The sequence below is a fragment of the Aegilops tauschii genome, chromosome 1, assembly GCF_002575655.3.
Source record: "Aegilops tauschii subsp. strangulata cultivar AL8/78 chromosome 1, Aet v6.0, whole genome shotgun sequence".
Lineage (NCBI taxonomy): Eukaryota > Viridiplantae > Streptophyta > Magnoliopsida > Poales > Poaceae > Aegilops > Aegilops tauschii.
Genome location: NC_053035.3, coordinates 111,900,300 through 111,972,388, shown reverse-complemented (window position 1 = coordinate 111,972,388; position 72,089 = coordinate 111,900,300). Strand labels below are relative to the sequence as shown.

The following is a 72,089-nucleotide window of genomic DNA, read 5'->3' as shown; positions in this document are numbered from 1 at the left end:
GAAAGGGCAATGCACGGTACCGAAGAGACTAGCAATGTTGGAAAGGTGAGAGTGCGTATAATCCATGGACTCAACATTAGTCATAAAGAACTCACATACTTAATGCAAAAATCTACAAGTCATCAAAAACCAAGCATTACGTGCATGCTCCTAGGGGGATAGATTGGTAGGAAAAGACCATCGCTCGTCCCCGACCGCCACTCATAAGGATGACAATCAAAGAACACCTCATGTTTCAAATTTGTTACACAACGGTTACCATACATGCATGCTACGGGACTTGCAAACTTCAACACAAGTATTTGTAAAATTCATAACTACTCAACTAGCACGACTCTAATATTACCATCTTCATATCTCAAAACAATCATCAAGTATCAAACTTCTCATAGTATTCAATGCACTTTTTATGAAAGTTTTTATTATACCAATCTTGGATGCCTATCATATTAGGACAAATTTAAAGCCAAAGCAAATTACCATGCTGTTCTAAAGGACTCTCAAAAAAATATAAGTGAAGCATGAGAGATCAATAATTTCTATAAACTAAAACCACCACCGTGCTCTAAAAGATATAAGTGAAGCACTAGAGCAAAATTATCTAGCTCAAAAGGTATAAGTGAAGCACATAGAGTATTCTAATAAATTCCGATTCATGTTTGTCTCTCCCAAAAGGTGTGTACAGCAAGGATGATTGTGGTAAACTAAAAATCAAAGACTCAAATCATACAAGACGCTCCAAGCAAAACACATATCATGTGGTGAATAAAAATATAGCATCAAGTAAAGTTACCGATGGACGAAGACGAAAGAGGGGATGCCTTCCGGGGCATCCCCAAGCTTAGGCTTTTGGTTGTCCTTCAATTTTACCTTGGGGTGCCTTGGGAATCCCCAAGCTTAGGCTCTTGCCACTCCTTATTCCATAATCCATCAAATCTTTACCCAAAACTTGAAAACTTCACAACAGAAAATCTCATGAGCTCCGTTAGCGAAAGAAAACAAACCACCACTTCAAGGTACTGTAATGAACTCATTATTTATTTATATTGGTGTTAAACCTACTTTATTCCAACTTCTCTATGGTTCATACCCCCCGATACTAGCCATAGATTCATCAAAAAAAGCAAACAACACACGAAAAATAGAATCTGTCAAAAACAGAACAGTCTGTAGTAATCTGTATCAAACGTATACTTCTGGAACTCCAAAAATTCTGAAATAAACTGGTGGACGTGATAAATTTATCTATTAATCATATGCAAAAAGAATCAACCTAAAATCACTCTCCAGTAAAAAATGGCAGCTAATCTCGTGAGCGCTAAAGTTTCTATTTTTTACAGCAAGATCATAAAGACTTCACCCAAGTCTTCCCAAAGGTTCTACTTGGCACAAACACTAATTAAAACAATAAAACACATCTAAATAGAGGCTAGATGAATTATTTATTACTAAACAGAACCAAAAAGCAAGAAACAAAAATAAAATTTGGTTGCCTCCCAACAAGCACTATCGTTTAACGCCCCTAGCTAGCCATAAAGGCAAGGATAGATCTAGGTATTATCATCTTTGGTATGCAATCCATAAGTGGCTCTCATAATAGATTCATAAGGTAATTTAATTTTCTTTCTAGGAAAGTGTTCCATGCCTTTCCTTAACGGAAATTGGAATCTAATATTTCCTTCTTTCATATCAATAATTGCACCAATCGTTCTAAGGAAAGGTTTACCAAGAATAATAGGACATGTAGGGTTGCAATCTATATCAAGAACAATGAAATCTACGGGCACATAATTTCTGTTTGCAACAATAAGAACATCATTAATCCTTCTCATAGGTTTCTTAATGGTGGAATCCGCAAGATGCAAGTTTAAGGAGCAATCATCAAATTCACGGAAACCTAACACATCACACAAAGTTTTTGGAATCGTGGAAACACTAGCACCCAAATCACATAAAGCATAGCATTCATGATCTTTAATCTTAATTTTAATAGTAGGTTCCCACTCATCATAAAGTTTTCTAGGGATAGAAACTTCTAATTCAAGCTTTTCTTCATAAGATTGCATTAAAGCATCAACGATATGTTTGGTAAAAGCTTTATTTTGACTATAAGCATGAGGAGAATTTAACACAGATTGCAACAAGGAAATACAATCTATTAAAGAACAATTATAATAATTAAATTCCTTGAAATCCAAAATAGTGGGTTCATTGCTATGTAAAGTTTTGACCTCTTCAATCCCAAATTTACCAATTTTTCATCAAGGTCTAAAAACTCCGAATCATTGGGACGCCTTTTAACTAAAGTTGACTCATCTCCAGTCCCATCATTATCAAGATTCATATTACAAAACAAAGATTTAATAGGAGACACATCAATCACTTTTAGATCTTCATCCCTATTATCATGAAAACTAGAAGAACACGTTTTTACAAAGCAATCTTTCTTAGCACGCATCCTAGCGGTTCTTTCCTTGCACTCATCAATGGAAATTCTCATATATTTGAGAGACTCATTGATATCATGCTTAGGTGGAATAGACCAAAGTTTCAAAGAACCAACATCAAGAGAAATTCTATCCACGTTCCTAGCCAACTCATCAATCTTAGGCAATTTTTCTTCAAGCAAAGCATTGAAATTCTTTTGAGAAATCATAAATTCTTTAACACTAGTCTCAAAGTCAGAGAGCATCTTATTAAAATTTCCATAAGAGTTGTTGTAGGAATTACCATAATTATTAGATGAATTACTAGGAAAGGGTCTAGGATTAAAGTTTCCTCTATATTGTTCCTACCAACAAAATTCACTGTTGGGGAACGTAGTAATTTCAAAATTTTACCTACGCACACGCAAGATCATGGTGATGCATAGCAACGAGAGGGGAGAGTGTTGTCCACGTACCCTCGTAGACCGAAAGCGGAAGCGTTAGCACAACGCGGTTGATGTAATCGTACGTCTTCACGATCCGACCGATCAAGTACCGAACGCACGGCACCTCCGAGTTCAGCACACGTTCAGCTCGATGACGTCCCTCGAACTCCGATCTAGCCGAGCTTTGAGGGAGAGTTTCGTCAGCACAACGGCGTGGTGACGATGATGATGTTCTACCGACGCAGGGCTTCGCCTAAGCACCGCTACGATATTATCGAGGTGGATTATGGTGGAGGGGGGCACCGCACACGGCTAAGAGATCAATGATCAATTGTTGTGTCTCCAAGGGGTGCCCCCTCCCCGTATATAAAGGAGCGGAGGAGGGGGAGGGCCGGCCCTCTCTATGGCGCGCCCTAGGAGGAGTCCTACTCCCACCGGGAGTAGGATTCCCCCCCTTCCAAGTAGTAGGAGTAGGAGTCAAGGAAAGGGGAGAGAGAAGAGAAGGAAGGAGGGGGCGCAGCCCCTCCCCCTAGTCCAATTCGGACTAGGCCTTGGGGGGCGCCCAGCCTCTCCTCTCTCTTTTCCCTAAAGCCCAATAAGGCCCATATACTTCCCTGCGAATTCCCGTAACTCTCCGGTACTCCGAAAAATACCCGAATCACTCGGAACCTTTCCGATGTCCGAATATAGTCGTCCAATATATCGATCTTTACGTCTCGACCATTTCGAGACTCCTCGTCATGTCCCCGATCTCATCCGGGACTCCGAACTACCTTCAGTACATCAAAACACATAAACTCATAATATAACCGTCATCGAACTTTAAGCGTGCGGACCCTACGGGTTCGAGAACAATGTAGACATGACCGAGACACGTCTCCGGTCAATAACCAATAGCGGAACCTGGATGCTCATATTGGCTCCCACATATTCTACGAAGATCTTTATCGGTCAAACCGCATAACAACATACGTTGTTCCCTTTGTCATCGGTATGTTACTTGCCCGAGATTCGATTGTCGGTATCTCAATACCTAGTTCAATCTCGTTACCGGCAAGTCTCTTTACTCGTTCTGTAATACATCATCCCGCAACTAACTCATTAGTTATAATGCTTGCAAGGCTTATAGTGATGTGCATTACTGAGTGGGCCCAGAGATACCTCTCCGACAATCGGAGTGACAAATCCTAATCTCGAAATACGCCAACCCAACAAGTACCTTCGAAGACACCTGTAGAGCACTAATCACCCAGTTACATTGTGACGTTTGGTAACACACAAAGTGTTCCTCCGGTAAACGGGAGTTGCATAATCTCATAGTCATAGAAACATGTATAAGTCATGAAGAAAGCAATAGCAGAATACTAAACGATCGTGTGCTAAGCTAACGGAATGGGTCAAGTCAATCACATCATTCTCCTAATGATGTGATCCCGTTAATCAAATGACAACTCATGTCTATGGCTAGGAAACATAACCATCTTTGATCAACGAGCTAGTCAAGTAGAGGCATACTAGTGACACTATGTTTGTCTATGTATTTACACATGTATTATGTTTCCGGTTAATACAATTCTAGCATGAATAATAAACATTTATCATGATATAAGGAAATATAAATAACAACTTTATTATTGCCTCTAGGGCATATTTCCTTCAGTCTCCCACTTGCACTAGAGTCAATAATCTAGTTCACATCGCCATGTGATTTAACACCAATAGTTCACATCACCATGTGATAAATATCCATAGTTCACATCGCCATGTGGCCAACACTCAAAGGGTTTACTAGAGTCAGTGATCTAGTTCACATCGCCATGTGATTAACACCCAAAGAGTACTAAGGTGCGATCATGTTTGCTTGTGAGAGAAGTTTAGTCAAAGGGTCTGCCAAATTCAGATCCGTATGTATTTTGCAAATTTCTATGTCAACAATGCTCTGCATGGAGCTACTCTAGCTAATTGCTCCCACTTTCAATATGCATCCAGATTGAGACTTAGAGTCATCTGGATCAGTGTTAAAATTTGCATCGACGTAACCCTTTACGACGAACCTTTTGTCACCTCCATAATCGAGAAACATATCCTTATTCCACTAAGGATAATTTTGACCGCTATCCAGTGATCTACTCCTAGATCACAATTGTACTCCCTTGGCCAAACTCAGTGTAGGGTATACAATAGGTCAGGTACACAGCATGGCATACTTTATAGAACCTATGGCTGAGGCATAGGGAATGACTTTCATTCTCTCTCTATTTTCTGTCGTGGTCGGGCTTTGAGTCTTACTCAATTTCACACCTTGTAACACAGGCAAGAACTCTTTCTTTGACTGTTCCATTTTGAACTACTTCAAAATCTTGTCAAGGTATGTACTCATTGAAAAAACTTATCAAGCGTTTTGATCTATCTCTATATATCTTGATGCTCAATATGTAAGCAGCTTCACCGAGGTCTTTCTTTGAAAAAACTCCTTTCAAACACTCCTTTATGCTTTGCAGAATAATTCTACATTATTTCCGATCAACAATATGTCATTCACATATACTTATCAGAAATGTTGTAGTGCTCCCACTCACTTTCTTGTAAATACAGGCTTCACCGCAAGTCTGTATAAAACTATATGCTTTTATCAACTCATCAAAGCGTATATTCCAACTCCGAGATGCTTGCACCAGTCCATAGATGGATCGCTGGAGCTTGCACATTTTGTTAACACCTTTAGGATCGACAAAACCTTCTGGTTGCATCATATACAACTCTTCTTTAATAAATCCATTAAGGAATGCAGTTTTGTTTATCCATTTGCCAGATTTCATAAAATGCGGCAGTTGCTAACATGATTCGGACAGACTTAAGCATCGCTACGGGTGAGAAGGTCTCATCGTAGTCAATCCCTTGAACTTGTCGAAAACCTTTTGCAACAAGTCGAGCTTTATAGACAGTAACATTACCGTCAGCGTCAGTCTTCTTCTTGAAGATCCATTTATTCTCGATGGCTTGCCGATCATTGGGCAAGTCAACCAAAGTCCATACTTTGTTCTCATACATGGATCCCATCTCAGATTTCATGGCCTCAAGCCATTTTGCGGAATCTGGGCTCACCATCGCTTCATCATAGTTCGTAGGTTCGTTATGGTCTAGCAACATAACTTCCAGAACAGGATTACCGTACCACTCTGGTGCGGATCTTACTCTGGTTGACCTACGAGGTTCAGTAACAACTTGATCTGAAGTTCCATGATCATCATCATTAACTTCCTCACTAATTGGTGTAGGCGTCACAGGAACCGGTTTCTGTGATGAACTACTTTCCAATAAGGGAGTAGGTACAGTTACCTCATCAAGTTCTACTTTCCTCCCACTCACTTCTTTCGAGAGAAACTCCTTCTCTAGAAAGGATCCACTCTTAGCAACGAATGTCTTGCCTTCGGATCTGTGATAGAAGGTGTACCCAACAGTCTCCTTTGGGTATCCTATGAAGACACATTTCTCCGATTTGGGTTCGAGCTTATCAGGTTGAAGCTTTTTCACATAAGCATCGCAACCCCAAACTTTAAGAAACGACAACTTTGGTTTCTTGCCAAACCACAGTTCATAAGGCGTCGTCTCAACGGATTTCGATGGTGCCCTATTTAACGTGAATGCAGTCGTCTCTAAAGCATAACCCCAAAACGATAGCGGTAAATCAGTAAGAGACATCATAGATCGCAGCATATGTAGTAAAGTACGATTACGACATTCGGACACACCATTATGCTGTGGTGTTCCGGGTGGCGTGAGTTGCGAAACTATTCTGCATTGTTTCAAATGTAGACCAAACTCGTAACTCAAATATTCTCCTCCACGATCAGATCGTAGAAACTTTATTTTTTTGTTACGATGATTTTCAACTTCACACTGAAATTCTTTGAACTTTTCAAATGTTTCAGACTTATGTTTCATTAAGTAGATATACCCATATCTGCTTAAATCATCTGTGAAGGTGAGAAAATAACGATACCCGCCGCGAGCCTCAACATTCATCGGACCACATACATCTGTATGTATGATTTCCAACAAATCTGTTGCTCTCTCCATAGTACCGGAGAACGGCATTTTAGTCATCTTGCCCATGAGGCACGGTTCGCAAGCATCAAGTGATTCCAAAATCCCATCAGCATGGAGTTTCTTCATGCGCTTTATACCAATATGACATAAACGGCAGTGCTACAAATAAGTTGCACTATCATTATTAACTTTGCATCTTTTGGTTTCAATATTATGAACATGTGTACCACTACGATCGAGATCCAACAAACCATTTTCATTGGTGTGTATGACCATAGAAGGTTTTATTCATGTAAACAGAACAACAATTGTTCTCTATCTTAAATGAATAACCGTATTGCAATAAACATGATCAAATCATATTCATGCTCAACACAAACACCAAATAACACTTATTTAGGTTCAACACTAATCCCGAAAGTATAGGGAGTGTGCGATGATGATCATATCAATCTTGGAACTACTTCCAACACACATCATCACTTCACCCTTAACTAGTTTCTGTTCATTCTGCAACTCCCGTTTCAAGTTACTACTCTTAGCAACTGAACTAGTATCAAATACTGAGGGGTTGCTATAAACACTAGTAAAGTACACATCAATAACATGTATATCAAATATACCTATGTTCACTTTGCCATCCTTCTTATCCGCCAATTACTTGGGGTAGTTCCGCTTCCAGTGACCAGTCCCTTTGCAGTAGAAGCACTTAGTCTCAGGCTTAGGTCTAGACTTGGGCTTCTTCACTCGAGTAGCAACTTGCTTGCCGTTCTTCTTGAAGTTTACCTTCTTCCCTTTTGCCCCTTTTCTTGAAACTAGTGGTCTTGTCAATCATCAACACTTGATGTTTTTCTTGATTTCTACCTTCGCTGATTTTAGCATCGCGAAGAGCTTGGGAATTGTTTTCGTCATCCCTTGCACATTATAGTTCATCACGAAGTTCTAGTAACCTGGCGAAAGTGACTAGAGAACTTTGTCAATTACTATCTTATCCGGAAGATTAAATCCCACTTGATTCAAGGAATTGTAGTACCCAGACAATCTGAGCATATGCTCACTGATTGAGCTATTCTCCTCCATCTTTTAGCTATAGAACTTGTTGGAGACTTCATATCTCTCAACTCGGGTATTTGCTTGAAATATTAACTTCAACTCCTGGAACATCTCATATGGTCCATGACGTTCAAAACGTCTTTGAAGTACCGATTCTAAGCCGTTAAGCATGGTACACTAAACTATCAAGTAGTCATCATATTGAGCTAGCCAAACGTTCATAACGTCTGCATCTGCTCCTGCTATAGGTCTGTCACCTAGCGGTGCATCAAGGACATAATTCTTCTGTGCAGCAATGAGGATAATCCTCTGTAGCGACCAGACCTCAAATAGTCTGATCTACCATGCACCAGTGTCATCCCTGGATCAGTAATGCTGACACGCACAGTACTTGGAGGATTTATAACAGAGTAGCAATCACACACTTATTACATCGAGTATCTCAAGAGAGAAATAAGTATGGTAAATATGGCTTAAGGCCATCTAAAACGATAACAGCGGAAGACTTGGAAGATAAGTGAGTCCATCAACTCCAACGGCATCACTGAGTATAAGACCATGACCTAAGGCACCTTACTCGTCGTCTGAAAAGTCTGCAACATGAAACGTTGCAGCCCGAAAACGGGCCAGCACATGGAATATGCTGGCAATGTAACACATAGAGAGTAATGAACATAATAATGCTATACTACATGCATATATGGCTGGTAGAAGGCTCTATGGTTACAGTTTTGCGAAAGGCCAATTTTTCCCTACTGCAAAGGAATAAATTTTATTTAACTATCATGGTGGTTGTTAAACATTGAGAATGGTTGACAGCATTCTCAATCCCAATTAAGTATCATCATCAAACCCAACAAAATTAATTAAAGTAACATGATGAGATTCACATGATAATCCAAGTACTAGATACTCAAGATATCCATAACCGGGGACACGGCTAACCATGATTAGTTTATACACTCTGCAGAGGTTTGTGCACTTTTCCCCACAAGACTCGATCGCCTCCGCTTGATTCTTGCACTACATGATGTTTGAGAAACGGATGACCGAGACACGGTCTTTCAGAAACAATAACTCTTTACTCCGGGTGGACAGTTACACCTACTTTCCCCTACATCTGCTAGCCCACCTCTTCAAGAGATCATGTAACCTACTCAACTATGCTAGAGCCCATAATAGCTTGTGGCTGCACACGGAAGTTTCTAGCATGAATAATCTCATGATCCCTTTGAACCTGGGTGGCGGTCCAAAAGAAAAACAGGCAATCCTGGAATACCCAGGTACCTCAATCCACCCAGATGTGAGTTTTAGTTGCCACCTTAAGGTTAACCATTAATTAACAATCTCACATCTGTCATGGTAACACTCAAACCCAATCGACGTCTACTAGCATAGCATAGCAATATGAGCAAACGTAGAAGTAACTCCCAAAGGTTTGATAATAAACAGGGCAATAGGTACTACCTCAACTACTTCCCAATACCCACAATGTAATTAGATCCTAATCATGCAATATTTGAGGATTGGTGTAATGCAATAAAACTGGGTAGTAAAAGAAGTATGATCAAAGTGTTACTTGCCTTGCTGATGATCCGTGAAACCTAGAGATTCGAAGTAGCAAGCGGTGCACTCCGGGTACTCTATTGCAAACAAACAAGCATACAATAAGCACTCACTAATGCACAGGTAAAACTCAAATAAAAGATCCAACCAGAAAGTTCAACTTAAGAACTCCGGTTTGCAAAAAGAATCAAATCAAACGAAGCAACGAAAGTCAAACGGTGAAAGAAACAAGCTTCATTTACTAATCTGGATCTAGGTCAAATTTTATAGTAGAATAAACTTGTTTGAGTTGGTTAAATGGAAAGAGAATTTCGATACAAAACTCTAGGCGCTTGAATCGCCTGATTCCGATAAATGAGCAAAAAGATAAACTAAAACGAAAAACAGATCAGAAATCGCGATCTGGGAAAATCGCGGATAATCCGACGAAAAAGAAAACTGACGAACAGTTAAACGAACGGACGTTCGTTAACTGTGACTAACCGACGAACACGTTCGTTAAAACGAACGGATCGGGCGAACGCTCACTAACTAACTAAACCGACAGAAAAAAATAAACCGATCTAAAAAAATAAACCTAGGGTTCGGAAAAAAAACGAGGCGGTTTTTATAAAAAAATCGGACGGCGAACGGCGGCGGCGGCTAACCTCTGGCGAGGCTCAGGACGGGGCTCCGGCGGGGTCGTAGGGGTGCGGCGAGGGGCGGCGGGGTGCGGGCGTCGTCGGGGAGGCGAGGGGCGTCGAGGGGCGGCGGGACGGCGGCTTCCCGTGGCGGCGGCGGCGGGCTCCTTCGGCGGCGGGGTCGGGCGGCTCCGGTGCGGCTCCTCTCGGCGGTAGCGACTTCGGGTCGGGGGCGGGGTGAGGAGAGGGGCGGCGGGGTGCGGTATTTAAGAGGGGGAGGGGGTGCCGTGGGGTAGGGGCGACGGGCGGCGGCGGGAGTCGTCCCCGATCGGGACTCGGCGGCGGTGGTCTCCAGGAGGGAGACGGCTCGCGGAGTGGGCTGGGCCGCACGGCTGGGCTTCGGCCTAGTCGGCGCTCGCGCGTTTTTTTTAAATAATTTTGCCGAACCTAAAAAATCGTAGAAAAATATATAAAAATCCAAAAATGCCAAAACAAATTTTCACCGTCTAATTAAAATAATTAGGACGAGATGAACATTTTCTTGGCCCAAAAATGCAGTTTTGAAAACGTGTAATTTTTTCTAATGCAAATAAAATTGCAAATAAAATCCGAATAAAATCAAATATTTGATTTTAATATTTTCCTCTAATATTTCAATTATTTTGGAGAAGTCATATTTTCTCCTCTCATTTATTTTAATACGAAATATTTTTCGAAGAGAAAAATAATTAAAACCAAAAATCCTCGTTTCATTATTTGATAAAAGTCAAATATGAAAACTGCGAAAAATCCCCAACTCTCTCCGAGGGTCCTTGAGTTGCTTAGGATTTTCGAGGATTTTGCCAAAATGCAATAAAATATGCTATGCACTGATGATCTAATGTATAACATTCCAAATTGAAAATTTGGGATGTTACAAACCTACCCCCCTTAAGATGAATCTCGCCCTCGAGATTCGGGTTGGCTAGAAAATAGGTGAGAGTGGTTCTTCCGTAGATCTTCCTCTCGCTCCCAGGTGGCTTTGTCCTCGGTATGGTGACTCCACTGAACTTTGCAAAACTTGATAACCTTGCTGCGGGTGACTCGGCTGGCATACTCAAGAATCTTAACTGGTTTCTCCTCATAGGTCAAGTCACTATCCAGCTGAATCGCTTCCAATGGCACCGTATCTCTCAGTGGTATCTCAGCCATCTCTGCGTGGCACTTCTTCAACTGGGAAACGTGAAATACATCATGAACTCCTGACAATCCTTCGGGCAATTCCAGTTTGTAAGCAACTTCTCCCATACGCTCCAAAATTTTGTATGGTCCTACAAAACGTGGCGCTAACTGTCCTTTAACTCCAAAGCGCTTAACTCCTTGAAGTGGTGATACTTGAAGATAAACTCTATCTCCGACTTCGTAAACTGTCTCCTTTCATTTAGAATCTGCATAACTCTTCTGCCTGGACTGGGCTACCTTGAGCCTATCGCGAATCAACTTCACTTTCCGTTCAGACACTTTAATCAAATCTGGTCCAAACAACTGGCGGTCTCCAACTTCGTCCCATAACAATGGTGTTCTACACCTCCTTCCGTATAAAGCTTCGAAAGGGGCCATCTTCAAACTGGTTTGATAACTGTTGTTGTAAGAAAACTCTACATACGGCAAATTGTCGTCCCAACTAGATCCATAATCTAGCGCACAAGCTCTCAGCATATCTTCCAAAAACTGATTGACTCTCTCGGTCTGTCCGTTTGTCTGTGGATGAAAGGCTGTACTGAACTCTAGCCTGGTACCCAAAGTTTCATGTAACTAATTCCAAAACTTTGAAGTAAATTGGGTTCCTCTATCTGATACAATGGTCCTCGGAACTCCATGCAGACATACGATCCTGGTCATGTATATCTTTGCCAACTTAGCACTGGTGTAAGTGGTCTTCACTGGGATGAAATGAGCTACCTTCGTCAAACGATCGACTACAACCCATATTGAGTCATAGCCTGAACGAGTCCTGGGCAATCCCGTGATAAAATCCATGCCTAGTTTATCCCATTTCCATTCGGGTATCGGCAATGGCTGTAGCAATCCTGCTGGCTTCTGATGCTCTGCCTTCACTCTCTGACATACATCACAAACTGCTACATACTCCGCAATATCTTTCTTCATTCCGGTCCTCCAGAAAGTATCCTTCAAATCCAAATACATCTTGGTATTTCCTGGGTGAATCGAATACGGTGAATCATGGGCCTCTTGCAAGATCAACTTCCTGATCTCCGGATCATTGGGCACATAAACGATGGAAAATGTGTTAAATCCACAAATGCTAGTTGCAAACTTGCAATGAAGATTTCACCCAAATTTTCTTAACTGTCTCTTTGCTACAATTTTATGTAGGTGTAGCTCCAAGAACAGGTGTTTTGTGGCGTGTATTGATGACCAATAGCGAATACGAGTATGTGAAGAGGGAATTCGAGTTCGACCGTCACCTCCCAGCCTCCAACTGGATCATTGTGCGCTTCGATGGCTGTCATTTCCACCGGTACTGTTCATCTCTTCCTTCAAAAATGAAAAAAAAAAGTGGTTAAGCAACTGCATTGACCATTTGACCATGTTAAGTTCTTAATCTAGTCCATGTACCAACGTATTTTGCTTGATTGTTTAAGTATAAGCATGTGGGAAACATGCAATGAAGGTTACTATATGCATACTTGGGAATTACTGTTGCTTCAGATTATAAATAGCTTATCTTTGTTGTTTTGTCCAGTGTCCACTAATTTCACTCCTCTTTTTGTTAGATTCTCGAAGATACACGCCTTTGAGAAACCAAATGATGAGTGCTTTAAGATTGATTAATGCTTGTGCTAGTTCTATTCTCGAGAATTTCCTGACATAGTGTTTTCTTATGGTGTCAGAGCATCTCTAGCAGACCCCTTAAAAGAGCCAAAACTGTAAAATAACCGTTTTTTACGGGATTGAGCAGAAAAACCGACCCGACCAGACCCCTCAAAATCGGCTGACCCGTATAGTTTTTTGAGGGAAACCTTAGAATAAGCCTCCAATCCCTCGGATGTTCAGGATTCGGGGCAAATTCTACTGTTCACCTTTAAAAAAAGACGGTTGGCAGGAGGGAAGTTTCAGGTCCAACTGCCAGAATAGTCTCCATTTCGACCAAGATCCATCGTGCCAGTCTCGATTCCGGCCAAATTTCCAGTGGAGAGGCCCGATTTGAAGCGATTCTAGTTGATTTCGGTGGGCCGACGCGAGCTCCGCGCGTGCTCCTTGGGAGGGACGGTGACATGCTGCTGCCGCCGCGGCTGTTCATCGACGGGAGGTACGTAGGCGTCGCCGACAAGGTGGTGGTGCTGCACGAGCAGTCGCGGCTCCGGTCGATGCTCCGCCGCGCAGCCGGACGCGGGCGAGGTGGCCTGCGAGGTGCGCGGCGACGCCTGATTCGTCGTGTGCGGAGGCAGACTGTGCGGTGTGCGACGGCAAGGATTCAGGGAGATGCGGGTGAAAGGAAGAAGAAGAAGAAGACCACGGGGAATATTCGGTTTTACGGTAAATTTTTGTGTGATCTGTTCCAATGTAGCCTGCACGGTACCGCAAAACAGGTTTAAGGTTCCCCTTATAATGCTTTTGCGGTACCGCGATATAAAGGATCTGCTAGAGATGCTCTTAGCGATGAGTACAGGTATAACCAGTATAACATCTTCTCATGAAAGTTAGATTATAAAATGTATGCAAATTTTACGTTAATTTTTTTATGCAAATACTGTTGTGTATAGAGTTACTTTTGAATTGCACGGGCTTTGTTCTCAGATAATAATATCAGGTTCTCATATTTCTGTTTGCTTTGCAGTTTTGTTTTCAGAGGGGACATAATTCCATCACAGATTTCTCTACCAATAATTGCAGCAAAATTCTCTCTTTGTGTGTTTCTTACTTCACATCTGTGTATGTGATGAAGTGGAAAGATTTCTTTCCTAAATAAAGAGTTGAGAGAGGCTCCATATTTTGATGGGCGAGTTGTCTGCTATCCAAATATGAAGACGATTCATGATTATTTGGCATGGAGGCAACTGGACTATAAGCTTCTTGAACTACAGTCGACAGTTTCCTAGTATAAGTAATAAGATTCTTGTATGCAATTGTTCGTGTTGATGTCCTCTACAATAACATCTTGTTGTGTATGTTATTTTCCCAAAGTCGTAGAAACTTCAGCAACATTAAATGAACACCAGTATGGTGTATGTATCGTCATTCGATAGATTTGTATGTCCGGTTGCTCCGTTACTTGGTCTTTTTTAGTTGATTGAGTAAGTAATGAACATATTCAATTTGAGACGTGTGTTTCAGGCCATATAAATAATAATTATAATACATGCTTCTGAAAAAAAGGCACAACAAGCATTGAAGGTAATCTAGTTTGAGTTTGAGTTGTCTTTTGTATCATTTGAATAAATTCTTTTTTGTGAACCATCTATTCTAGGGAACATTTCCTAAGGACAAAAACGAGTTGCTTTCACAACAGTTCCAAATCATCCATGATGATGAACCAGCTATGTTCTGAAAAGGATCCAGCGTTTATCGAGATAACATAAAGGTGTCAACCATACAAAAGTAAATCATCATTAATGTTCCTACTCATTCTCACTGAGATATTTTCCATGTTTCTGTCGCAAGATATCGTTTGCACGATTTATACAAATGACCATCATAGTTTCTAATCATAACTTGGTGCAAAGATCAACCTAGCATTTCTGAATTAGCATCTGATATCCAGATAGTTAAATGTAAACAGTCTTGCTATACATTAGTTTTGAGGGATAATCGGAACTCCTTATTTGGCATTTCACGCCATTCCCTTGTCTGATATTGGTCGAATGATATAATTCTTCTAATCAGTTGTGCAGATTACATAATGTATTTCTTTTGTGGGTCTGATTGTTGAATGATGTTATTTTGTGGGACATGTTTTCCTCAACTCTTAGTTAAGATCAATTAACCCTGTAAGGTGCTCTTTCGAATACCGAACAGTGAAAATCGACGACTATGGGAATCCCATAGAAAGAACCCGGTTGGCAATTACAGTGTCAATTTTTGATAACATAGGACCTGAGTTTTGGGAAAAACGTCAAAACATTCTTCGAGAAGGTTAGTTGAATCACTATAGTTTTAGCAATGCTTCCAGTCCAACTCCATTCAACTTTTGATATATACAACCAGTACTGTATACAACATCGGTCTAACTGTGTGTTTGGGAGAAGAAAAATATAGATATGAGTATATTATAAGAAGTACGATAACATCCATAGGCTTCCATGTTGTAACTGAACTGTTGTTCGTATCAGCGCCTGCCAAATTGATCAGTGAGGACCCCTAGTTTCCTATTTATGGAATGTATGCTCCAATGCCATTTACAGTTTCTTGTCGACGGTAGTACAATATGTAACATCTGAATTTATCTGTTCACCTACACCAGTATGTATGCATTAAATTTAGTTCTTGCTTAGTGTTTTACTGTGATGAATACTTATTAATGCCCTTGTTCCTTCATTTTCTAATAGTATCCTGATGCAAGGGCTTATTACTGTTGTAGCTAGTTAGAACAACAAACCATAAGAAAATGAGTTGACTACTTGTACAATTCACAGGCCACAACAGGATCCAGTACAAGACATGCTTTTGGATGCTAGTGAAGTCCCGAAAGGGCGAAAACGAAGCTTACGATATGCTGAAGTCTTCTTTCATCATCTACGTAATCTAAATATTTGTTTGCAGTATCCTATTGAATTCTTCTGTTATCTACAGTCCCTAACTTTCTACTGTTCTCTGAAGGTCAAAGGACAAGAATGAGCTGCTCTTTCAGCCGTTTGAAATGAACTACAACAACGAACCGGCCATGTACTGAAAGGCTTCATGTGCTTACCGTGTAAAGGTATGTTTACCATCATCCAAGAACGATTTTCAACAACAATGCTGTTTGTGCTGCAGTTTCATATTAAGCATTCCAAAATAAAATGTAGCGATGCTGAAGAAACAAGATTTACTTTGCCTAATAAAAGATCAAAGTATTTTCTTTTCCAACCCTGTATGTATTACGATGATGGGTTGTGCGGAGCGGCTTATAGCTGTGCGGGGCGAGTAGGTGGTGGCTCAGGGCATGGTAGTGCAGCATCGGTGGTGGCCTGCGGTGCATCTTCTCCTTCCGCAGCGTCCGGGAAGACGACGGGATCCGGCAGTCTGCTGGGTACCCTGCTTAGCACCCCAGGCACAGCCCGCGTGCGGTGCTGCTGGAGCTAGTCATCCCCCGGCGTCGCTTCCTGGCATCTTCGCGTGGGTGCTGCGTCCGGTCCTTGGTCCTGTGCACCCACCTCGCCCGGAGCGGAGGGAGTCCTGCGGGCACCAGATGTGCGCAGCAGCAGCCTTGTCTTCGCCACCGATTGCGTGCACCAGCTCATCCCCACCCACGCCTGCTTCGTGTCTCTCCCGCTCTCCCGCGTCGACATGTTATCCGTTCCATAACCTCCAGATGCCTCTGAAAATATGGCATGCTATCGGTTCCTCGGCGACGCGCTGGTCTCGTGGTCGTCGAAGCGCCAGCCCACGGCCTCCCGCTCCAACGTGGAGGCAGAGTACCGTAGCGTGGCCAACACCGTGGCCGAGTGTGTCTGGCTTCGACAACTCCTCGGCGAGCTCCGCTGCGCGGTCACCACTGCAACGCTGGTCTACTGCGACAACATCTCCGCCGTGTACCTATTCAGCAACCCCGTTCACCACCGCGACACCAAGCATGTCGAGCGAGAGACAAGAGGATGAGAGTTTGACCCGAGCTGGTGCGGTGGGATAGTTTTGATCCAGCGAAAATGATGCTGAGTCGTCCGATCGCGTTCAACGGCCTGGATCAAAACCCTAGCTGCCAACGGGCTTTTCGGGCCGAAAGTGCAAGCGGGCAGCAGCCGCCGCGCGCGCTGTCGCTGGGCCGAGGACACGGCCGCGGGCGGCCCAGGCCGGGTCGAGGCATTTCGCGAGGCACGGCGCGCAGGGCAGGCCGTGGGCCGGCTTTTCCGCTGCGGGCCGAGCGCGCTGGGCCAGCTGCGTTTTCTATTTTGTTTTTTGTTATTTGTCCAGTTTTCTGGGCAGATTTCAAATAGTTTTTCTATGCAAATTTTTCAACGAAAATTTTGTTTAGACAATAGAAAAGTAAACAGAAAAATAGAAAAGTTTCTGAAAATAAAATAAAAATGAAAATAGAAAAATTTCAGAAAAAGAAATGTTCATGAATCTTATAAAGAGAATAATAAAGTTTATGAATTATTATTTTAGTAAAAGAATTTGTTTCTGAAAAGAATAAAGTCCATGAATTTTGTATTCATGTTTTCCGCTGCAAAATAAAAATTGTTCTTTTAGAAGTGAATAGAATTAAAGTAAAAGATTAAAATGTTGCTTCTCGAATGCATTTTTGAACCAACAGGTTAAAATTGCTTAGAGAGTAAAAGAGTACAGAATTATTTCTGAATAGAATATTGTAAAGTTTTCGCTGCATGGTAAAAGTTTTATCCTCCAATTAAATTGGAACCAACGGGAAAACTTAATTGGAAGAACTGTTTTTAGCATTGTTTTTCCCTTGTGGGTGAAATAAGATGCAGATAGTTTCCGCTATGACAATAGAAAGATATTTGTTTTAAAGTTAAAATATGGTATTGTTATTTTCTTACTAACGTTGATGATAACAGTACTATAATTCTATGAGTCTTATGTTCAAAGCTTAAATCTCTGATAAATTTTGTATCAAAGTGATCATTTTTTAGAGAAGAGTTAAAGATGAAGAAATGCTCTTGAACTAGAGGAACGTATATTTCTTAGCAATAAAGTTGATGATGATGATTGATGATGATGATTATTTCTTAGCAAAGTTGTTTAATAGAAATACTATCATCACATTGTTTATGAGTTATATGCATTATTTCCATTTTCGCCCAACGGTGATATGGAATTAATGTAGAAGAATGAGTTTTATTCTAATTCTACCACAACGGTGATTTAGAGTATAAAAAGGAAGTTTTAAAAAGTTTAATGTGCATATTTTTTAACCAGACCAACGTAGGGTTATTTTTTATGCTCATTATTGTTGATTATTGGCTAAGTTTTCTCAGACTAAAAGTTTTCCATGCTTTCATTCGTGAAAGCGAATGGCTGGGTACTTGTTACCCGAAAGATGACCAAGAAAGGTCATAACGTGAGGGAGTATGTTCTCTCTAAAGAATGGCTTCAAAAGAAAAGAATTCTTGGATATTAATCCAAGAAAAGAAAACAAATAGATCATTGAGAGTCTTGGTTGACGAATGTCTTTCATGTATCCTATATGAAGAAGATTTTTCAGTCAACACGATTTGAGATGAAACAAGCAACATGCGTGTTTAATTTGACCAACGTCGGATTAAGCATGTGTGTCAAAGAGCGTTCGGATTTATTTCTGAATTTCATGATTGCATATGCAGTCAAAAGAGCCAATTCTGGCATTTATGTTCCTTACAGGGAATTACCCGCATAGCGGGAAAAGAGGATTATGATAAAACCCGCATGGCGGGGAAAGTCTGGGAAAATACCTGCGTTACTGGGTAAAGTTGACATAGTATTATGTCAAAAATCCTATACGTCAGGAGAAATTTTGGCTAAGACTTATCCTGTGTGACAGGAGAAAGATATGATGACTCATGTGCGTTTAATGTGTCCCACTCTGGGAGAAAAGTATGGAGTAGCTATTATGCTTTCCTAGTATCGACCGTACGCCTTATGTGTAACGGTCATTAAGCACTCAATAAATCCAAAGAGAATAAAAGTTACAAACGAACCTAAAGATAAGAATGATATGCAAGTGTGACTTGCAAAAGTACTAATGATAAAGAACTATTTTGAGTTTCCGAAATGGAATGAGGAATAAGGAAAAAGTACTCCCATACCGTTAACAGATAACTTCATTACATATGAAGTAATCAGATACATGAAGTAGATACTCAAAGTTTCCTCAATTCACAAGAGTTGTGAATGGTTTTTCGAAATTGTGGCAGAAAAGTTCTTGCCACATTTCGAGGGGGAGAAAGAAATATGAGATATCCATTAATGAAGAATGTGATCATCTGGGGGAGTACGACGATCATAATAATATCCCTAAAGAAAAGAAATAGATGTATTCCTGGATCTTTTACAGTTCCGAAAGCAGACTAAGGAATACTAAGACGGTGCTTAAAGTGCCATAAAGAAGAAAGTTTTAACAGAATAAACCCAAATAATAAAGTTTAAAGATACGCCATTTTTAGTAAAGATGGAGTAATCTGGGGGAGCATGGTATGAAAATACCTAAGACTCGAATAGATTGTATCTGGGGGAGCATGTTGTATGACTTATACAACACCTGTTGTTAGCTCCATAAAGGAGGAATGAGTAAACATGGATCTTGTGATACATGTCCTGTAATACCTATTGCTTCTTGGAGATGAAAGACTATAGGATCAATTTGCCTGTTAGTGGCACATCATGATCGACATCATGATCTGAGTTACATCAGATGAAAGTAAAGAACACAAGGGATACTTCTTCAAGAAGTCTTTTGTGGACTAGAGCAAGTCTCTAGACAGTGGCATTTAAAGTTAGAAGAATCAGATGTTTTTTGGGTTAAAGAAAATGAGAAGACAATTGTATTCATGCAAAGTTATAGAACGGGAAATTTATTTCCTAATCCTGTGCATGTGCATGACGTCCTACTTGCTAATGGTGATGTCAATCTACTGCAGCAGGAGAAAAGAAGTTCTTGTTCTCAAAGTTCAAAAGAATGTTCTCAGTAGAGTGACTCTCGTTATAATTATTGAGATTCACCAAGAAAAAAAAGGAGGGGGGGGGTATTAGGAGTGTCGCATGAGCATACTTTGAAAAGTCTCTAAAGTATGCATGTGAGAAAACCTACGCCTGTTCTTATAGTAAAGGGTAATGATTTTGGGAACTTTAGTGTTCCAAGAGTCAATGTGAAATAGACCAAATGAATATGGTACCATATGCTTCAGCTGTTGGAAGCTTTATGAATGCAAAAGTGTAACATTACCGTGACATAGTTCACATATCCGGGTTGTTTTGGCAATGTCCAGTACATATTTAAATTGATGGAATGGAGTCAAAGATATCGGCCTCATGCTGAAAGAAACAAGTGCTCTCAAAAGGTTGTGAGTACAAAGATAAAAACTTGTGAAATGTACAGCGAAATCCACAATTGTCGTTGACCTTCACATTAGGAGTTTTTGTGTGGAAGAACTCTATAGAATGAATCATTTATCATCAATGTGATGCAAATATAAAGTATAGCATGATATGAGGCTGAGGGACAGGCAAAATCGTTATGGAAACCTGTACCCGGAGTTGATAATGGTTGACAGCAGCGATAACCATTTAAGTAATTCACTCCTATGACAACGAGTCAAGTGTGGTGCCAAACACATTGACACAAAGTTGTACGTTGTTAAGGAGAAAAGTCCGGAATTATGTTGAAATGCTTGGAGCATAAAAGCAACAAACAAGTTTTTGCAGATCTGCTTATTAAAGGCTTACCGCCCAGTGTGTTTGGAGAACACACAGTCGACATGGGTTTTATGGTATAGTCTAAAATTTCCGGACAATAAAAGGGCCCAAGGTTAAAGAATTTGTTTCAAAACTGAGAGGTACGTTGTGGCTGTCTGATTCTATCGGCAATTGAGCTGTGACGATGAAACATGTTCTATGTACTGATCTTTTATGAAACGAGTAAAGTAAAAGTATAAGGTCAAAAGTAAAAGTTGAGATCAAGGGGGAGAATGTTAGGATGATCTCCACCGTGTGGGCCCAACGGCCCACCGGGCCCTTAGATCCGCGCCCTGATCGGGGGCGCTCAACCCACTATGGTTGACGGCCCCCTGTCACCTGCACTATATATATAAAGAGGTGGGGTAGGCGGCTCGAATTACGAGGTTCGTCACAACACCGTACACCCCACCTAATCCCCTACCGATTTAGGGTTAGTGCAGTGCTGATGGGAAGCACCGCCACCGCTACTTTCTGCCATCACCGGCCGTCACCATGGACGGCACCGGGAGCTCCTCGCCACAAGGCTAAGGTACACACTGAATATAGATTATATCCCACTGATCTACTCCTAGTTGATCCAGTAAGTTTATCATGACGTACTTAAGATTCACGTATTTAAATATGTGTGGTCTGGTTATGTGTATCATATGTCTTTTACCATTTGAGTTTCACATTTGATTCCTTTCATTTCCAGTGTGATACATAAATGATTGGGGCTTTCCAATTTGGTGCTGAAATTTAAGCAGCCACTTCAATTTAGTGCTATTCGGCACTGAGATGCAATGTAACCAATTACAGAGCTTTAATTCATGATAGACGAAAATCGCAGAATGGTGCATGTTGTGATTAATCAAGTCATTGGCTTCCCAACGATGTATTATTGGGTCACTTGTGTAGTGTTTAACATGCCCATGGGAATCAATCATGTGATCCTGTGGCTTTCGTGTTGTTCACCTCACCACATTTGATGGATGTCCAGGAGTGGTTCTGGCTAGATGGGTAATTTATTCACCCATTGTTCTTGTTCTTATTTGTTTCTTATGGTGTTGCTAAGTGTACTCATAATTATTCACAATTACATGTAAACATATTTTGCCATCCTTTAAGTTTATCATTTTTCCCACTGAAAACTGTAGGGCAATTATAACGCTGTCTTTTGTATTAGTTATGCGCTTATCCTGCTATGTAGGTATAGGAGTTACATATTTCGAATTCGCGCGTGTTAGTTACACAGGTAAGTTTTGCCTTACAAGTAACATGCTTTCTAGAATCTTGCTTCCTTTTTATCAGTTATTTTGCACTCCGTCTCACTAGAATCTTCCTTCCTTTTTGTAATGACTACGTATTTTGCACTCCGTCTCACACCTTCTTTTCTTTCATTGGATCTTACTCTCAAGTTGTCCAAGGTAATGATTTTCAGTATCTCACTGCCCTTAGGAGGGGCTCATCACATTTGCTCCTGATTCCATGTTGCCATTTCTATACATTATTTTTGGTTAATCAATTTTTGTTCTTCTGACAAGTGCCACTATTGGCAACTATCTTCAGTGCTTCTCAAATGATGATAATTAAATAAACCTCCCTTGCAAAGATGGAAAAGACCATTTAATTGTTAATTAGAAGTTGGGAGAATATTGTAACCATTCGCTGGCAGGTTGATCAAAGAGTTGTCATCATGATTATTCGCTTATTTTAATATCAAACATTTTGAGGTATATCAATCATGGTAAGTTTCTTAGCCTCTTCACATTGCACGCATAATATCTTTTGCTTTCCTAGGAATATGATAAATCCATGACTAGGATAAACACTGATATGTTGAGATCCCTACTTTTACTAATATCCTACTTCTACTGATGCCACTTTCAACTGATATTTATTCATGGCTTAAGATGAACGATACATTATGCATTGCATATGAACCATAATTTTGCTGCAGCTTTAGTTGATAATCGACAATAAAATATTTCTATAGTAATTTGTTGAATTCTGGAGTAAGCATGAAATGCATTTGCATGACCTGAGATTCGCCAATGTGCTCCTATTTTTCAAATAGGAAGGAATGAAAAGGTGGTTCAGAATTGATGGATATTCTCCCCCATGCTTGTTTACATGTGGCCATGTTTGTTGCTTATATCTCCATACTTATGTGTATTAATCAGACATTTGCTCTTTTCTGTTTGTAGACAACTGGAGTGTGTCCTTTGCATTCACTGCACATCAGTGCAGTCCAAATATTATATGCAATCAAGGTGCATATTGGTGTATATTTTTCTTTTTCTCATATATGGAAATGATAATTCATGTAATTGACATATGTTTCAGAAAAATGGAAAATATTAAATATTACGAGTCAGATATCAGATGCTGGTGTCAGGCAGTGGGCAAATGGAGAATGGAGACGATGACGCTGCGGTCCATGGAGCTGTTCGTGACGCACGATCACGCGGCGAAGGAGCAAGCGGATTCTCAGCTGACATGGTTGCAGCTGGAGGAACACCCCGCGTGGTTGAGCAGGGGCACACTTTTGAGAGGTTTGCTGACACTATTCTGTAGTGTTTGAGTTTGGTGGTGTCGAGGAAATTGAATTTTGATAGGTGTTTGCTTTGTTTGTTTGTGCTTGAAGGTTCGTGTACTTTGTGAGCACATTGGACATGCTGGAGATGGTGAATATATTCTATGCTAAAATGTTTCATCTAGATGGGGCTAACAAACGTCAAACCTAACTCATGCCCACATATATATCTCATGTAGTGAACTCTAGATGGAGCCTTGGTAATACTTTTGTGTGTGATATCCCACGTACTGAATTTCAAGCCTTCGAATGCTCTTGTGTCACATATAGCTTCTCTTTGTTAGCTTCATTTCCTTTTGGATTTGGATTGTCTAACTGAATTATGCTCTGTGTGACTCTAATCACATATACTACTTCCTATAGTGAATCTGATTCTCTGTTGTATACTAACTGTATTGGTGCCCAGAGGGCCTGATATTTGTTCGTCGTCCGAACAATCTCACCTACTGACATATGGATTTTCTGACATTGATCTTGCCTCTAACTCAAGGCAATGTTCATCTTCACAAGTAACAGGCATAGTAGCGCAGAGGGCTGTGCGAGGAGGCGTGGAAAGGCATGTTCAACGAGTAATGAACTCTGTCCGACTAAGACATGTGCTGGTATGTAAAATGGACGCACGTGACGAGTCGGGGCACTCAAACAAGACAAGTGCGCACAGGAACGCTTCAGGAGGTGCGCCTGGGGCGCACCCCAACCACTAGTAGATGACAAGCAACAATTGGATCATCAATGAAGGTGTGGCGGCATGTCGCGTACTACACATATCTTGTACTTGTCCTCAATAGGATGATGGTGTCATATTTCATAAGCAAATAGTAGGTAGGAGATCATATATGCAATTATTTATATGTGCAAAATATATTAGCATGAGTAGTAGATACACTTGTACAGATATTGCCTTTTCCATTTATACCTTTTATAGTTGTATATGGGGCATGAGTTGGCAAACAGTACATCCTTTTCGTATGCATTTTATTCATCCCATCAGTGTTTCTAAAACTACTTTGCTACGTTTTTATTTAACTACTACTCCCTCCGTCCGAAAAAGCTTATCCCTCAAATGGATGTATCTAGCACTGGTGCTAGATACATCCATTTGAGGAACAAGTATGGGACAAGCTTTTTCAGACGGAGGGAGTACTATAAAATACTACTCCCTCCGTTTCTACATATAAGTTTTTTTTTTAAGATTTCAATACGAATTACATAGGTATGTATATAAACGTATTTTACAATATAGATTCACTCACTTTTAAACGGACCGAGTACTAAAGTACTGACTTCGGTGGGTGATCTATCCTCTGGATCCATCCAGAGCTTATCTCTTCACATGGATACACGGTAGCTGACCACATCCACTTCCAACCTTATCTCTTCGAGGCAGCTAGTGCTGTAGTCCTTGTTCGTCAAAACTGAGACAAATGGAGGAAGGCAGGAAGGGTAGGTGAGGTGCTGGTGCTGGCCGCATGGCTGGTACTGGCCGTTGGGCGACGTAGTGTGGCGGGGCTGGAGGGAGCAGCTGCTGGGTGGTGCTCGGCCTCGACGGCCTGGCCTCGGCCGTTCTTGCCGTCGGCCTCGTCCTCGGCGCCGATTCTTCCCCATCCATGGCGCCAAGCCAAGCGTGTGTTCCTGCTCCTCTTTATTCCTGTGGCGTCGATTTCCGCCAGCGCTTTGGTCAAAGCCGAGACAAATGAAGATGGAGGTGTAGGGGAGGTGCTGGCCAGATGGCTCGTAAGCAGCTGAATCTGACCGCGTCAGTCGGCGGTCGAGCAGACAGCAGCAACTGCGCTGCTCCTGCTCGTTGGAGTGGCGCCCGTGGCAACACCACCGCCGCGGCTGCACCCCTGCCGGCCTCGGGAACCTCCATGGCTGACCTCACACAGCGCCGCCCCGTTCTGGCCTCAAACGCGCAGTCCCGCGCCATTCCTCTCCACCTTGCACCGCCGTGGCCTTCACTTGCCTCCTGCCTGTACTCCCAGCCACGGCGACCTCCTCCTCCGTGGTTGAGAACCCCATCGCCTCGGCTGACCTCTCGTGGGTGCTGCCATGTTCGAGTAGTACAAGCTCCACTCCGCTCTCCTCGAACGACGCTACCGCCACAACCTCTGCTCCGGCGAGCCCTACGTCCCCTCCTGCAGCTTTCGAATCACCATGGCCACGGCCTCGGCGCTGCTCTTCCTCCATCCATGGCAAGCGCAGCCAAGCCTGTACCTGCTCCTCGTCTTCACTTCCCTGGCACCTCCAGCAGGCACATCCCACGATCTGGCAGACGCCGGAGCTGCGAGGTGGGAGGAGGGGAGGGGGAGGGCTGGCGCGGCGAAGGAGGTCCTGGGCGAGGGAGGCGCGGACGGCGGCGAAGAGAAGGGCCGCCGGGAGTGGTCGCGAGTCGACCACCTCGCAGTCGCCGGGGATCTGGAGGCCGGCCGGCGGAGATCACCATATCTGTTTTCTATTTCCATCAGGCGGCGGATGCGGTGGGTTGGGGGCGACGGGGGTGTTGCGTCCGTCCGGGTCCTATGAACGAGCGATTCGTTTTTTTACTGTACGAATATCTTAAATCGGGAGTGCGGGTTAATTGCACGAAATAGCACGGGCTTTTCCGCAAAAAGCACGACGACGGTGAGAGAGCCGGAGTATATATAAATTAGGGATTAGGGATAGGGATTAGGGATTAGGGATTAGGGAAAGATAGCGGTCACTTTTATCCACTAACCAGGAGTATGAAATTACCCAAAATAGGGACATGTAGTTTTGATCTCTGTCACAACCTTTTTTTACTCCCTACTATTTTTTCCTAATATACATATGAGAAACAATTTATTTTTTTAGTTTTGATCTCTTTCACAGCCTTTTTCTTAACTCCTACTAATTTGTTCCCGATATATATATACCATGAGAAAAAATTTATTTATTTATGGCGGTCACTTTTATCCTCCAACCAGGAGTGTTAAAATGCCCAAAAATAGGAACATGTATTTTTTTATCTATGTCGCAGCCTTTTTTTTAACTCCTACTATTTTTCCTGATATACATACGAGAAACAATTTATTTATTTATTTATTTATAGCAGTCACTTTTATCCTCCAACTAGGAGTATGAAAATGCCCAAAATAGGGACATGTAGTTTTGATCACTGTCACAATCTTTTTTTACCCCCTACTAATTTTTTCCTGATATATATACAAGAAATAATTTATTATTTAGTTTTGATCTCTTTTGCAGCCTTTTTTTTAACTCCTACTAATTTTTTCCAGATATATACGTATATACCATGAGAAACAGTTTATTTATTTATGGCGGTCATTTTTATCCTCCAACCAGGAGTGTTAAAATGCCCAAAAATAGGAACATGTATTTTTTATATATGCCATAGTTTTTTAACTCCTACTATTTTTTCCTGATATATATACAAGTTATTTATTTATTTATAGCTGTCACTTTTATCCTCCAACCAGGAGTATGAAAATGCCCAAAATAGGGACATGTAGTTTTGATCTCTGTCACAACCTTATTTCTACTCCCTACTAATTTTTCTCTAATATATATATGAGAAACAATTTATTTAGTTAGTTTTGATCTCTTTCACAACCTTTTTTTAACTCCTACTAATTTTTTCCAGATATATATACACACACCATGAGAAACAGTTTATTTATTTATGGCGGTCATTTTTATCCTCCAACCAAGAGTGTTAAAAGGCCCGAAATAGGTACATATATATTTTATCCATGTCACAGCCTTCTTTTTTAACTTCTACTATTTTTTCATGATATATATACAAGAAACAATTTATTTATTTATTTATAGCGGCCACTTTTATCTCCAACCAGGAGTATGAAAATGCCCAAAGAAGGTACAATGCATTTAATGTTCAGGAAGACAACAATAATTAATGATATTAAGCAATATCTCATCCCTACAATCGTAAACATGAAACAACCGCATCGATATCCGTCTTGTTTCTTCCAACTAATCCTTAAATGACCCATAATTAGAAAACCCTGACCAGACATAAACAATTTATTTATGACGGTCTGTTTTATCCTCCAACATGTGAACCAAGAGTATGAAGATGCTCAAAACATAATATGTAGCACGGTGAATAAAATACCATAGACCAGATATGCAACACACCTCTTTAATGTCTAATAGTCTTTCCTTTTTTCATGATATATATACGAGAAATAATTTATTTATTTATGGCGGTCACTTTTGTCCTCCAACCAGGAGTATGAAAATACCCAAAATAGGAACATGTAGCATGCTGAGCTAAAATATAACATACCCGATACAGAACAAACCTTTTTCAATGCCCAATAATCTTCAATGTTCAAGTCTTGACAAGTAAAATGAATTTTTACGTCAAATGCATTTTCTAAGGGTGAAGGTAAAATGCATTTGATGTTCAGAAAGACAACAATAACTAATGACATTAACATTAGCACATGGCTTTTAATTTTTTATATCTCTTGTCTTGGTGAACAAATTATTTATGGCGGTCACTTTTATCCTCCAACCAAGAGTATGAAAATGATCAAAATAGAGCACACTGCGCTAAAATATAATAGACTGATATAGAACAAACCTTTTCACTGCCCAATAATCTTCAATGCTCAAGTCCTGATAAGTAAAATGAATTTTCTGGGGGTGAAGGTAAAGTGCATTTGATGTTCAGAAAGACAACAATAACTAATGAACGGTATGGGAACAAATAGTATGAAGATGCCCAAATTAGCACATGTAGCACGGTGAGCTAAACTATCACAGACTGGGTATGGGAGACCTTTTTACTGCCCAATAATCTGTCCTTTTCCACAATATCTTCAGCGCTCAAGTCTTGATAAGTAAAATGCATTTTATTGGGAAGGGGGTAAAGGTAAAATGCATTTGATGTTGGAAAATACGACAATAATTAATGATCTCAAGAAATATCTGATCTCAATAATCATAAGCATGAAACAATCTCTTTACACTTTCTAACTGAGAGATAAATCTCTCGATAAGAAGATGAGTAGACATTGGGCTTTGGAATATCGCCTTGCTTTTCTCCGCGCTGTCCATATAGCCCATAGCGTGAATGTCATCTTGACAAATTCACCGTGAGATAGAGAGTCTTGCTTTGAAAAAGCCAGTTTTTAGCATTAGTTTCATGGGTCTCCACCACATGCTCGATGAGTTCTTCGTCGCCCAACGCCCACACACATCTTAACATTGTGCACTCAATAAGGGAGTGTCTCCACGAGTCATTGCTTCCACATTTTTGGCAGCTATTCGTGTGCCTCATCTTTCTACGACGACGACATCCTCGAATGGCAACAAAGTTTTTGCTAACCTCCACAAGAAAGTTCTCATCTTTCCTGGTAATTGATTGTTCCATAATGATGTCCAACCCTTCTCCTCGGCTGAAGCATTTGAAGAAGCTCCTCTCTCATCAAGCCAATCTTCTCTCCTATTTCTTATGTTAACTAGCATGCGGTAGGCCGATCTAACTAAGAAGTACCCCTTTCTTTCAAATTGTGATGCCCAAAAGTCTGCCATTGGTGTCGTGATTAAAGGAATGCCTCTGATTGCTGCCGCATCAGAAGCAAGAAACTAGTATTTTATTTTATCTTCTCGCCACGACACTAACGTGTTGTCTATGGGATCACAAACATGTATTGGGGAATCACTCGCCAAGCATGCCACATGCCTCATAGTAGTATCTCTTGGGATCAAATTCCTGGTCCAAATCCATGTCGATGATTGGTTCCCAATTCTCTTTATGAGTCCATGTGAGAGCATGCCCCTGCCTTCCAATATCGACCTCTAGACTTGGGAGCGATGGGACCCGAGACCAGCAGTCAAAATGTCTCACAATGGGTAGTATTCAGCCTTTAAGATCCTTGCATAAAATGACTCAGGCGTAGTCCACAACCGCCATGATTGTCGCGCAAGAAGGGCTAGGTGAAAAGCTTGAGGTCCCTAAAACCCAAATCCCCACATTTCTTTGGTTGAGTCACTGTTTTCCAAGAAACACAATGTGGTTTTCGCTAGGGAAACGTAGCATGCAATTTCAAAAAAATTCCTACGCTCACGCAAGATCTATCTAGGAGATGCATAGCAACAAGAGGGGAAGAGTGTGTCTACGTACCCTCGTAGACCGAAAGCAGAAGCGTTTGACAACGCGATTGATGTAGTCGAACTTCTTCTAGATCCGACCGATCAAGCACCGAACGTACGACACCTCAGAGTTCTGCACACGTTCAGCTCGATGATGTACCTCGTCCTCTTGATCCAACAAAGGTGTTGAGTAAGAAGATGATTTTCGTCAGCACGACGGCGTGGTGACGGTGATGGTGAAGTGATCCGCATAGGGCTTCGACTAAGCACTGCGAAGATATGACCGGAGGCGTAAACAGTGGAGGGGGCGCCGCACATGGCTAACAATTGTTGGTGTGTCTTCTAGGCGCCCCCTCCCCACGTATATATAGGTGGGAGGAGGAGGGGAGCAGCAAGGGGGCGCCCCAAGTAGGAGGAATCCTACTTGGGGGCCTCCTCCAATTCGGCCTCCTCCCTTCCTTTTTTTTACCAAGAGAAAAGGGAAGGGGGAAGGAGAGAAGGAAGGGGGGGGAACCCCTTCTCCTCCTCCAATTCGGCCACATGCCTAGGGGGGGCGCGCCACCCCTTGTGGGCTGGTGTGCTCCCCTCTTATGGCCCATATCTCCCCCCCCTCGAGGGTTCCGATAACCCCCCCAGTACTGCGATAAATACCCGATACATTCCGGAACACTTCCGTTGTCCGAATACTATCATCCTATATATCAGTCTTTACCTCTCGACCATTTTGAGACTCCTCATCATGTCCGTGATCTCATCCGGGACTCCGAATAACATTCGGTCACCAAATCACATAACTCATATAGTACTAAATCGTCATCGAACAACATTCGAGAACTATGTAGACATGACCGAGACACTTCTCCGGTCAATAACCAATAGCGGAACCTGGATGCTCATATTTATTCCTACATATTCCACGAAGATCTTTATCGGTCGAACCGTTATGACAACATACGTTATTCCCTTTGTCATCGGTATGTTACTTGCCCGAGATTCGATCGTCGGTATCTACATACCTAGTTCAATCTCGTTACCGGCAAGTCTCTTTCCTCGTTCCGTAATACATCATCCTGCAACTAACTCATTAGTTACTTTGCTTGCAAGGCTTCTTATGATGTGCATTACCGAAAGGGCCCAGAGATACCTCTCCGATACTCGGAGTGACAAATCCTTATCTTGATCTATGCCAACCCAACAAACACCTTCGGAGATACCTGTAGAGCATCTTTATAATCACCCAGTTATGTTGTGATATTTGATAGCACACAAGGTATTCCTCCGGAATTCGGGAGTTGCATAATCTCATAGTCGAAGGAATATGTATTTGACATGAAGAAAGCAATAACAATAAAACTGAACGATCAATATGCTAAGCTAACGAATGTGGGTCATGTGCATCACATCATTCTTCTAATGATGTGATCCCGTTCATCAAATGACAACACATGTCTATGGTTAGGAAACTTAACCATCTTTGATTAACGAGTTAGTCTAGTAGAGGCTTACCAGAGACACGGTGTTTTGTCTATGTATCCACACATGTATCAAGTTTCCGGTTAATACAATTCTAGTTTGAATAATAAACATTTATCATGAATAAGGAAATATAAAATAACAACTTTTATTGCCTCTAGGGCATATTTCCTTCAATCTCCCACTTGCACTAGAGTCAATAATCTAGATTACATTGTAATGATTCTAACACCCATGGAGTCTTTGGTGCTGATCATGTTTTGGTCATGGAAGAGGCTTAGTCAACGGGTCTGCCACATTCAGATCCATATGTATTTTGCAAATCTCTATGCCTCCCTCCTTGACTTGATCACAGATGGAGTTGAAGCGTCTTTTGGTGTGTTTGGTTCTTTTGTGAAATCTGAATTCCTTCGCCAAGGCAATTGCTCCAGTATTGTCACAAAAGATTTTTATTAGATCCGATGCACTAGGTATTACACCTAGATCAGATATGAACTCCTTTATCCAGACTCCTTCATTTGCTGCTTCTGAAGCAACTATGTACTCAGCTTCAAACGTAGATCCCGCCACGACGCTCTGCTTGGAACTACACCAACTGACAGCTCCACCATTAAATATAAATACGTATCCGGTTTGTGACTTAGAGTCATCCAGATCAATGTCAAAACTAGCATCGACGTAACCATTTACGACGAGCTCTTTGTCACCTCCATAAACGAGAAACATATCTTTAGTCCTTTTCGGGTACTTCAGGATGTTCTTGACCGCTGCCCAGTGATCCACTTCTAGATTACTTTGGTACATCCCTGCTAAACTTATAGCAAGGCACACATCAGGCCTGGTACACAACATAGCATACCTGATAGAACCTATGGCTGAGGCATAGGGAATGACTTTCATTTTCTCTCTATCTTCTGAAGTGGTCGGGCATTGAGTCTGAGTCAACTTCACACCTTGTAACACAGGCAAGAACCCTTTCTTTGACTGATCCATTTTGAACTTCTTCAAAACTTTATCAAGGTATGTGCTTTGTGAAAGTCCTATTAAGCGTCTTGATCTATCTCTATAGATCTTGATGCCCAATATATAAGCACCTTCACCGATGTCTTTCATTGAAAAACTTTTATTCAAGTATCCTTTTATGCTACCAGAAATTCTACATCATTTCTAATCAACAATATGTCATCCACATATAATATTAGAAATGCTACAGAGCTCCCACTCACTTTCTTGTAAATACAGGCTTCTCCAAAAGTCTGTATAAAACCGTATGCTTTGATCACCTCATCAAAGTGTATATTCCAACTTCGAGATGCTTGCACCAGTACATAGATGGATCGCTGGAACTTGCACACTTTGTTAGTACCTTTAGGATCGACAAAACCTTCTGGTTGCATCATATACAACTCTTCTTTAAGAAATTCATTAAGGAATGCAGTTTTGACGTCCATTTGCCAGATTTCATAATTATAAAATGCGGCAATTGCTAACATGATTCGGACAGACTTAAGCATCGCTACGGGTGAGAAAGTCTCATCGTAGTCAACTCCTTGAACTTGTCAAAAACCTTTTGCGACAAGTCGAGTTTTGTAGACAGTAACATTACCATTAGCGTGAGTCTTCTTCTTGAAGATCCATTTATTCTCTATGGCTCGCCAATCATCAGGTAAGTCAACAAAAGTCCAGACTTTGTTCTCATACATGGATCCTATCTCAGATTTCATGGCCTCAAGCCATTTATCGGAATCTGGGCTCATCATTGCTTCTTCATAGTTCGTAGGTTCGTCATGATCTAGTAACATGATTTCCAGAACGGGATTACTGTACCACTCTGGTGCGGAACGTGCTCTGGTTGACCTATGAGGTTTGGTAGTTACTTGATCTGAAGTTTCATGATCATTATCATTAGCTTCCTCTCTAGTTGGTGTAGGCATCACGGGAACGGTTTTCTGTGATGAGCTACTTTCCAATTCGAGAGAAGGTACAAGTACCTCATCAAGTTCTACTTTCCTCCCACTCACTTTTTTTTGAGAGAAACTCCTTCTCTAGAAAGTTTCCATTCTTGGCAACAAACAACTTGCCTTCGGATCTGTGGTAGAAGGTGTACCCAATTGTTTCTTTAGGGTATCCTATGAAGACGCACTTCTCCGATTTGGGTTCAAGCTTATCAGGCTGAAGCCTTTTGACATAAGTGTCGCAACCCCAAACTTTAAGAAACGATAGCTTAGGTTTTTTTTGCCAAACCATAGTTCATATGGTGTCGTCTCAATGGATTTAGACGGTGCCCTATTTAACGTGAATGCAACTGTCTCTAATGCATAACCCCAAAACGATAGTGGTAAATCGGTAAGAGACATCATAGATTGCACCATATCTTATAAAGTACGGTTATGATGTTCGGACACACCATTACGCTGTGGTGTTTCAGGTGGCGTGAGTTGTGAAACTATTCCACATTGTTTTAAATGAAGACCAAACTCGTAACTCAAATATTCGCGTCCGCGATCAGATCGTAGAAACTTTATTTTCTTGTTACGATGATTCTCCACTTCACTCTGAAATTCTTTGAACTTTTCAAATGTTTCAGACTTGTGTTTCATCAAGTAGATATACCCATATCTGCTCAAATCATCTGTGAAGGTCAGAAAATAACGATACCCGTCGCGAGCTTCAACACTCATCGGACCGCATACATCGATATGTATTATTTTCAATAAGTCATTAGCTCGCTCCATTGTTCTGGAGAACGGCGTTTTAGTCATCTTGCCCGTGAGGCATGGTTCACAAGTATCAAATGATTCATAATCAAGTGATTCCAAAAGTACATCTACATGGAGTTTCTTCATGCGCTTTACACCAATATGACCTAAACGGTAGTGCCACAAATATGTTGCACTATCATTATCAACTTTGCATCTTTTGGCATCAATATTATGAACATTATATCACCACAATCGAGATTCAACAAAAATAGACCACTCTTCAAGGGTGGATGACCATAAATTTTTGTGAAGTGGGGGAGAGAAAAACGAGAGGCAAATGGAAAATAATGTAAATTGCGAGGAGATGAGATTTGTGATTAGGAACCTGGTAGATGTTGATGATGTCTCCCCGGCAACGGCGCCAGAAATTGGCGACTTGACGGGGGACTATCTTGACATGATCCTCCCCGGCAACGGCGCCAGAAATTCCTTTTGATGTCTGCTAGACTACGTCGGTATTTCCTCAAAGAGGAAGGATGATGCATGATACGTCCATTTTGCATCATCTTTTCCTACTATTATTTATGATGTTTTTATCCATAATAATGCTTTTGGAGTAATTCTAATGCCTTTTCTCTCATATATGCAAGGTATACACAAGAGGGAGAATTCTGGCAGCTGGAAATCTGGACCTGGAAAAGCTACGTTAGGCCACCTATTCTGCACAACTCCAAACAAGCTGAAACTTCACGGAGATTTTCTATCAAATATATGATGAATATTGGAGCAAATAACTAACAGAGGGGGACCACCAAGTGGGCACAACCCATTATGCTATTTAATACTCCTCTGATCATGCGCATGATTATCATTTGTGAGTAGTTACTTTTGTTCTGGAGGTCACGGGAGAAATCATGTTGCAAGTAATCATGTGAACTTGATATGTGTTCGATATTTTGATAGTATGTATGTTGTGATTTCCTTAGTGGTGTCATGTGAACGTCGACTACATGACATTCACCATAATTGGGCCTAAGGGAATGCATTGTGGAGTAGCAATTATATGTTGGGTTGCTAGAGTGACAGAAGCTTAAACCCAAGTTTATGCGCTATTCCGTAAGGGACCGATTGGATCCAAAAGTTTAATGCTATGGTTAGAATTTATTCTTAATACTTTTCTCGTAGTTGCGGATGCTTGCGGGAGGGTTAATCATAAGTAGAAGGTTTGTTCAAGTAATAACAGCACCTAAGCACCGATCCACCCATATATCAAATTATCAAAGTAGCGAACACAAATCAAACCAACATGGTGAAGGTGACTAGATGAAATTCCCGTGTACCCTCAAGAACGCTTTGCTTATCACAAGAGAACGTTTGTCCTGTCCTTTGCCACAAAAGGATTGGGCTACCTTGCTGTGCTTTTTTTTACTACTATCGTTACTTGCTCGTTACAAATTATCTTGCTATCAAACTACTCTGCTACTTACAATTTCAGCACTTGCAGACATTACCTTGCTGAAAACCACTTGTCATTTCCTTCTGCTCCTTGTTGGGTTCGACACTCTTACTTATCTAAAAGAGCTACAATTGATCCCCTATACTTGTGGGTCATCAAGGCTATTTTCTAGCGCCGTTACCGGAGAGTGAAGCGCCTTTGGTAAGTGGAATTTGGTAAGAAAACATTTATATAGTGTGCTGAAATTTATTGTCACTTGTTACTATGAAAAACAATCCTTTGAGGGGTTTGTTCGGGGCATCTTCACCTCGACCGGAACCACAATTAGCTACCCCTCAACCTACTGCACCTACTGAAAATATTGAATATGAAATTCCTTCGAGTATGATAGAACAACTGCTAGCTAATCCTTATGCAGGAGATGGAACAGAACATCCTGATATGCACTTGATATATGTGGAACAAATTTGTGGATTGTTTAAGCTTGCAGGTTTACCCGGAGATGAAGTTATGCAGAAGGTTTACCCTTTATATTTGAAGGGAAAAGCATTGGCATGGTATAGGCTATGCGATGATATTGGATCCTGGAATTGGAATCGATTGAAATTGGAGTTCCATCAAAAAATGTATCCTATGCATCTAGTTCATCGTGATCGAAATTATATATATAATTTTTGGCCGTGTGAAGGAGAAAGTATCGCTCTAGCTTGGGGGAGGCTTAAGTCAATGTTATATTCATGCCCCAATCATGAGCTCTCAAGAGAAATTATCATCCAAAATTTTTATGCTCGGCTTTCTCGTAATGATCAAACCATGCTTGATACTTCTTGTGCTGGTTCTTTTATGACGAAGACTATTGAATTTCGGTGGGATCTTTTGGAAAGAATTAAATGCAACTTTGAAGATCGGGAGCTCGACGAAGGTAAAGAGTCAGGTATTAAACTTAAGTATGATTGTGTTAAATCTTTTATGAATACCGATGCTTTTCAAAAGTTTAGCACTAAATATGGACTTGACTCTGAGATAGTAGCCTCCTTTTGTGAATCATTTGCTACTCATTTTGATCTCCCTAAAGAGAAGTGGTTTAAATATCACCCACCTATTAAAGAAGAATTTAAAGAACCGGTACCAATTAAAGAAGAAACCATAATTTATAATGTTGATCCAGTTGTTCCTTCTACTTACATTGAGAAACCACCTTTCCTTATTAGGATAAAGGAACATGCTAAAGTTTCAACTGTGGTTAACGAAAGCTATATTAGAACACCTAAACCCGATGAACAAATTAAAGTAGAACCTAGTATTGCTATGGTTAAAGATCTCTGGGAAGAAGATATGGATGGGCATGTTATTTACTTCTGTGAAGAAGATGCTAGAATTGCCAAACCTGATAAAAAGGATAAACATAGACATGTTGTTGGCATGCCCGTCATCTCAGTTAAAATAGGAGATCACTGTTATCATGGTTTATGTGACATAGGTGCTAGTGTGAGTGCTATTCCTTACACCTTATATCAAGAAATTATGAATGATATAGCACCCGCAGAGATAGAAGACATAGATGTTACTATTAAACTTGCTAATAGAGACACCATATCACCAATTGGGATTGTTAGAGATGTTGAAGTCTTGTGTGGGAAAATAAAATACCCTACTGATTTTCTTGTTCTTGGTTCCCCACAAAATGATTTTTGTCCCATTATATTTGGTAGACCTTTCTTGAACACCGTTAATGCTAAAATAGATTGTGAGAAACAAACTGTCGGTGTTAGTTTTGGTGATGAGTCTCATGAGTTTAATTTTTCCAAGTTTAGTAGAAAGCTTCATGAAAAATAATTGCCTAGTAAGGATGAAATAATTGGTCCTGCTTCTATTATTGTGCCAGCTACTGATCCTTGAGAACAATATTTGCTAGACCATGAAAATAATTTACGTATGCATGAAAGAAATGAAATATATAAGATTTTCTTTGAACAACGTCCTCTGCTTAAATACAATTTGCCTATTGAAACTCTAAGAGGTCCTCCTCCACCTAAAGGTGATCCTGTGTTTGAATTAGAACAATTGCCAAACACTTTGAAATATGCTTATCTTGATGAAAAGAAGATATATCCTATTATTATTAGTGCTAACCTTTCAGAACATGAAGAAGAAAGATTATTGAAAGTTCTAAGGAAGCACCGATCTGCTATTGGATATGCTCTTGATGATTTAAAGGGCATTAGTCCCACTCTATTTCAGCACAAAATTAATATGAAACCTGATGCTAAACCCGTTGTTGATCACCAATGTCGGTTAAATCTGAAGATGAAAGAAGTGGTAAGAACGGAAATATTAAAACTTCTGGAAGCAGGTATACTCTATCCCATAGCTGATAGTAGATGGGCAAGTCCTGTTCATTGTGTCCCTAAGAAAGGAGGTATTACTGTTGTTCCTAATGATAAGAATGAACTTATTCCACAAAGAATTGTTAAAGGCTATAGAATGGTAATTGATTTTAGAAAATTAAACAAAGTAACTAGAAAAGATCATTACCCTCTGCCTTTTATTGATCAAATGCTAGAAAGATTATCTAAGCACACACATTTTTGCTTCCTTGATGGATTTCTGGTTTTTCACAAATACCTGTTTCTCAACCTGATCATGAAAAGACCACTTTTACTTGTCCCTTTGGAACTTATGCTTATAGACGTATGCCTTTTGGTTTATGCAATGCACCTGCTACCTTTCAAAGATGTATGACTGTTATATTCTCTGACTTTTGTGAAAATATTGTTGAGATTTTCATGGATGACTTCTCTGTTTACGGGAAGTCTTTTGATGATTGTTTAAGCAATCTTGATCGAGTTTTGTAGAGATGCGAGCAAACAAATCTAGTCTTGAACTGGGAGAGGTGCCACTTTATGGTTAATGAAGGTATTGTCTTGAGTCATAAAATTTCTGAAAGAGGTATTGAAGTGGACAAAGCTAAGGTTGATGCAATTGAGAAAATGCCATGTCCTAAAGATATCAAAGGTATTCGTAGTTTCCTAGCTCATGTTGGTTTCTATAGGAGATTTATCAAAGACTTTTCTAAAATTTCTAGGCCTCTTACGAGTCTTTTGCAAAAGGATATTCCGTTTGTTTTTTATGATGATTGTTTAGAAGCCTTTGAAACACTCAAGAAAGCCTTAATTTCTGCACCTATTGTTCAACCACCAGATTGGAACTTGCCTTTTGAAATTATGTGTGATGCTAGTGATTATGCTGTTGGTGCTGTTCTAGGACAAAGAGTTGATAAGAAACTGAATGTTATTCATTATGCTAGTAAAACTCTAGACAGTGCTCAAAGAAACTATGCAACTACTGAAAAATAATTCGTAGCAGTGGTGTTTGCTTGTGATAAATTTAGACCTTATATTGTTGATTCAAAAGTAATTGTTCACACCAATCATACTACTATTAAATATCTTATGGAAAAGAAGGATGCTAAACCTAGACTTATTCAATGGGTTCTCCTGCTACAAGAATTCGATTTACATATCACTGATAGAAAAGGAGCCGAGAGCCCTGTAGCTGATAACTTGTTTAGGCTTGAAAATGTGCCTGATGACCCACTACCTATTGATGATAGTTTTCCTGATGAGCAATTAGCTGCAATAAATGTTGCTCATAATACTCCTTGGTATGCTGACTATGCTAATTACATTGTTGCTAAATATTTACCACCTAGCTTTACTTACCAACAAAAGAAAACATTCTTCTATGATTTAAGACACTACTTTTGGGATGACCCACATCTTTATAAAAAAGGAGTAGATGATATTATTAGACGTTGTGTACCTGAGCATGAATAGGGACAAATCCTACGGAAATGTCACTCCGAAGCTTACGGAGGACATCATGCTGGAGATAGAACGTCTCACAAGGTATTGCAGTCTAGATTTTATTGGCCTACTCTCTTCAAGGATGCCCGTAAGTTTATCTTATCTTGTGATGAATGCCAAAGAATAAGTAATATCGGTAAGCGTCAAGAAATGCCTATGAATTATTCACTTGTTGTTGAACCATCTGATGTTTGAGAATTTCATTACCTGGGACCTTTTCCTTCCTCTAATGGGTATACACATATCTTGGTTGCTGTTGATTATGTTACTAAATGGGTAGAAGATATTCCAACCAGTAGTGCTGATCACAACACCTCTATTAAAATGCTTAAGGAATTTATTTTCCCAAGGTTTGGAGTCCCTAGATATTTAATGACTGATGGTGGTTCACACTTTATTCATGGTGCTTTCCGTAAAATGCTTGCCAAGTATGATGTTAACCATAGAATTGCATCACCTTATCATCCTCAGTCTAGTGGTCAAGTTGAACTTAGCAATAGAGAAATAAAATTAATTTTGCAAAAGACTGTCAATAGGTTCAGGAAGAATTGGTCTAAGAAATTAGATGATGCACTTTGGGCTTATAGAACAGCATATAAAAATCCTATGGGTATGTCTCCTTATAAAATGGTTTATGGAAAAGCTTGTCATTTGCCTCTTAAGTTAGAACATAAAGCATATTGAGCCATCAAAGAACTCAATTATGATTTCAAACTCGCTGGTGAAAATAGGTTATTTGATATTAGTTCTTTAGATGAATGGAGAACCCAAGCTTATGAAAATGCAAAATTATTCAAAGAAAAAGTTAAAAGATGGCATGACAAAAGAATCCAAAAGTGTGAGTTTAAAGTCGGAGAATATGTTCTTTTGTACAACTCTCGTTTCAGATTCTTTGCAGGAAAACTCCTCTCAAAATGGGAAGGCCCCTATGTTGTCGAGGAGGTTTATCGGTCTGGAACCATCAAAATAAATAATGCCGAAGGTACTAACCCGAAGGTTATTAATGGGCAACGAATAAAACATTATATCTCAGGTACGCCCATTAATGTTGAAAGTAATATTATCCAAACTTTGACACCGGAAGAACACATAAAAGAGTCCTTCCGGAACACTCCAGAATCATGAAAATAAGGAGGTACATGATACGGTAAGTAAACGGACTCCAAAAAATCTGCAAAAATATTTTTTGTCAGTTTTGGAATATTTAGAAAAATAGGAAAATAAGAAACTTCTAGGAAGCGTAACCTGGTGGGCAGCCTGGCGCGCCCAGGTGGGTGGGTTGTGCCCACCTGGGACACCTTTCGGACTCCATTTTTCTACAGCTTGCTTGTTTCCCAAGATAAAAAATCTATATATACTCCCCGAACCTGTTGATCACCATATAGCGGAAAAATCCTCTGTTCTCTTTTCTTGCTGTTTTCGGCCAGATCTATCAATATGAACTGTTACTTATTCATGAGAAGTTTATGATAAAAGCTCTATGATAAAAGCCTTATGTTTAAATTTGTTGCTGTTATAATAATGAACATGATGCTTCTATGTCCGTATTTTTTTTATCGACACCTCTCTCTCTAAGCATGTGGACATGTTTTTCGATTTCGGTTTTCGCTTGAGGACAAGCGAGGTCTAAACTTGGGGGAGTTGATACGTCCATTTTGCATCATATTTTCTTACTGTTATTTATGATGTTTTTATCCATGATAATGCTTTTTGGAATAATTCTAATGCCTTTTCTCTCATAATATGCAAGGTATACACAAGGAGGGAGAATTCTGGCAGCTGGAAATCTGGACCAGGAAAAGCTATGTCAAGCCACCTATTCTGCACAACTCCAAACAAGTTGAAACTTCATGGAGATTTTTTATCAAATATATGATGAATATTGGAGCAAATAACTACCAGAGAGAGCCCACCAGGTGGGCACAACCCACCTCGGCACGTTAGGGAGCCAAGGCGCGCCCTGGTGGGTTGTGCTCACCCAGGCCCACCCCCGGTGACCATCTTCTGGTATAAAGGTCATTTTGACCTAGAAAAATAAGGACAAGACTTCCGGGACGGAGCGCCGCCGTCTCGAGGCGGAACTTGGGTAGGAGCACTTTTGCCCTTCGGCGTAGCGATTCCGTCGGGGGAACTTCCCTCTCGGAGGGGGAAATCATCGTCATCATCATCACCAACAACTCTACCATCTTGGGGAGGGCTATCTCCATCAACATATTCAACAACACCATCTCATCTCTTGTTTTCAATCTTATTACCGAACTATAGATTGGTGCTTGTGGGTGACTAGTAGTATTGATTACATCTTGTAGTTGATTACTATATGGTTTATTTGGTGGAAGATTATATGTTTAGATCCAATATGCTATTTAATAATCCTCTAATCATGCACATGATTATCATTTGTGAGTAGTTACTTTTGTTCTTGAGGTCACGGGAGAAATCATGTTGCAAGTAATCATGTGAACTTGATATGTGTTGATATTTTGATAGTATGTATGCTGTGATTCCCTTAGTGGTGTCATGTGAACATCGACTACATGACACTTCACCATAATTGGGCCTAAGGGAATGCATTGTGGAGTAGCAATTAGATGATGGGTTGCTAGAGTGACAGAAGCTTAAACCCCAGTTTATGCGCTATTCCGTAAGGGACCGATTGGATCCAAAAGTTTAATGCTATGGTTAGAATTTATTCTTAATACCTTTCTCGTAGTTGCGGATGCTTGCGGGAGGGAGTTATGTCTCCAATGTATCTATAATTTATGAAGTATTCATGCCATGTTTACAACAATTTTATATGGTTTTGGTATGATTTGTATGGAACTAACCCAGACTGACGCTGTTTTCAGCAGAACTACCGTGGTGTTGTTTTTTGTGCAGAAATGAAAGTTCTCCAAATGAGCTGAAACTTTTTGACAATTTCTTTTGGAACAAAAGAGACCCCGAAGCTTCGTGGGAGGGCCAGAAGAGCCACGAGGAGGGCACAACCCACCAGGGCGCGCCTGGTGGGCCTGGCTTGCCCCGGTGGGTTGTGCTCGCCTGGAGGCCCATCTTAGCGGGAAACCGCCGCCCAAAAATCCTATAAATAGAGAAACCATCAGAAATAACCCTAGATCAGAAGTTCCGCCGCTGCAGGCCTCTGTAGCCACCGAAAACCAATCTAGACCCCGTTCGGGCACCCTACCGGAGGGGGGAATCATCTCCGGTGGCCATCTTCATCATCCCGGCGGCCACCACGATGAGGAGGGAGTAGTCCACCCTCGAGGCTGAGGGTTTGTACCAGTAGCTATGTGTTTAATCTCTCTCTCTCTCTCTCTCTCTCTCGTGTTCTTGAGATGTCACGATCTTGATGTATCACGGGCTTTGTTAATATAGTCAGATCATATGGTGTTTTCCCCTCTCTATCTTGTTGTGATGAATTGAGTTTTTCCCTTTGAGATTTCGTTGTTATTGGATTGAATATTTTTATGGATTTGAGAACACTTGATATATGTCTTGCAATTGAATACTCGTGGTGACAATGGGATATCGTATTGATTCACTTGATATATGTTTTGGCACTCAACTCGCGGATTCCTGAGGTGACATTGGGGTAATATATGCATAGGGGTTTATGCACGTTCTTGTCTTTGTTTCTCCGGTAGAAATATTGGGGCACTCCTTGAAGTTCTTTGTGTTGGATTGAATATTATGAATCTAAATTTGCTTTGGTGTTATTTTAGTACGAACTCTAGGATAGATCAAACGGAAAGAATAGCTTTGTGTTATTTTAGTACGGACTCTTGAATAGATCGAACGGAAAGAATAGCTTTGAGGTGGTTTCATACCCTACAAACAATTTATTCTTATGTTCTCCACTAGATAGGAACATTGGAGTGATTCTTCATCACTTTGAGGGATTGTAATATGATCCAATTATATTAGCATTGTTGAGAGGTTGCACTAGTGAAAGTACGGACCCTAGGCCTCATTTTCAAGCATTGCAATACCATTTTTGTGCCCGTTTACTATTTGCTACCTTGCTGTTTTTATTTATTCAGATTATAAAAATATATTTCTACCATCCATATTACACTTTTATCACCATCTCTTTGCCGAACTAGTGCACCTATACAAATTACCATTGTATTGTGTGTGTTGGGGACACAAGAGATTTCTTGTATTTGGTTGCAGGGTCGTTTGAGAGAGACCATCTTCATCCTACACCTCTCACGGATTGATAAACCTTAGGTCATCTACTTGAGGGAAAATTGCTATTGTCCTACAAAACTCTGCATTTGGAGGCCCAACACGTGTCTACAAGAATAAAGTTGCATAGTAGACATCAAGCTCTTTTCTGGCGCCGTTGCCGAGGAGGTGAGTGCATGAAGGTATATCTTTAGATCTTGCAATTGAATTTTTTAGTTTCTTGTTTTATCACTAGTTTGGTTTATAAAACAGAACTACATAAAAAATGGAATTGAGGTTGCATCGTATTATTGATCATCTTTATAATATCTTTCTTGAAAATGATGGTTCGGAAAATTGTGCTCAATTGTTAGAAGAAGAAGTCAATAAAATGTTTTGGCACAAAATATTTGAATGATGAGCACGATTGCAATGTTGTTAGTATGAATTGTTTGAATATCCATGATGCTAATGATATGCAAAGCCATAAGCTTGGGGATGCTATGTTTGATGAAGATGATATTCATAGTCCCCCGAGATTTGATGTGCAAATTTGTTATAATGATTGCATGCCTCCTATTTATGATGATTATATTGATGAAAGTGGATTTGGAGAGGTCGTGACTTTATTTAATGCTGAATCCACTATTTTGGAGGAGGTTGCAATTGATTATGACAACAAAGTTCCTATATATGATGATTATGGTGATGACACATATACTATATTGAATAATTATAAACATGAAACTTGTCATCATGATTTTAATTTCCAGTCACATGAGAGTTATTTTGTTAAGTTTGCTCCCACAATTATTGATGAGAATAAATTTTCTTATGTGGAGAGTAATAAATTTTCTATGCTTTGTGTATTGAAAAGAATGCTTTATGTGATGGTTATATTATTGCATTTCTTCATCATGCTACTGAAAATTATTATGAGGGAGGAGCATATGCTTTACATATTGCAATAATATCAAGTTTCTTCTCTATGTGTTGAAAGTTTTGAAGTTATGCTTGTTTTGCCTTCCTATGCTAGTTGATTCTTGTTCCCATAAGTTGTTTGCTCACAAAATCCCTATGCATAGGAAGTGGGTTATATTTAAATGTGCTAGTCATATGCTTCATGATGCTCTCTTTATGTTTCAATTCTTATCTTTTATGCGAGCATCATTGAAATCATCATGCCTAGCTTAAAAGGCATAAAAGAAACGCGCTTGTTGGGAGACAACCCAACACTTTTACCTACTGTTTTTGTGAGCTCACATGATTATGCTACTGTATTGATAAATTTTTATTGCTTTTATTTCAATAAAGTTCCAAGTAAAGCCTTGGGGATCATGTTGGGTGATAGTTGATTTGATCTTGCTGAAAAACAGAAACTTTTGCGCTCACGAAAATGATTCCCATTTTTAACATAAGAGTGATTTTGAGTTGATTGTTTTTGCAGAAGATTAATAGACAAATTTATCACGTGGTCCTAATTTTTTCATAATTGTTTGAGTAGCATAAGTATGGTTTGATTACAGATTACTACAGACAGTTCTGTTTTTGACAGATTCTGTTTTCAATGCATAGTTTGCTTGTTTCCTAGTTTATATGGCTTATATTTCTCAATATAAATTGTAGAAATGATATGCTACAGTAGTAATTGTGTGGAAACAATTATGAATATTGTCCTTGACAGTACCAAAGTGAAATGGTTTGCTCTTTATCATACTAACCTATCTCACGAAGTTCCGTTAAGTTTTGTGTGATTGAAGTTTTCAAGTTTTGGGTGAGATGTCGATATGAGGAGAATAAGAAGTGACAAGACCCTAAGCTTGGGGATGCCCAAGGCACCCCAAGGTGATATTCAAGGAAGAACCAAGCAACTAAGCTTGGGGATGCTCCGGAAGGCATCCCCTCTTTCGTCTCTAACATTGTCGGTAACCTCACTTGAAGCTATGTTTTCTATCGTCACATGATATGTGTTTTGCTTGGAGCATCATTTTTTTGGTTAGGATTTGCTTGATTTTATTTAGAATAATTTTTTGCATCCTTTATTTCAATAAAATGTGGCAATGATAGCCTTTGCCATGCTTATTTTGCAAGTATACATGTTGTTGTTTGAAAACAGAAAATTTATCGATGTTGCAAAAATTCCCTAGAAAAGTCAGAATGTGATAAAATGTTGAATTTTTTTGCAAAATAAGCTCTGATAAATTTTCTACAGTGTGGTAAATTTTCATAACTTTTGGAGTTAGGTAAGTATTGATACTCTTGCATTCTTTACAGACTGTACTGTTTTGGCAGATTGCTGTTATGTTTGCATATGTTTGCTTGTTTAATGATTCTATTTGAGGATAGGAGTATTAAATATGCAGAGGCATTTAGTATGCAATGTTGAGTAATAATTTTAGTGATTTGATACAGTAGAGAATGATAAGGTTATTGCATTGGTTTATACTAACTTATATCACGAGTTCTTGTTGAGTTTTGTGTGGATGAAGCTTTTGAGATTTAGGAAAGCCGTGATATGAGAAGAATTAAAGAGACACAAAAGCTCAAGCTTGGGGATGCCCAAGGCACCCCAAGATAATATTTCAAGAAGTCTCAAGCATCTAAGCTTGGGGACGCCCCGGTAGGCATCCCACCTTTCTCCATCGGCAATTATCGGTTAGTATCGGTTGAGCCTAAGTTTTTGCTTCTTCACATGATGTGTGCTATTATTAGAATGTAATTTTATTTTGTTTTTGCTTGCTGTTTTAATAAAGTACTTAGATCTGATTTTTTAAATAAAATAGAGTCCTCAAATAGTTGCCAGGGAGGCTAGGTAAGCCGCACGCACATCCCGTCAAGAAGCTCTTTTCTTTGGAATTGATCTAGTGCTTCACTTGTATCTTTTTGAGCATGGTGTGCTTTAGTATTTTTGAAGAAATTCTCTCTTGCTTCACGTAAATTAATTTGAGAGAAAGAAATATTATGCTCATGATCTTCACTTATATTTGTTTGAGCTTATCAAACGCAACACATGAAAAATAATTCCAAAGTGATAGATATCCAAGAAGGATATAATAAAGACTTTCATGAAGATCATTGGACAAAATAAACTTGATTCCTTGTAATAGTTTTGAGATATGATGATGTGATATGTGAGTCATGTTGATGAGTAATTAGGCTTTAGTAAGAATATTGGTGTTAAGGTTTGTGATTCCCTATGCAAGCACGAAAGTCAATAGTTATGCAATGAAATTATATCCTACTTGTGGTGCATTATTCGGTGTTAATTATGCTTAATGCTTGCTTATGAGATTATTCGTTTCTTCGTTGGTCGCTTGTCAATCTTTTGCTAGCCTTCATTTTGCACTAAGTATGATCACTACTTGTGCATCCAAAATCCTTTAAACCAGTTTTGCCACATGAGTCCACTATATCTACCTATATGCGGTATTCTTTTGCCATTCTAAGCAAATTTGTATGTGCCATCTCTAATTTTCAAAATAAATTTCTCTTTTGTGTGCTCGTACCGCTCGCGAGGCGGTGAGGGGTGGCTAATATTTTCCATGCTAGATGTGTTATTCTCACGATGAGTGTTTATTCACTTGTCATTGCATGAGAGTAAGGCAAAGGTATTAGGGATGCCCAGTCCCGAAATGAAAAATGAATTTACTTTATGCTGTCAAATAATAAATTCCTTGGAAAGTGTTGGTATGGAGGGCACCCGTAGATACGGTAGCCATGGAAAGTGAAAGTATGGTGGAAAAAGGAAGAAACTTTATTTTCTGTTTGGGAACCGGCTATGATATATCTAGCATGGAAAGTGTTGGGAGCTCTAAGTCGTTTTCGTTGGTGGGAAAAGTATGCCTCTCAAAATGTTTTTTATCTCTCAATTTTCGCTTTGAGCTCTGACACCTCTACAAATCCCTACTTCACTCTGCGAAGGGCCTTTCTTTTACTTTATGCAATTTTTATTTTTAATTTGAGTCTCCATCTTCTCTTATAAAGCACCAACTAGGAGGCACTATGATCGTACTTGAGCATTGGGTGTAGCTAATATGTGAGTGTGTTTCATGAATGGATCAATGATTGAGCATGACGGGCCAGGGATAACTTATTTTAGCGTTCATATTTTGAAAGACATGGTTGCTTGTTGGTATGCTTGAGTATTAAAGTCCTCATGTCAAAACTAGACTATTGCTTTGAACCATATAGAAGTCCAAATGTCCATGCTACAAAAGAAAAGAGTTTATGATGAATATGATAGGTAGCATTCCACAACAAAAATTCCATTTTCAATTGCTACTTTATCATGATAAGTTTTATGATAAAGAGTTGTTGTTATGATGCTAGGAGAAGTGATTGGAATTATCATTGATCAAACTTATGCACTTCGCTAGCATTCACACTTCATAAATTATTTCTTTTATCATTTACCTACTCGGGGACGAGTAGGAATTAACCTTGGGGATGCTGATACGTCTCCAACGTATCTATAATTTATGAAGTATTCATGCCATGTTTACAACAATTTTATATGGTTTTGGTATGATTTGCATGGAACTAACCCAGACTGACGCTGTTTTTAGCAGAACTACCGTGGTGTTGTTTTTTGTGCAGAAATGAAAGTTCTCCAAATGAGCTGAAACTTTTTGACAATTTTTTTTGGAACAAAAGAGACCCCGAAGCTTCGTGGGAGGGCCAGAAGAGCCACGAGGAGGGCACAACCCACAAGGGCGCGCCTAGTGGGCCTGGCTTGCCCCGGTGGGTTGTGCTCACCTCGAGGCCCATCTTAGCGTGAAACCGACGCCCAAAAATCCTATAAATAGAGAAACCATCAGAAATAACCCTAGATCAGAAGTTCCGCTGCCGCAGGCCTCTGTAGCCACCGAAAACCAATCTAGACCCTGTTTCGGCACCCTGCTAGAGGGGGGATCGTCTCCGGTGGCCATCTTCATCATCCTGGCGGCCACCACGATGAGGAGGGAGTAGTCCACCCTGGAGGCTGAGGGTTTGTACCAGTAGCTATGTGTTTAATCTCTCTCTCTCTCTCTCTCTCGTGTTCTTGAGATGTCACGATCTTGATGTATCCTGGGTTTTGTTAATATAGTCGGATCATATGGTGTTTTCCCCTCTCTATCTTGTCACTCGTGCGTGTCGGTCCTAAACAAACGATTTTTTACCCCTTTCCGCGACGACATTTGGAACCGTTGCCAAGTGAGTGTGTGCGATAGGGTGTCCTTCCCACACGACCCAGAGATCATGGGGGATAGGCCCTCCTGGGACCCAGGCTGGGGCCGTGTGCGATCGGGCAAGGCATCGAAACCCAATCATTTCCGTAGGTATGTACATCCCACACGGTGAATCCCAGAAATCATTTCCATAGGTATGTACATCCCACACGGTAAACCCCAGAAATCATTTCCGTAGGTATGTACATCCCACATGATGAATCCCAGAAAATCATTTCCGTTCGTATGTATATCACACACAGTCAATCCAAGGAATACGTTTCCGTTCTTATGTACATCCCACACAGTCAATCCAGGGAAACGTTTCCGTTCGGATGTACATCCCACACGGTTTTATGTATACGCTCATGTGTGAAAGGTGTAACTATCACACACGCTCTGCCTTGGTTAACTGTTTGCTTTCATTAACTACATCACACACGATTTGATGTAGAAAACTGTGTGGCATTGGGCTATCCATCGCAAGCGCTTTTACTGCTAGAACCGTTTGCAAAGGTCCATGACCGTCTGTTCTATTTTTATTTTTGCCTGTAATTTATTATTCTAATTGGAAATTTTGAAATACAAAACATGCAATTCAAATTCTCAGCACAATGGTTCAACAACGAATCCATAAATAAAATTGCCAGTACAATATGTTTAGTAATTACAGGATTAGGCAACAATTAACTATGATGAACCGCAGTATTTAAAGGCGGTAAAGGTGAAGAGACATGTGTAAATCATTTTGACTGCCGACGGTGTTGAAGAAGCGGAATGCCCATAATGTGCCTTCCTGCATGCCATAGGCACGAACCACTTTTGTCCAACCCCTTGTGACGATCGGCCGCCCATCCTTCACCGCCTTCAGGAAGACTTCTAGAGCATTATCATGGTAGCATGAATTGTATACTTTAAACTTAGTTGCCTCCACTCCGGTCATGTAGTTTGCAAGGTAATCATCGGTAAATAGCTTCGGAAAACACTGAAAAGAGAAAAATATCAGATACTGAGGTCTAATAGAGTAACTTGTTGTGGGCAGGGGGAAAAGGCAAGACATTACTTACCATCCTAAAGTTCACTGTTGTCTTCAACAAAGTGTAAATAAAGAGCTTAATTCCAATCACCCGTTTCTTTCGCCTAACAATCTTTCTTAGTTTCCTCACTTGACGCTCGTTCATGAATATCTCATTTCCCCATACGCAAAAGGGATCAAAGCGTGGATCAGTACCCCTCATATATGTACCTACAAGCAACCAGTAAATGTTAGAAGCTAAACTGAGATTGCACAAATGATGTAAAATACAACTACCTATGTTCCTAAGTACAAGTATTTTTTTTGAGATTTCAATATGAACTACATACGGATGTATATAGAATTATAGATATAGTTTAGATTAGAATCTAGATTCACTCATTTTTCTCCTTATGTAGTCTATATTGGAATATCTAAAAATACTTATATTTAGGAATAGATGGTGTATAAGACATGGGATGCAGCTAACCTCGACGGCAAACAACAACATCGCCCATTGTAGCCCTGTGTAAGTACATGGAAAGCCAATGTTAACTACAACAGGGTTAACATCCACCAAAAATAGAAAATGGTAATGAAACGGCAGCATCTGTAGTGATATCTTCATTTCGAAAGAGTATCACAGTAGCAAAGGGACAGATTAAAAAATGGATACAACTGTTAATTGCAATAGGCTTAACAACATCCTATTTCATGTTTTGTAAGTTTGTAGCCATTGAAATACAACTCTTTAAAAATGGATACAACTGTTAATTGCAACAGGCTTAATGGCCATTGAAACCGGTACTGATAAAAATGCAATTGGTAGAGTTAAACATCACAGGGCAGGTGCTGCCAGAGCAGATAATGGCCCAGTTGTCTATAGAAAGGTAGGGAAAATAGCTCAAACGTGTTAGGCATGTTTACTACAACATGCTTAATACATCGACAATACATAACATAGCCATTAATTGCAACTGGTATTGGTAAGATTGAACTGGTGGGTACATACTTGGTAAGTCCTGAGAGGTAGTTGCTGCGGCACTTCATCTTGGCCGGAGCCCGCCCAAAGTCAGCGGCGGCGGAGGCGAGCTGTTCCTCCGGGTCGAAGCGTGGATCAGTGCCACTGACATGTGTACCTACAGGCAACCAGTAAATGGTAGAAGTTAAACTGCAATTGCACAAATGATGTGAAATACTGTAAGACATGGGATGCAGCTAACCTTGACGGCAAACAACAGCATCGGCCGTTATGACCCTGCGTAAGTACATGGACAAGCATGTTAAGTACAACAGGGTTAGCATCCACCAAAAAAAGCAAATGGGGCAGCATCTCTAGTATATCTTCATTGCGGAGAGTAGCATGGTAGCAAATGGACAGATTAAAAAATGGATACAACTGTTAATTGTAACAGGCTTAACAACATCCTAAGTCATGTTCTGTAGGTTTGTAGCCGTTGAAATGCAACTATTTAAAAATGGATTCAACTGTTAATTGCAACAGGCTTAATAGACATTGAAACCGGTACTGATAAAAATGCAATTGGCATAGTTAAACATCACAAGGCAGGTGCTGCCAGAGCAGAGAATGGCCCAGATGTCTATAAAAAGGTAGGGAAAGTAGCAAAAATGCGTTAGGCATGTTTACTAGAACATGCTTACACTACAAAAAAAGACACTTCCGTGATGATACGTGTTTGTCACAATAGGTCACGTTTTCTGTCATGCATGTACATCCATGACAAATTTATGACAGAATCAAGATAGTCATACCTATGATGTCGTAGAAGTGTTCCATGACATTACCAAAATTATCATCACGGAAGTGTCCACTTCCATGATGATAAATCGCGCGTCACAGAAGTGCTTTCGTCAAGGGTGACCGACACGTGGCATCCACCGTAACGGAACGCCGTTAAGCTATCGGGTCCGGTTTTGGATCCGATAACCCGTTAACAGCCCCGACCAATGGGGATTTTCCACGTGTAAAATCATCATTGGCTGGAGGAAACACGTGTCAGCTTACCGTTAGGACAGATGTCATCCACTCATTGGACCCAAAGCGCCTATGATACGTCGACACGTGGCACGGCCCAACAGTGGCCCATAAAGTTTAAATGGGCCGGCCCAACTAAAGGCCCACAAGATTTTGCGGCCCATAATGGGACAGCCCAGCTAAAGGCCCACAAGATTTTGCGGGCCATAATGGGCCGGCCTAGGTAAAGGCCCACAAGATTTTTGCGCGCCATAATGGGCCGGCCCAGGTGAAGGCCCACAAGATTTTTGTGGACCATAATGGGCCGGCCCAGCTAAAGGCCCACGAGATTTCGCCGACATTAATGGGCCGGCCCAGCTGTATGCCCACAAGATTTTGAGGACCCTAGTAGGCCGGCCCATTAACTCACTACCATGTTTTGGGCCAAATGCCGGCCCATATTTGATCCGGTCCATTAATGGCCTGCCACGTTCCGGGCCTAATAATGGCCCATATGAGATCCGGCCCATTAAAAGCCTACCACGTTCTGGGCCAAATTACGGCCCAGATCAGGTCCGGCCCTTTAAGAGGCTTTGGGCTAAATTACGGCCCATATTAGATTCGGCCCGTCAACTAGACGCTACGCTTTTTGGCCCATTTGCTAAATGCCCATTTAGTAATTCGTCCTGATATTAGTTTCAGCCTGTTAAGGGCCCGTTTAACATTTTGGCCCTATATTAATTTTGGCCTGTTAAAAGCCCGTCATATAGTTGGGCCTAACTACGGCCCGGTTTGCATCCGGCCTGCTCGCAGCCGATAATCTGATTGGGCCAAACAAGGACCGAGACAATTTTGGCCTATTATAAGCCCATGATTTGATTGGCACATTCATGGGCCGGGGTCTATTTCGGCCTGCTGCCGGCCCGTGAGCTATTCGCCACGTTTCAGGCCCAACCTACTTTTCAGCCTCCTAAAGGCCCATTGAGTTTTCTTGGGAAAATAGGGTCGGCGGTTTACTCGGCCTATTAAAGGCCCGAATCTACTAGTGGGCCAGTTTACATTTAGGCCTGTTAACGGACCAAGATGACGGGGCCCATGATGCGGACCATACATGGTGATTTGCATGACGACCCGATTATGTACCGTAATTTTACGGTTTGGCCGGTTTACTGCGAAGACAGGATATATATACAGTAAAATAACTGTAGCATCGTGAATAAGAAAAAACCTAGACTATACAATAAAGAAATTACGGCATATTACATCCACTGGGCATCAAAGTTCGCCACTATGATAATAAAGCACAAGCAGACAACGGATTACATACACTAGGCATCAAAGATCACCACCAGTGCAACTAAACACGCTGACAAAATAATATACAAAACCGACAGCACTTCAATAGAGTTCAAGAAAGGTTAGCCCTGCTCGGGAGCTGCAGCGCAAGCAACTGAGCAAGCTGGTGAGACTGCACTTGTTTGACACTTATATCCTCCTCACTCTGAAAGATAAACAAGCAGAGAGATGACATGTTTTGCACATATAAGTATCAGTGATGATAATTCATCACATTTCTTACTGACGAATAAAGTGACACAGTTTAAAATAGCATTAACACAATATGGTATTGTTCAGGTCAAGACATGGCAGGAAATGACATTGTGAAGGAGTTGGCAGCTTCACGACACCACTGGATTACAGATCAAGAACTCATAAGTATCAATGGTTAGTGTGCTGTCAATTTATCCCATTTCAGATTGGCAAAATAAGATCACTTGCTCTGTATAGCTTAATTTACATGGTATGAAGAAGGAACTTGGTTGTACAACTGAAAACTTAAATTGAGAAGGACAAACTTTTGTTTATGAACTGGAGTACATAATAAACTTTAAACATGCAATTTGATGCAAACACCAAAAATAAACAGCTGTTGCAGTCATGCCTAACCAAATATACACAACAAAGTTTGAAGGCTTGAGAAGGACAAACTTAAATTATTGGTGAAGGCAGGCTCTATAAAGCCCTTGTCCATGCTGACGGGGGGGGGGGGGTGGCAATTCAAGAAGTTTACCACAGAATCTTCTTCATAAGCATTGCCTTTATTCTACATTTTGTTAAGAGTAAATATAGATGTGACAATATAAGAAAAATGGAGAATATTTAAGATAATATGAAGAGTGATGCTACATAACCAAGTAGCTATAAATGTAAGTACAACGATACAGGCAAAAGGTACAACCAAGAGCAATGCAGAGCTAAACTTCTTCAGTACCATCGGTGTTATCCAACCTTATGGTAAGAGTAAATATAGATCTTATGTGTAGAAAATGGAGGGCAAAGGAAAATAAGCTGCAGAGTGATGGTACATGAACAACTACCTATCAATATAAGTACACTGATAAAGGACAACAGGTACTTACAAGAACAATGCAGAGCTAAAAAATTTCATTGGCATTGGATATATTCTACACTAATGTAACCATTCATACAGATCAGATAATTTGGAGCGAACAATTGATAAGCAAGCTATCATTCATACTGCTGTCACATAATGAACCAGGTATGTATGCAAGTACAGTGATACAGGAAAACAGGTACTAACAAGAGCAAAGCAGCGGGCATCATATTTGCAATATCCTGTCGTTCTTTTCAAACCGAAATTCTTTTTCAAGCAGATTTCCTGCAAAAAAGATCCGTAAGACACATGCAGAAAAGTAGAAGTTCAAATTTTCATGCGATATCATAGACAACACCTCATCCTCGGAACGAGACCAGTGCATAACAAGGTTTTTCCATTCAATGTCTTCTAAATTTAGCACAGGAGACTTCACCAGAAATTCGTTTATAGACTTGCCATCAAAGTGTGATTTCCTCAGGTAACACCGATACTGCTACAATGCTTCCTTGAAAAGCGCAAGCAAGCTTTGCTCGTCATGACTATCCAGATTGACCCTCGCCTACTTACAACAATGTAATGTAAATCATTGATGTGTTCAATCAGCAGAAAACAGGAAAATAATCACCATGAATAATAGCACTTACACGTAAGTGGGATAGGAAGATGTGAAAATGGTGTTTGTGTTCACTATAATCTTCCCATGATGGGAATATATGCACGTAGTCCCTAACAACATTGAAAGCATTGTCTTTTAAACTGGGAATAACTGGAATGGGGTTCCAATCTGCAGGAATTGGCCATCTCTGCAGTTGGGATAGGTCTTCGGCCGGTGGACTTGCTGTACTTTTTGCTGGAGTGGGATTTTTCTGTGGTACGGCTGGTGCTATGGCAACTAAAATTGGCATACCTTTTGCTGGAGTGCAGGTCCTGTGTGGTGCGGCTAGTGGTGTGGCCAGTGAAGTATGGGTACAGTCTGCTGGAGTCGGTCCTACGTTTTGTGTCACTGGTTGTACAGCCAATATAAGTGGGGTGCTGTCTGATTTCTCCTGCACAACCACGTTTTTCAAGGACTTTGCTGGTGCTCCTTCAGGTTCGGCAATGACCCTCTTCCTTTTTGATGTCTGATGCAAAAGAACAACATCTGAGTGGAAAAACATGGTATGATGACAGATGGAATATGTATTGATAATGGATGGGCATGGCATCTCGACATATATGATGAGTAAACTAAGCTGATGGCGGTGCAACAAAGTAGAAGAAATGCAAGACAACATATGCAAGAAACGCGCAATCAATAAAACCTTGCCAAATTAGAACAGGCACCTTGATGGGTGAACAGGACAGGCCATCTGCCTTTGACTCCTCGAGGTTAGAATAGTCATTAGGATCATATTCTGAACAAGAATCAACAGGTGGTGAGCGTATGAGTTTCATTGCATCCAGAATGGAACTCAATGCCTTGGTGCCAATTTTGTAAGTCATTGCGGTGTTTAGCTTCAAGAGTGGACTGCTACTAGTGCGACACAAAGCAGCTACACAAATCATAGTGTAGATATAACGGGAAAACCGTAAGCATCAGAGTAAAATCAGCAAAGTGGAACTTGCTGGAATATATGTGCTAGTATTGCCGGTACGGCTAGAAAGCCTTCGGATACCAGCTCTCTTCAACTGAAGGTGCCGTACTGTTAATATCAGTGTAACTCTCAAAGGCAACACAGCTCCACGCATTTCCTTGCTATTCTTATAGGATTCAAGTGGGCAGGCCACTACAAATCCTATTCCCATGTTTACAAAATCCTACGAATCAAAGAGGCCCGACGAGTTCAAAGTGTCCATACCAACCGACCGTATAGACCTCTACACTGCAAATGTCCCTGCTCATATTCACTACAAGGAACATACTGTACTACTATCATACTCCCTCCGTTCCAAAATATAAGTCTTGGTAGAGATTTCCACTATGGATCACTTACAGATGTATCCAGATACATTTTAGAGTGTAGATTCACTCATTTTGCTCCATATGTAGTCCATGGTGGAATTTATACAAAGACTTGTATTTAGGAACGGGGAGAGTACTTATTAAAGAAGAACAGAAGAGGAACATGGTAAAGAAGAGCAAGCAGATATTGGATAATAAAATGTTCATTGCGCAGTGCCCACACATGATGAACCAGAGCGCATTAAGAAAGCAACTCCCTGCTGTCTCTCTATATGTGGTGCACGTGCTTTTTCGAAAGTAAAGTAGGAACATTAGCTGACCAATCAAATGTTATCTGTTTTAGTAATATCAGCATCATATCAGATTCGTACTTGAGCAACAAGTTTGGAATTATGAGTGGCACGTTGTTTAGCTTGATGGATTCAGGAGCAGTGCTGAGCAGGTATGATGATGGTACTGAATATAAAGGCATGTCTGCATTTGGGTCAGTCGACCATTTCAGGCGGTTGGATGAAGATCCTATGTCTCCTAACCCTTCTTCTTCCTCGTCTCTGATTCTTCCCATACAGAACACCGCACGGGCCGCCGGCCGGACCATCGGCCCCCACCGCCTGTGTTCCTCCGCCACCCCCACCCCCACCCCCGCCCCCACCCGCGTCGAGTTTTCTTCGTTCGGCGAGGCCCCACCACCGCCCCCAACAACCAAAGTCCCCACCCAAGCCCCTTTGTTCGCACCAGCGAACTCCGGCGAGCTCTGAAAAATCGACTGACCAATTTTGAAATTTAGTCTACTGTGATTTAACTAGTGTGGAATATAAAAGGGGAAACCATAAGCATTGGGAGTATAGTGTTGAGCGTGCCATGGCGGATCTGAAGGTGCAAACCGGACAAAGGCAACTTCGCAACCAATGTTTGCTCTCAACTAGCAAGTAAGTGATGGACAAGAAATCAGAGTAAAGCAGTGGCGATCTATTTTCTTGCTGCGATAAATAAGTTGAGCAGATATGAAATACTACCGCCTCTGGTGCGGCACCGTGTATGCATCTGCTGAGAATTTGACGGTGCTGCGGTAGCAATGGCTGTCGGCGGCGTGGAAGCAGATATAGGAGGGTAGACGGTGGCGGCGGGGCGTGGTGGATGAGACGGTCGTAGGAGTGGCGCCGGCAAGGTGGACGACTGTGGGGATGAAGCGAGAGGACGGGATGCAAGGATCCCGGTCCGAAGCCGTGGATGAGAGAGGTCGATCTCTTGTAATGGACGGCGGCGTCGGGGTATCAGCTCCGGTATGGTGGAGGAGGACGGCGGTGGATGGGGTGGCGGACGGAGGAGGCTGGGGTGGAGAGGGTGTTTTGGCGCCCACGGAGTACGAATGGGGAAATGGAGGTGGAGAGGAAGGGGGAACCATGTCTTCAGGGCGCGCTTGTCTCAAATGCGAGAAAATTTACAAACTTAGCCCCCGTTTCAAATTTCCTACATCACAGCAATATTAGTCGGTTGGGGATAGGACGGTAATCTCGCATACACTGAATATTTGCCGACGAGAGTTTGTTTTTGGCGCCCACCGTGTATGAATCAGGGAGGGAGTTGATTTCGGCCGAGGACACACTGCATTTTGGCGCCCACTTTCGATTGGAATAAAATTCTATATACATCATTTTTTATATATACTTTCAAAAGCACAACAAAGAATTCTGCTCCTTTATATGTATAATATACTTTACAAATACAATGATCTCAAAATCATAAGGTTGAATTCAAAAAATTAAACCAAATTATGTTCTACTAAAATGTATGGATTAGTAATATCTACATATTAAATAACATAGATGCGCGTGAATTCATATGAGTATGCATGTTTGATAGATCAATTTTGGTTCGAGTATGGATTACATGTATCATCATCTCGAATTCAAATATTTGAATCCCTTTTATGTTCACTCCTTTCATGCCCATCTCTCTCGCATGCATGCTCCTTCATGTAGCTATCACTCTCTTTTCTCCAGCTCACCCGCACGCTCACTTCATGTTTCTCCTATCCTCGCAAACATGGTCTCTCGACGTCTCCCTTGAGAAGTGTCACACTCTCCCTATCATTATACATTACACGGTTTTCATTATCTCTCACGTCTCTACCGTTCTCTCGTATCACTAGGTACCTAAGCTTTCTTTTTCACCGCCACACACACAGTCTCCACTGGTCTTTCACTTTGTGTTTCTCTTTATGGGGTTCTCTCACACACCCTATATGTCTCTAGATATGAATCATACCACTAAAATTACTCTCTCTCTCTCTCCTGTAGACACAACATTTGCTGCGGTCTCCTTTTCGTCTCCATACCAGACTGACATTATTCATTTGTTTACCGATCAGACAAACTCCCCCCTCTCTCTCACACACACTGATACGTCTCCAACGTATCTATAATTTTTTATTGTTCCATGCTATTATATTATCTGTTTTGGATGTTTATGGGCTTTATTATGCACTTTCATATTATTTTTGGGACTAACCTATTGACCCAGAGCCCAGTGCCAGTTCCTGTTTTTTCCCTTGTCTCAGTGTTTCGAAGAAAAGGAATATCAAACGGAGTCGAAACGGAATGAAACCTTTTGGAGAAGTTATTTTTGGAAAGAAAGCAACCCGGGAGACTTGGAGTGCACGTCAGGAAAGCAATGAGGGAGGCACGAGGCAGGGGGGCGCGCCCACCCCCTGGGCGCGCCCTCCACCCTCGTGGGCCCCTTGTGGCTCCCCTGACGTATTTCTTCCTCCTATATATACCAATATACCCTAAAACCATCGGGGAACAGAATAGATCGGAAGTTCCGCCGCCGCAAGCCTGTGTGGCCACCAAAAACCAATCGGGACCCTATTCCGGCACCCTGCCGGAGGGGGGAACCCTCACCGGTGGCCATATTCATCATCCCGGCGCTCTCCATGACGAGGAGGGAGTAGTTCACCCTCGGGGCTGAGGGTATGTACCAGTAGCTATGTGTTTGATCTCTCTCTCTCTCTCGTGTTCTTGAGGTGATACGATCTTGATGTATCGCGAGCTTTGCTATTATAGTTGGATCTTATGATGTTTCTCCCCCTCTACTCTCTTGTAATGGATTGAGTTTTCCCTTTGAAGTAATCTTATCGGATTGAGTCTTTAATGAATTGTGAACACTTGATGTATGTCTTGCCGTGCGTATCTGTGGTGACAATGGGATATCACGTGATTCACTTGATGTATGTTTTGGTGATCAACTTGCGGGTTCCACCCATGAAACTATGCATAGGGGTTGGCACACGTTTTCATCTTGATTCTCCGGTAGAAACTTTGGGGCACTCTTTGAGGTTCTATGTGTTGGTTGAATAGATGAATCTGAGATTGTGTGATGCATATCGTATAATCATACCCACGGATACTTGAGGTGACATTGGAGTATCTAGGTGACATTAGGGTTTTGGTTGATGTGTGTCTTAAGGTGTTATTTTACTACGAGCTCTAGGGTTGTTTGTGACACTTAGAGGAATAGCCCAATGGATTGATCGGAAAGAATAACTTTGAGGTGGTTTCGTACCCTACCATAATCTCTTCGTTTGTTCTCCGCTATTAGTGACTTTGGAGTGACTCTTGCTTGCATGTTGAGGGATATTTATATGATCCAATTATGTTATTATTGTTGAGAGAACTTGCACTAGTGAAAGTATGAACCCTAGGCCTTGTTTCCTAGCATTGCAATACCGTTTACGCTCACTTTTATCATTAGTTACCTTGCTGTTTTTATATTTTCAGATTACAAAAACTCATATCTATCATCCATATTGCACTTGTATCACCATCTCTTCGCCGAACTAGTGCACCTATACAATTTACCATTGTGTTGGGTGTGTTGGGGACACAAGAGACTCTTTGTTATTTGGTTGCAGGGTTGCTTGAGGGAGACCATCTTCATCCTACACCTCCCACGGATTGATAAACCTTAGGTCATCCACTTGTGGGAAATTTGCTACTATCCTACAAACCTCTGCACTTGGAGGCCCAACAACGTCTACAAGAAGAAGGTTGTGTAGTAGACATCAAGCTCTTTTCTGGCGCCGTTGCCGGGGAGGTGAGTGCTTGAAGGTATATCTTTAGATATTGCAATCGAATCTTTTTGTTTCTTGTTTTATCACTAGTTTAGTCTACAAAAGAAAACTACAAAAAAATGGAATTGAGTTTACCTCATACGCTTCATCTTTTTAATATCTTTCGTGAGTATGATGGGAAGGAAAATTGTGCTCAAGTACTAGAAGAAGAATTACATAGAATGCTTGGCACGAAATATGGGAATGATGAGCATGATTGCAATGTTGTTAGTATGAATTATTTGAATACCCATGATGCTAATGATATGCAAAGCCACAAGCTTGGGGATGCTATGTTTGATGAAGATGATATTTTTTTGTCCCCCAAGCTTTGATGAGCAAATTTACTATGATGAAAGCATGCCTCCTATCTATGATGATTATTGTGATGACACGTATACTTTAAAGAATAATGATAACCATGAAACTTGTCATCTTGATCTTAATTTTCAATCACATGATAGTTGTTTTGTTGAGTTTTCTCCCACTACTATTCCGAATGAGAAGAATTTTGCTTATGTGGAGAGCAGTAAATTTTCTATGCTTATAGATCATGAAAAGAATGCTTTATGTGCTGGTTATATTGTTGAATTCATTCATTATGCTACTGAAAATTATCATGAGGGAGGATATATGCTTGTAGGAATTGCAATAATATCAAGTTTCCTCCCTATGTGCTTAAAGCTTCGAAGTTATGCTTGTTTTGCCTTCCTATGCTAGTTGATTATTGTTCTCATAAGTTGTTTGCTCACAAAATCCCTATGCATAGGAAGTGGGTTAGACTTAAATGTGCTAGTCATATTCTTCCTGATGCTCTCTTTATGTTTCAATTCTTATCTTTTATGTGAGCATCATTGAAATCATCATGCCTAGCTAGGGGCGTTAAACGTTAGCGCTTGTTGGGAGGCAACCCAATTTTATTTTAGTCCCGTGCTTTTTGGTTCTGTTTAGTAATAAATAACCAATCTAGCTTCTGTTAATATGTGGTTTTATGTTTTAATTAGTGTTTGTGCCAAGTAAGACCTATAGGATCTTCTTGGATGATAGTTATTTGATCTTGCTGAAAATTCCAGAAACTTTCTGTTCATGAAAACAATTGTTAAAAATCACCAGAACATGATAAAGTACTGATTCCAATTGCATCAGATCATTAAACAAATTGTATAGGTCGTCCTATTTTGGTAGAATTTTTGGAGTTCCAGAAGTTTGCGTTAGTTACAGATTACTACAGACTGTTCTGTTTTTGACAGATTCTGTTTTTCGTGTGTTGTTTGCTTATTTTGATGAATCTATGGCTAGTAAAAGAGTTTATAAACCATAGAGAAGTTGGAATACAGTAGGTTTAAAACAAATATAAATAAAGAATGAGTTCATTACAGTACCTTGAAGTGGTGTTTTCTTTCGCTAACGGAGCTCACGAGATTTTCTGTTAAGTTTTATGTTGTGAAGTTTCAAGTTTTGGGTAAAGATTCTATGGACTACGGAATAAGGAGTGGCAAGAGCCTAAGCCTGGGGATTCCCAAGGCACCCCAAGGTAATATTCAAGGACAACCAAGAGCCTAAGCTTGGGGATGCCCCGGATGGCATCCCCTCCTTCGTCTTCGTTCGTCGGTAACTTTACTTGGAGCTATATTTTTATTCACCACATGATATGTGTTTTGCTTGGAGCGTCATGTCATTTTATTTTGTTTTGCTTGCTGTTTGAATAAAGTATCAAGATCTTAAATTCTTAAAATGGGAGAGTCTTCACATACTTGCATAATTATTGGACTACTCATTGATCTTCACTTATATCTTTCGGAGTATTTTGTTGTTTGCTCTAGTGCTTCACTTATATCTTTTAGAGCATGGTGGTAGTTTTATTTTGAAGAAATAGATGAACTCTCATGCTTCACTTATATTATTTTGAGAGTCCTAAACAGCATGTTAATTTGCTTGGGTTATGAAACTAGTCCTAATATGATGGGCATCCAAGATGGGTATAATAAAAACTTTCATATAAAGTGCATTGAATACTACGAGAAGTTTGATACTTGGTGATTGTTTTGAGATATGGAGATAGTGATATTAAAGTTGTGCTAGTTGAGTAGTTGTGAATTTGAGAAATACATGTGTTGAAGTTTGCAAGTCCCGTAGCATGCACGTATGGTAAACGTTGTGTAACAAATTTGAAACATGAGGTGTTATTTGATTGTTTTCCTTATGAGTGGCGGTCGGGGACGAGCGATGGTCTTTTCCTACCAATCTATCCCCCTAGGAGCATGCGCGTAGTGCTTGGTTTTTGATGACTTGTAGATTTTTGCAATAAGTATGTGAGTTCTTTATGACTAATGTTGAGTCCATGGATTATACGCACTCTCACCTTTCCATCATTGCTAGCCTCTTCGGTACCGTGCATTGCCCTTTCTCATATAGAGAGTTGGTGCACACTTCGCCGGTGCATCCAAACCCCGTGATATGATACGCTCTATCACACATAAACCTCCTTATATCTTCCTCAAAACAGCCACCATACCTACCTATTATGGCATTTCCATAGCCATTCCGAGATATATTGCCATGCAACTTTCCACCGTTCCGTTTATTATGACACACTTCATCATTGTCATATTGCCTTGCATGATCATGTAGTTGACATCGTATTTGTGGCAAAGCCACCATGCATAATTATCATACATGTCACTCTTGATTCATTGCCCATCCCGGTACACCGCCGGAGGCATTCATATAGAGTCATATCTTGTTCTAGTATCGAGTTGTAATCATTGAGTTGTAAATAAATAGAAGTGTGATGATCATCATTTTCTAGAGCATTGTCCCAAGTGAGGAATAAAAAAAAGAGAAAGGCCATAAAAAAAAGAGAAGGCCCAAAAAAATGAGAGAAAAAGAGAGAAGGGACAATGTTACTATCCTTTTACCACACTTGTGCTTCAAAGTAGCACCATAATCTTCATGATAGAGAGTCTCTTGTTTTGTCACTTTCATATACTAGTGGGAATTTTTCAATATAGAACTTGGCTTGTATATTCCAACAATGGGCCTCCTTAAGTGCCCTAGGTCTTCATGAGCAAGCAAGTTGGATGCACACCCACTTAGTTTCTTTTGTTGAGCTTTCATATATTTATAGCTCTAGTGCATCCGTTGCATGGCAATCCCTACTCCTTGCATTAACATCAATCGATGGGCATCTCCATAGCTCATTGATTAGCCTCGTTGATGTGGGACTTTCTCCCTTTTTGTCTTCTCCACATAACCCCCTTCATTATATTCTATTCCACCCATAGTGCTATATCCATGGCTCACGCTCATGTATTGCGTGAAGGTTGAAAAAGTTTGAGATTACTAAAGTATGAAACAATTGCTTGGCTTGTCATCGGGGTTGTGCATGATGAGAGCATTCTTGTGTGACGAAAATGGAGCATGACTAAACTATATGATTTTGTAGGGATGAACTTTCTTTGCCCATGTTATTTTGAGAGGACATAATTGCTTAGTTAGTATGCTTGAAGTATTATTATTTTTATGTCAATATTAAACTTTGGTCTTAAATCTTATGGATCTGAATATTCTTGCCACAACAAAGAAGATTATATTGATAAATATGTTAGGTAGCATTCCACATCAAAAATTCTATTTTTATCATTTACCTACTCGAGGACGAGCAGGAATTAAGCTTGGGGATGCTGATACGTCTCCAACGTATCTATAATTTTTGATTGTTCCATGCTATTATATTATCTGTTTTGGATGTTTATGGGCTTTATTATGCACTTTCATATTATTTTTGGGACTAACCTATTGACCCAGAGCCCAGTGCCAGTTCCTGTTTTTCCCTTGTCTCAGTGTTTCGAAGAAAAGGAATATCAAATGGAGTCGAAACGGAATGAAACCTTTTGGAGAAGTTATTTTTGGAAAGAAAGCAACCCGGGAGACTTGGAGTGCACGTCAGGAAAGCAATGAGGGAGGCACGAGGCAGGGGGGCGCGCCCACCCCCTGGGCGCGCCCTCCACCCTCGTGGGCCCCTTGTGGCTCCCCTGACGTATTTCTTCCTCCTATATATACCAATATACCCTAAAACCATCGGGGAACAGAATAGATCGGAAGTTCCGCCGCCGCAAGCCTGTGTGGCCACCAAAAACCAATCGGGACCCTATTCCGGCACCCTGCCGGAGGGGGGAACCCTCACCGGTGGCCATATTCATCATCCCGGCGCTCTCCATGACGAGGAGGGAGTAGTTCACCCTCGGGGCTGAGGGTATGTACCAGTAGCTATGTGTTTGATCTCTCTCTCTCTCTCTCTCTCTCTCTCGTGTTCTTGAGGTGATACGATCTTGATGTATCGCGAGCTTTGCTATTATAGTTGGATCTTATGATGTTTCTCCCCCTCTACTCTCTTGTAATGGATTGAGTTTTCCCTTTGAAGTAATCTTATCGGATTGAGTCTTTAATGATTTGAGAAAACTTGATGTATGTCTTGCCGTGCGTATCTGTGGTGAAAATGGGATATCACGTGATTCACTTGATGTATGTTTTGGTGATCAACTTGCGGGTTCCACCCATGAACCTATGCATAGGGGTTGGCACACGTTTTCGTCTTGATTCTCCGGTAGAAACTTTGGGGCACTCTTTGAGGTTCTATGTGTTGGTTGAATAGATGAATCTGAGATTGTGTGATGCATATCGTATAATCATACCCACGGATACTTGAGGTGACATTGGAGTATCTAGGTGACATTAGGGTTTTGGTTGATGTGTGTCTTAAGGTGTTATTTTACTACGAGCTCTAGGGCTGTTTGTGACACTTATAGGAATAGCCCAATGGATTGATCGGAAAGAATAACTTTGAGGTGGTTTCGTACCCTACCATAATCTCTTCGTTTGTTCTCCGCTATTAGTGACTTTGGAGTGACTCTTGCTTGCATGTTGAGGGATATTTATATGATCCAATTATGTTATTATTGTTGAGAGAACTTGCACTAGTGAAAGTATGAACCCTAGGCCTTGTTTCCTAGCATTGCAATACCGTTTACGCTCACTTTTATCATTAGTTACCTTGCTGTTTTTATATTTTCAGATTACAAAAACTCATATCTATCATCCATATTGCACTTGTATCACCATCTCTTCGCTGAACTAGTGCACCTATACAATTTACCATTGTGTTGGGTGTGTTGGGGACACAAGAGACTCTTTGTTATTTGGTTGCAGGGTTGCTTGAGAGAGACCATCTTCATCCTACGCCTCCCACGGATTGATAAACCTTAGGTCATCCACTTGAGGGAAATTTGCTACTGTCCTACAAACCTCTGCACTTGGAGGCCCAACAACATCTACAAGAAGAAGGTTGTGTAGTAGACATCACACACACACACAACTCCTGCTTCCACTCCCCTTCCCGACAACCGTCTCTCTCTCACACACACAAAACTCTCGCTTTCGCACCCCCGTCTCGTATTTCTCTCACAAACATTTATCGACTAGCCTCTAGATAGGTTTATACACCCGCACACTCGTGCTTCCACTATCGCATACATGTCTCTCTCCCGCTCCTTGTATCGATGTAGATTTTTCTTCCCTTCTTGAGACACGCCCTCTCGATCGTGCACACACACACTATTGCCTCATTTTAAGCTGATACCTCTTGCACACACACTTTGTGTCTTTGTCACACATGCACTCCGTCCTCCTCCTCTCTCCCTCTCTCTCAGACACATGGGCTTTTTGCAACAACTAGCAAGATGCCCATGCGTTGCACAGAACATGAAGATGCATTTGTATGAGTAGTTTATCTTGTGGGAGAAAAGGATGAACAAGGGAAGGCCTTAGTTGCAAGTGTGGAGAGGGGTGTGGGTATCTTTTTGCAAAATTGCCATAGTTTCCTTCCTATCCGTCAGAAATAGATCGGACGGCCTATATTGCAGGATGGTAGGAACACGATCATCACCGACTATGCTTTTTATAAGAGTAGGGATAAAAAATAGAGTTGGTGATGATGGTGGGCCTGCCATCCTGCAATATAGGCCGTCCGATTTATATCTGACGGATAGGAACGAAACTATGGCAATTTACCCGCACTCCTCTCCACATTTGCAGATAAGGCCTTCCCTCGTTCATCCTTTTCTCCCACAAGATCTTGATGTTCCGTGCAACGCACGGGCATCTTGCTAGTAAGAGTAGAAATTAGACATATACCACTTCTCGAATCTTGAAACCAACAACATTCCTCCCTTATCTCATCAAAACCGCCAAAGGAATAAATTTTGAGTGAAACATAACATTTTTTTAGTGATATACGTATTTCAAAACTAGACTTTTTTTCTATCAAATCGGTGAATATGTATTAATCTACTCAGATCGTGTCGCAACGCATTGGCACATTGCTAGTAGTTATTATAATTTTGTGGACACCAGACAAACGGTGGGGTACATATACGAAGAGAAGAGGCGCACGCACGCAGTCGGTCTCTCGCTGTCTCGCACACATGAGTGTTACGTAAAGGCAACGTTAACCAATAAACCCTAAAACCCTAGGTGCACGATTGCTGCATTCGCGGGTACCGGGTATGTGGTGGAGCGCACCTTTGTAGGAATAGTCAGCTCGCGTGATAATTTGATCCGTAGGAGTTGATGGTCAGGACCACAGGTGAACGACTTGGAGGCGGTGGCTCGCCAGTTGCCACAGATCGAGTAGCCACGTTTAGAATATCATTTTTTTAGCGGGGTTAAGAGTTCCGATTTTCAATGGCGCGTTATAAGTACTAAGTAGTTTTTAGAATGATTGGTATGGAGCGAAAATGGAATTCATAGTACTACCTACTACGTACCTCCTTGGCGTATGGTTGTATGGGTTTATGTTGCGAGATGTTGAACCTGGTAGTTCTAGGGCAAATACTATCTTTAGATTTAGATATTGGTTTTCAGTAATGAAAATCGGAAGGGGGAAACCCTTCTTTGATTGAAAAAAAACTACTACCTCCGTTCTGGTCTACTAGTCCCCATAGTTTTTTGGGTCAAAGTTTGTCCATGAATTTTACTTGTAAAATGTGAATGGAAAACGAGATTTTGTTATACGCAAACAAAAAAGGACTGGAGGGAGTGATTGCTCTGACACGGACGCGACCTCTCATAGCGCAGGCATTGAACCGGCATGCCGGCCAAGAGGGCCCCACTCGCTGCAGGCCCGGCTGAACACGTCTCCTCGCCGCATGCAACCGGCTTCAGACTACCCCGCCTGCCTTCATTGAATCCGCGCGTGTGCCGGCAACACGTCCTTCCGCGAGCCGGCCGGCATTTTAGAACACAAAAAGTGACCAAAATATAATTAATTACGCATGGTCTTGACTTGTTGTGCTCGCACTGGTAGCAGGAACTAGAGGTTTTTCTTTATTCATAACTCCCCTCAATTTTTTTTGGCTTTGAAGTGAATCATGGTTGGACATTATGTATGAATGTGGAGATATATGTGAACATGAGTTTGATGTGGAAGTTGAACTTGGAATGTCGGGCTTGCGCGTGAACTATACCATGTCCAGTGCGTCGTCTGTTATTGTTTGGAAAGTAATTGCTGTTATTACATGACCCGAAAAATATATTTTGTGCCACATCAGTAGATGCACGGACATCACAACAGACATGCTGACTGGATAAACATTTGAACCTAGCTACTATGAAGGAAATTTTGTATGGACAACAGTTTTAGATAGCAAGAGACGGCTAGCCTGCTCTGCCTCTGCTAGCTTATTTCTGGCTTCTTCCATCTCTTCTTTGGCATGGGTGAAGAGAGCATCTGATTGCTCTTTTCGCTTCTTCAGGAACTCAGCTACATTCTCAAGGGCTGCTGCACGCTTTCTTTCAGCCTTTACTAGAGCCATGAGGACACGAACAGCTGACGACTCCACCTGGCTTGTGTGTAATCCAGCATCATCTGGGAATTTGCACCTTGTGTCTAATCCAGCATCATTAGGGAACTGGCACCTTGTGTGTAATCCAGCCTCATTCTGGAAACATGATCTCGAGGTTGACCATACTTCCCTCTCGCAGGAACTGCATCGAGACATGAAGTTACTTCTTTTTTAGATAATTACTCAGAGCAACCCAGTTCCATTTAGTAGAAACCAGATAAACAGAACTGGAAGAAGTGAATTCAAAAGGAAAAAAAAATAAAAACAGACTACAAGGTGAGAACACCCACTTCCTACATCAAGCTAAAAACGAAAGCATTAGGACGATTAAGACTCTTCTTATGACACATCGAAGAACACGAGGCTTAAGAGAAACAGAAACTACAACATATACACATCGAAGAACACGAGGCTAAACGAAAGTAATTGAAAGGGTGTTACTTACCAAAGCTCGTTTTACAGGTTCGGTGCAGCTCCTCTTTAACTTGCCATGATCCTTGAAGATGTCCCCAATATCCCGTGTTTGGTCTTCATTGCTCCTCTTCATGTTCGCACTCGTGGTTTTAAAATCTCAACATGGCAAGAAAAATATACTACTAGTAATACTCGCGCATCTTGTGGGCAACATTAAAGCACTCGTCTGCCATGTTAGAGCATCTCCAACAGAATCGCAACGCGCGGCACTTTTAAAAAAGCGTTTACAGTGCTGAGATTGAGAAGTAGAGATAGAGAGTAGAGGATAGTTCCCATCATAGATAGATAAAAAAATAGATTATTCAACTACTCCTCGTCATTCGACTCCTCCTCGGTGATGTCCTCCTCCGACGTCTGATTGTAGGCGTGAAGATACCGATCGTCGTCAGATTCCCAGGGCGACGCTGCTCCTAGCCGCATGTTGAATTGAGCGTCCGCTTTTCGCCTACGCTTGTCCTCGCGATAGGTGGCTCGCTCCGCCCTCCTCTTATCCCTCTCCGCCCTCCTTTGCTCGTAGAACTCGCGCTCGTTGATGATGTCCTGCGGGAAGCGTTGGTGCCATAGCGCCATGGCTTCCTTGTCCATCTCGGTGATGCCGAGACGGAGCTCCCACCTCCGGTTGTCGCAATGTTCCTCGTCGGTGATAAGCCGCGGCAGAGGCGCGAGCTCCTGTGCCCACTCCCGCGTCGGCACGTTGGGGAAGTTCAATGTTCTATGAGGCCACTGGAGGCACCATGCCACCGCGTCGTACGCGCCGCCGGCCTCGTTGGCGGTGTCGAAATTGCCGAGGTCGAGGCGCATCCCGCGGAACCGGATCTCGGCGGAGAAGCCGTCGAAGGGGCGCGCGCAGACGCCGCGGTATCCCCAAGTTTCCCGGCGACGCGGCGGCATGGTGGCATGGCGGCGGCGAGGTGAGAAAGAGCGGGGAGAAAGCGGTGGCGAGGCACAGAGCGTGGAGAGAGCGGTGGCAAGGCACAGAGCGGTGGGAGGGCGTTGGATTTTATAAAGCGCGCCGGATGCCATGCGCCAAAACTAGCGCACGCCCGGCCGCTTTTTCCCGCGTGCGCGCAATCCTTTCCCGACGTCTCTGCTATCTCTACTCTCTTCTCTACTGTTATATTTATTTTATATTTAATATTTATCTCTACTTCTCTACTCTCTATTTTTCTCTCTACTTTTTCCCTACTCTTATAAAAAACAGAGTTGGTGATGATGGTGTTCCTGCCATCCTGCAATATAGGCCATCTGATTTATATCCGACGGATAGGAAGGAAACGGTGGCAATTTTGCAAAAAGATACTCACACCCCTCTCCGCATTTGCAAATAAGGCATTCCCTCATTCATCCTTTTCTCCCACAAGATAAACTACTCATACAAATGCATCTTGATGCGTGCAACGCATGGGCATCTTGCTAGTTCTAAAAAACTATCCATCATTTGCCACACTACTGGTTGCAGATGAAATACCTACGCAAGCACAGCGCGATACAGGAGCGATGCACAATTACAAGCTGATATTCTGTTGGACAATGGAGGCTATAACCAATTACTTTTACGGGAACAATAGCACCCAGGAAATTTGAAGGGTAGGTATGAACAAAATTGGAACTGCACATGTACTGCTAAGTGATTCAATACACACATTACCAATCGAGGAGGAGAACGATGGTCGCGGCGGCCTCTGTGAGTCATGGTCGGCAACGGGAGTCACTTCATTGTCCACGACGGTGGTGCTTTTGCGCTTGACGTCGGCTTCCGGGAAGCAGATCCGAGACCGTGGAAGACGGTGCCGGGGAAGAGGCTCCGTGTACGACGACGATGGTGGACCGGCTCCAGTGCGGCGTACGAGGTCGTCGATGAGGCAGATGGCTGCGGTGGACAAGTGCGCCGATGTAGAAGGGGAGGAGCACAAAGGCTGCGGTGCCGTGGAGAAGTCTATTTTGCGGTGGGGATAGAAAATGGGGAGTATTCAGGTGTACTACTCTGGGTGCCGGGGTGGGTTGGCTGGGTAGGGTGAACCTGAAGTTACGAAAATGGCCACCTACCAACCGTCATCCATAGGCCTGTTTCGAAGGCTATGATGGTAACTTCCCACTTCTCGAGTCAGGGTCGCGGGAGATTTTCCCGCCGACCTCAAAATTTTGTGACACTGAACTCCCCGTGTGGCGTGTTGGGTGATTCGGCTAAGCAACTAGCGAGTAGTACTAGTAAACTCTGCATATTAGGTTTGACCGAAGTCAAACTTCCTAAAGTTGACCAAGTTTATAGAAAAATATAAACATTTACCATAACAGATATGTATGATGTGAAAGTATATTCAATAATGAATCTAATGGTATTTATTTGTTATTGTATATGTTAATATTTTTTGTTATAAACTTTCTGAGAGTTTACAAAACTTGACTTTGACCAATGCTAATACGCAGACTTAAATAAAAATGGAGGGTGTACACATTTGTTTTCTCTTAGTATGTAGTGAATTAATCATTTGTTGAAATTGTGAAATAAATATATTAGGCTACTGACTTCGAATGTAATGGTCTATACAATTCAATAGTTACAATCATTGTCGAATTCCAAGATGTATACGAGGTCTATAGTACTTCACAACATGCTCAAACTCGCATAATCCCAGTCAAATGACAATCAAAATGCATTTCATAGTTATTACTTTGTAGGATGCAACAAAACCAACAATAACTCTACATCAGCCATTATAAAAGCAACATTTTGAACATATCCCAATGTGTGAATGAAACGTGCAGAGAGAGCTTGCGAAGATGGAGCAGATAGGGCGGGAAAGATTGTATGTATGTGGACGAGAGAGTAGGAGACAAACCTAACGAAACAGAAAGAGGGAGATAGAGAGAGAAAGAGAGAGGAAGAAGTTAGGTCTGTGAGAAAGATGGAGACATGTAATATACGTGAGATGCGTGTGCATCCGGATTCTATACACGTGGAAGGAGAGGAGACAACAGGTTTGATGAGAGAGCTGGAAAAACATGGACGAGAGGGGAAGGATCTCGTGGGTTGAGGGATTGATAAATTTGTGCGGGGGAGAGAGGGATTGGTAATTTTGTGCGAGAGAGAGGGGGTGGGGGGAGGAGTCAGTCAGCCGTCGTCACATCATCCTGCTTCCAAATGGCCCCGCATTCTCTAGCGCAGTGTGGTCGCCGTCTTCGATCTCCTCGATGCCCTCTTTGAAGATTGAGGTGTTGCGCATGCTGGGGTGCGAAGAAGCACAAGCGAGAGTGGTCGCCATATAACCTTGGATGGGGATGAATTGTGTGCTCGGGGGAGGGGGTGCGTGTGTGATGTGTGTTGTCTCTATGTGTGTGTGTGTGTGTGTGTCAGATATTGAGAGAAAACAAACCTAAGGAGAGAAATGTGTGTGTATGTGACGGAAAGCTACTTGCTAAACATGGTATTCACGAAGAGATTGTGCGTGCCAGATAGAGAGCGATGTGCTGGCCTTGAGGTGTGGGCAGGGGTCGGGTGAGGGTGTCAAAATGTGCGCGTTGATGCATGTGTTACATGCGATCGTGCGAGGGATGGACGAATTGAGAGAGATGGTTGTTGTGTTACGGATGCTCCTCTCTCTCTCTCTCTCACACACACACACACACACAAGTAAAATAGAAGACCGTTCTCTCGTGTATACACAACATATCGGCATCTGTCTATGTCTCACTCATGCATGATCATTTGCACATTCACACCTCTCTATGTCTCTATCACACGCACACCGTCTCCACATTGCCTTTCCGCCACAACACACATATGGAAACATACACACGTTCTCTCTCAGTCACACACAAGGGCTGTTTGGTTTGAGACTAAGGGGCTGTTTGGTTTGTGACTATGGTTGCCACATCTTGCCACACCTAAGGTTAGGCAACTTTGACCAATTTAGGAGGGTGTTTGGTTCAAGCCTTACCTTAGGCAATATACTTTTTGCCACACTAGGGCC

General features: G+C 41.3%; 1 long non-coding RNA gene across 3 annotated transcripts; it reads left to right on the top strand.

The window, feature by feature from the left end:
• The first annotated feature begins 11,876 nt into the window (after positions 1 to 11,876).
• On the top strand, positions 11,877 to 39,717 carry LOC109772073 (uncharacterized). Of its 3 annotated transcripts, XR_012203676.1 has the most exons (8): positions 11,878 to 12,682; positions 14,003 to 15,901; positions 15,982 to 21,753; positions 21,944 to 22,480; positions 22,941 to 23,006; positions 23,080 to 23,288; positions 23,381 to 27,041; positions 34,257 to 39,717. It is a non-coding gene; the product is annotated as an uncharacterized lncRNA (long non-coding RNA). The 3 variants fall into 3 exon arrangements; XR_005769156.3 differs by having other exon boundaries at positions 11,877 to 12,682; positions 15,982 to 23,006; XR_012203675.1 differs by having other exon boundaries at positions 11,879 to 12,682; positions 15,798 to 15,901; positions 15,982 to 23,006.
• Positions 39,718 to 72,089: the final 32,372 nt, after the last annotated feature.